The sequence below is a fragment of the Girardinichthys multiradiatus genome, chromosome 23 (genome assembly GCF_021462225.1).
Source record: "Girardinichthys multiradiatus isolate DD_20200921_A chromosome 23, DD_fGirMul_XY1, whole genome shotgun sequence".
NCBI lineage: Eukaryota > Metazoa > Chordata > Actinopteri > Cyprinodontiformes > Goodeidae > Girardinichthys > Girardinichthys multiradiatus.
Window position 1 is genome coordinate 10,357,827 of NC_061815.1, and position 60,948 is coordinate 10,418,774.

The 60,948-nt window shown below is 40.4% G+C and overlaps 1 protein-coding gene and 1 long non-coding RNA gene across 4 annotated transcripts; one reads left to right on the forward strand and one right to left on the reverse strand.

The window, feature by feature from the left end:
- The first annotated feature begins 44,336 nt into the window (after positions 1-44,336).
- LOC124860406 lies at positions 44,337-50,276 on the forward strand. Its single transcript, XR_007036338.1, has 2 exons — positions 44,337-46,650; positions 48,217-50,276. It is a non-coding gene; the product is annotated as an uncharacterized LOC124860406 (long non-coding RNA).
- Positions 49,563-60,596, reverse strand: irf2 (interferon regulatory factor 2). 3 transcript variants are annotated; one of them, XM_047353718.1, is made up of 9 exons: positions 60,377-60,596; positions 58,911-59,003; positions 58,744-58,843; positions 57,413-57,589; positions 57,239-57,285; positions 55,169-55,289; positions 54,887-55,039; positions 54,213-54,250; positions 49,563-52,840 (listed from the first exon to the last, which is right to left on the reverse strand). In XM_047353718.1, the coding sequence occupies exons 2-9, from the start codon at positions 58,995-58,997 to the stop codon at positions 52,574-52,576; spliced, it is 990 nt and encodes a 329-aa protein (XP_047209674.1). In that variant the 5' UTR covers positions 58,998-59,003; positions 60,377-60,596; the 3' UTR covers positions 49,563-52,573. The 3 variants fall into 3 exon arrangements, with proteins under 3 accessions (XP_047209674.1, XP_047209675.1, XP_047209676.1); XM_047353719.1 differs by lacking the exon at positions 60,377-60,596 and adding an exon at positions 60,263-60,324; XM_047353720.1 differs by lacking the exon at positions 60,377-60,596 and adding an exon at positions 60,138-60,250.
- Between the last annotated feature and the right edge of the window lie 352 nt (positions 60,597-60,948).

Here is a 60,948-nt window from a genome sequence, read left to right on the forward strand (position 1 = left end):
AGAAGTTGCCTTGTGTGTAACTAAGAAGTGTATTGCAGTGTCATGGAAATCGGATTCCCCTCCTATTGAAAGATGGTTCTCAGAAATAAATACAGGTCCTTCTCAAAATATTAGCATATTGTGATAAAGTTAATTATTTTCCATAATGTCATAATGAAAATTTAACATTCATATATTTTAGATTCATTGCACACTAACTGATATATTTCAGGTCTTTTATTGTCTTAATACGGATGATTTTGGCATACAACTCATGAAAACCCAGAATTCCTATCTCACAAAATTAGCATATCATTAAAAGGGTCTCTAAACGAGCTATGAACCTAATCATATGAATCAACTAGTTAACTCTAAACACCTGCAAAAGATTCCTGAGACCTTTAAAACTCCCAGCCTGGTTCATCACTCAAAACCCCAATCATGGGTAAGACTGCCGACCTGACTGCTGTCCAGAAGGCCACTATTGACACCCTCAAGCAAGAGGGTAAGACACAGAAAGAAATTTCTGAACGAATAGGCTGTTCCCAGAGTGCTGTATCAAGGCACCTCAGTGGGAAGTCTGTGGGACGGAAAAAGTGTGGCAGAAAACGCTGCACAACGAGAAGAGGTGAGCGGACCCTGAGGAAGATTGTGGAGAAGGGCCAGTTCCAGACCTTGGGGGACCTGCAGAAGCAGTGGACTGAGTCTGGAGTAGAAACATCCAGAGCCACTGTGCACAGGCGTGTGCAGGAAATGGGCTACAGGTGCCGCATTCCCCAGGTCAGGCCACTTTTGAATCAGAAACAGCGGCAGAAGCGCCTGACCTGGGCTACAGAGAAGCAGCACTGGACTGTTGCTCAGTGGTCCAAAGTACTTTTTTCAGATGAAAGCAAATTCTGCATGTCATTCGGAAATCAAGGTGCCAGAGTCTGGAGGAAGACTGGGGAGAAGGAAATGCCAAAATGCCAGAAGTCCAGTGTCAAGTACCCACAGTCAGTGATGGTCTGGGGTGCCGTGTCAGCTGCTGGTGTTGGTCCACTGTGTTTTATCAAGGGCAGGGTCAATGCAGGTAGCTATCAGGAGATTTTGGAGCCCTTCATGCTTCCATCTGCTGAAAAGCTTTATGGAGATGAAGATTTCATTTTTCAGCACAACCTGGCACCTGCTCACAGTGCCAAAACCACTGGTAAATGGTTTACTGACCATAGTATCACTGTGCTCAATTGGCCTGCCAACTCTCCTGACCTGAACCCCATAGAGAATCTGTGGGATATTGTGAAGAGAACGTTGAGAGACTCAAGACCCAACACTCTGGATGAGCTAAAGGCCGCTATCGAAGCATCCTGGGCCTCCATAAGACTTCAGCAGTGCCACAGGCTGATTGCCTCCATGCCACGCCGCATTGAAGCAGTCATTTCTGCAAAAGGATTCCCGACCAAGTATTGAGTGCATAACTGTACATGATTATTTGAAGGTTGACATTTTTTGTATTAAAAACACTTTTCTTTTATTGGTCGGATGAAATATGCTAATTTTGTGAGATAGGAATTTTGGGTTTTCATGAGCTGTATGCCAAAATCATCCGTATTAAGACAATAAAAGACCTGAAATATATCAGTTAGTGTGCAATGAATCTAAAATATATGAATGTTAAATTTTCATCATGACATTATGGAAAATAATGAACTTTATCACAATATGCTAATATTTTGAGAAGGACCTGTAGTTGCATTCCTTTGGAGAAAATTACATATTGTCTTAAAATAAAATACAACACCTTCTTAAAAATCTGGCAGTCAGGCACAGCGCTGATGGTGTAGAGGTTAAAGCACACGATCATATACGGAGGCTATAGTCCTCAAAGCAGCTGTCCCGGGTTCGAGTCCAAAGACCCGGCGACATTTGCCAAATGTCTTCCCCTCTCTCCTGTCTGTCTACTGTCAAAAAATAAAGGCCACTAGTGCCAAAAAATGTTTAAAAAATCTGGCAGCCTTCCTCAGCTTATGTACAGGGGTTGGACAATGAAACTGAAACACCTGTTGTTTTAGTGTGGGAGGTTTCATGGCTAAATTGGACCAGCCTGGTAGTCAGTCGTCATTGATTGCACATTGCACCAGTAAAAGCAGAGTGTGAAGGTTCAATTAGCAGGGTAAGAGCACAGTTTTTCTCAAAATATTGAAATGCACACAACATTATGGGTGACATACCAGAGTTCAAAAGAGGACAAATTGTTGGTGCACATCTTGCTGGCGCATCTGTGACCAAGACAGCAAGTCTTTGTGATGTATCAAGAGCCACGGTATCCAGGGTAATGTCAACATACCACCAAGAAGGACGAACCACATCCAACAGGATTAACTGTGGACGCAAGAGGAAGCTGTCTGAAAGGGATGTTTGGGTGCTAACCCGGATTGTATCCAAAAAACAGAAAACCACAGCTGCCCAAATCACGGCAGAATTAAATGTGCACCTCAACTCTCCTGTTTCCACCAGAACTGTCCGTCGGGAGCTCCACAGGGTCAATATACACGGCCGGGCTGCTATAGCCAAACCTTTGGTCACTCATACCGATGCCAAACGCCGGTTTCAATGGTGCAAAGAGCGCAAATCTTGGGCTGTGGACAATGTGAAACATGTATTGTTCTCTGATGAGTCCACCTTTACTGTTTTCCCCACATTCGGGAGAGTTACGGTGTGGAGACGCCTGAAAGAAGCGTACCACCCAGACTGTTGCCTGATCAGAGTCAAGCATGGGGGTGGATCAGTGATGGTTTGGGCTGCCATATCATGGCATTCCCTTGGCCCAATACTTGTGCTAGATGGGTGTGTTGCTGCCAAGGACTACTGAACCATTCTTGAGGACCATGGGCTTCCAATGGTTCAAACATTGTATCCTGAAGGCAGTGCCATGTATCAAGATGACAATGCACCAATACACACAGCAAGACTGGTGAAAGATTGGTTTGATGAGCATGAAAGTGAAGTTGAACATCTCCCATGGCCTGCACAGTCACCAGATCTAAATATTATTGAGCCACTTTGGGGTGTTTTAGAGGAGCGAGTCAGGAAACGTTTTCCTCCACCAGTATCACATAGTGACCTGGCCACTATCCTGCAAGAAGAATGGCTTAAAATCCCTCTGACCACGGTGCAGGACTTGTATATGTCATTCCTAAGACGAATTGACGTTGTATTGGCCGCAAACGGAGGCCCTACACCATACTAATAAATTATTGTGGTCTAAAACCAGATGTTTCAGTTTCATTGTCCAACCCCTGTAGATCATCTCTTGTCCTAAAAACTTAGTATAATGTTTTTCTCTTCAGACAAAACGAAAATTCAACATGGAAGACTCGCCACTCCGTCTCGTCCAATCACTCCTCACTGGCTGCTCCAATCAACGGCAGGTCTGCATTCCTCCTCGGCCAATCATCTCCCAGGGTATCACTTTTAAAGACCTTCTGCATGGAAGACACCGCTCTTCTGCTGAGCTTCGATCAGCATGTTCGATTACGAATCTGACGATCCTGCTGGTTCCTTGCCTTCCTGCTGCTACTTATGCTAGAAGTAGCACTCGTCTAGCTTCATAGCTCGTCACTCCCTCTCCTTCCTCTCAGGTCAGGGCAAGCGGAATAAATCCTGGGTCTGGCAAAGACACTTCTCAGCTCACTATCCTCTCCCATGACTCCCCTCCGCTTCTACCTCCTCCGCCTCCTTCCACGGGAAAACACTGCTGCAAAACTTCCAACCCCCCTGCCAAGAAACACCGAGGCTGTTCCTCATCCACTCTTCAGCTATGTCTCTTGTTGGGACCCAGCCATGGAAACAACATTAAAACTCGGTTACAAACTTTTCTGGAACTTTCAAAATAAATAGCATTTAACTGACTTCCAGCAACTGAGGAAAGGGGGGTAGCAGCAGACTTCCCATGATGCCACTGACTGCATAAAACCACCCTCTTCCCAATGGACCCATCTCTTCCACGCTGGTGATCATCGGGATAGGAGGAGACAGCGCGCTAATGTCTCTTTGCTGGCAAACAGACATAAACTCTTCAGTTAATGTGCAGTGTGGTTGGCGGACACAACGAGCCGTCTTTCATCCACAGCTATGGAGGTTAGCTGGAAGTTAACCGTTTGTTGACTGTGGACGTTTCTTCAAACTTCATCGTCCCCCGGACAACTCCTCAACATGTTCAAAAGAGGTTAGGTTTGGGCAAAATAATAGTGAAGGATTTAGGTTGAAATGATCTAAACGTTTTTCATTTTATGAAGTTTGGTTTTGTTTGTGTTGAACTCAGCTATCTTGGTGCTAGCAGAATATCTGCAGCACACATGTTCAGTTTTGTGTTCTTTGTCTGTGTGTTTTTAAAGTTAAGACAAACTTTATTTAAAAGGTGATTTTAAACACAGAAGATCGGCCATAATACACCGCCCGCGCTCATGCATTTTAACCCTTTTATTGACGGTATTTTTAAAGATGTGTGTTTGATTCTGGTGCTAAGCTATCAGCCTCCTTTGTTAGCTTCAACGACTAACAGGTAAGGACAGTGCTTGCTGCCAAATAATATTTACCCAGAAAGGTTTAGTTTTCAATCCAGTAAATAATGTGTCCCTAACATCATTTTACTAAATTTGATAACTAAGTAAACACCACTAAGCCCCATTTCTCCAGAAAGATTTGGCTCTTATCCAAAATATTTGCTTAAATATTTTACCATTCCTTTAATAATATTTCTTTAAATATTATTTTAATAAATAAAGGCAGCTAATGAGACCCCATTGGGAATTAGTCATGTTATAGCATAGTAAAGAGTTTGTGGATTGAAATATGTTTGACTTTGAGTTGACTTATTTTTGTTAATAAATTCTTGTATTTTAAGAAATTGTGTGAATTAATTCCATATATGTGCAGAGTTTTGCTGTTCAATAATGTCAGAGCTCGTCTCACACCTTTCTATTTTGTTCTAATACCATCGCCTTACTGGGCTGGTATTCACAGGACAACCCTTAACAGACCGAAATGTTATTTGACAAAATATAAAAATATTAATATTAAATATTAAATAATATTCCCAGATTAATAATCCTAACACTCTTCCCGGCCCTTCTACAGCCGCACTCGCCTCTCTCCCGGATCCTCCTGCTGCCTCAACCTCCTCTACTCCAGCTGTCCCCGCTTCACTTATCTCATCAATGGACTTACTTCAACGTTCCATCACATTGCTCACTCATCACCTCATGGATTTCTCCGCAGAACATGCCACGTCAACTGTCCATCCACCCTCCGCCCCACCTGACGCTCAGTCTGTCGCTCAGCCTGCTGCTCAGCCCCTCCCCTCAGCTTTCACACTGGCTAATGCCCGGCCGGGCTATCTGTTAGGTGTGACGTATTAATTCCTTTATTCCCCTTTTCTGCATTCTTCTGCATTCTTTCTAAATAAACCTTTTTTTTATTATTATTATTCCTTACTTTTTATCTCACATTCAGGCAGACCTTACGTCCCCTTTCATGCCAACATATCAACCAGACTTCATTCAAAAATCCTTCAGGGTCAAATGATTAATTTAGTGTCTCTCATTTTACCTTCACCTGAATTAGATCATCGCATCGCGACCTCTGAAGATGTCACAGCAGTTTTTAAATCCTCCAACCCCTGCCTCTCTAAAGATCTCTCTTTTGGAGAATTTGTGGAAGCTTTTGGTATTTTTAGAGATGTTATTTGTTCTGTATTCCCTGACAGAAGAATTGAGCTAGACACATACTTGATCACAGATCTGCGCCTTAAATATAGACGTTCTCTCTTTTATCAATATCACAAAACCTTTTCTGCTAAAGCCGCTTCCATTTTGGCTCAGTCAGGAACTCGCCTTGACTGGTCCGTGCTCGACACGGACATCCTAATAATGCTTACACAAGCTTCCTCATGCTTCTCCTGCGGCAAAATCGGTCATCAAAGTTCTCTCTGCCCCTCACTCCTGTTCTCCTCCGGCTCAGCTACTCATCCTCTGCCTTCCCCTTCCTCATCCTTTCATGGCCATGATTGCAAAGGAAGAAAAATCCAGGTTTTCAATAATTCTCCTATTTGTAATAACTTCAATGAAGGTGTGTGTTCGTTCCAATCATGCTCTTTTCTTCATATTTGCAGCTTCTGCAAAGACGCCCACCCGAAGTCTGTTTGCCCCCGCCGTTCTTCCCTCAGCAGGACTCGTCGTGGTTCCAGACGTTAATTTCCCGTTATCTTTCCACTCCTATCATAATTCCCCAACTAGCTGCCCTCCTTCAATCTCACCCAGACTGTACTTTCGTTAATTTCCTCATCACTGGTCTCTCCCAAGGCTTTTCATTGGCGTCCCTCTCCTCCCCACTTCCTCTTTCATTTGCGCAATCCTGCAGTCAGCATTCTGTGAGCCAGAAATTGTAGCTCAGCTTCTCAAAAAGGAGATTTCCAAAGGCTATATGATAGGTCCTTTTAAATCCCCTCCTTTCCCTTTCTTCCATATTAGCGCCTTAGGAGTAGCTACCAGAAAATATTCAGGAAAAAAACGCCTTATTATCGATCTTTCAGCTCCTCACTCCGGTCGTCATTTCAGCATTAATTTCATTATTCCCAAGCCCCCATTTTCCCTGTATTACGCTACGGTAGATCACACCATATCACATATAAAAGCTGCGGGGCGTGGAGCCCGGCTTTCTAAAGCAGACATTACCGTTGCGTTTAAAATAATGCCGGTGCACCCTTCTCAATGGCACTTCCTCGGCGTCAAATGGGATCGCAGTTTCTTCTTTGTAGTCAGGCTCACTTTCGGCTGCAGAAGTAGCCCCTGCCTCTTCAACAAGCTGTCTGAGGCTCTTTGCTAGATTCTCCTTAATGTTTGCAAACTCCCTTTCGTTCCTCATTTGCTTGATGATTTTCTCCTAATCAACCCCCTCCCCTCAACCCAGCCCCTCTCTTTCTAAGCTGATCCAGTTATTTCAGCAAGTCGGTGTTCCCCTGTCTGAAGAGAAAACTGCAGGTCCAGCCAACCAGCTCGAGTTCCTAGGCATCTCCCTAGATTCAGTCGCCATGGTAGCTTCTCTGCCTGAAGATAAGCTGTCCCGCATTCCCAAAGTTTCTCAGTCCTTTCTCTCCTCCCCAGTCATCTCCAAACGTCAACTTCTGCCCCTCCTGGGTCATCTGAATTTCGCAATGTGCATAATTCCCCAAGGTCGCTCCTTAATTTCTCGCCTTTTGGACCTGGCTAATTCCATCCCCTCCCTGCTTGATTTAGTTTCTTTAGATGAAGGTTGCCACTCTGACCGGTCTTTCTGCTCCTCTCTTCTGCAGAAGTGGAACGGTATATCTTTCTTCTACGATGACGTCGTCACGTCAGCAGATTCCATCCAGTTTTTCACGGACACTACTCCGTCCGTGGGTTTTGGGGGATTTCTTCAGGGTGCATGGTTCGCTGGCATCTGGCCACCTTCTTTTCCCCAATCCGAATCATCAGTCTTTTATGAGATAATCCCCATCACTATTGCATGCTGCATCTGGGGCAATCAATGGAGAAGAAAACGCATAACCTTTTTTTTGCAACAATGCAGCCGTAGTAGAAGTAATAAATAAAGGCCGCTCCTCTTTTGGGCAACCATGCCCTTCCTGCACCGCATCACTTGGCAAGCTGTAATTCACAATTTTATCATTACTGCCCGCCATATTCCCGGTCATCATAACTCACTTACCGATGCTCTTTCTCGTTCTAAACTCCAGGTCTTCCGTCGTCTTTGCATTTCAGCCAATGTTCATCCAACACAGATACCACCTCTCGAATACCTGATACTCGACTAAACTCATCCCTCATTCCCTTACTCCAATCAGCTAATTATTATTGTAATTCAGGCTTTGCTCCCTCCACTCTCAGGTCTTATTTCTTTGCTTGGCAAACTTTTTCAAAATTTTGCATCACTCATAATACTCCTCTTTACCCCGTTTGCATTCCTACCGTCTTAGCTTTTATTACTTATTGCTTCGATGTCCGGCATTTCAAACTCCCTTACATTAAGAGTTTATTAGCCGGCATAAATTTGTTTTCAAAAGGCCAAAAGTCTTAAAAGCATAGCATTCCTGAACCATATTCCAGGAAACCTATCACTCTTTCCATCTTAAAGGATCTCCTTCTAGTGTTCCATTCAGGCCCTTCTTTATCCTACCTAAAACTTCTTCTCTCCAGCACCTGGCTTTTGGCTTTTTATGGCTTCCTCAGAATAGGGGAATTTACTACTCCATCGAGCGCATTCGATTCTGCTAGAGACCTAACTATTTCTGACCTAAAGTTCTATCCCGATCATTTTAAACTTCATCTTAAACATTCCAAAGGAAAAGGTCCTTGCTTTATCTCCATTGTTCGTTTAAACGGTCCATTCCGTCCCTTTCATGCCATGTTTAAATTCGTCATCAAACGCCACAAACTCTTTCCAACCTCCTTGCCTCTCTTCCTTACTCCAGAAGGAGTTCTCATGACTGCTATTTGGTTTCTCAGCCATCTAAGACTGATTTTAGTTCAGTGCAATCTTCCCCCCAAGTCAGTTCTCAGGCCACTCATTTCGCATCGGGGCGGCCACTACAGCTGCCTCACTAGGAGTTTCAATTGCTTCGCTCCAACAACTTGGCCACTGGTCCTCCTCAGTGTTCTCTTGATATGTCCGTCCTGACCTCCAATCTGTCTTATCCACTCAACGTTTTATCAGTTCTTAGGTAAGAACTCTCTCAATTACTGGTGGTGGTCGGCCTTATCCAATCCTTTCCTCTAGCTAGATCAATTATTAATCTTCCTTTTCTATTCCTGGTTCTCATATCTAACCTTTTAAATTTGCATGTTTTATTCTCCTATTTCATTTCATTTACCATGTTTTTAGACAGTTTTATTTTTAGTTTTCTCTCTTTCAGACGCACCTGGATCTTTGCCACTGGCAGGCATATCCAACCAAGCCTTGTCATGCTTCTCATTCAGCCTTCAGGCCCTTCAGTCTATGCTATTGGCAAGCGTATCAAAATATGCCTTGGCAGGCATAGCAATCCTGCCTCTTCAGGCTCATCACTATCTACCCCATTGGCAGGTATTTCATTCAGCCATCGGGCTCACACACGCCATTGGCAGGTGTTTCATTCAGCCGTCGGGCTCACACACGCCATTGGCAGACATTTCATTCAGCCGTCGGGCTCACACACGCCATTGACAGGCGTTTTATTCAGCCGTCGGGCTCACACACGCCATTGGCAGGCGTTTCATGCAGCCGTCAGGCTCACACACGCCATTGGCAGGCGTTTCATGCAGCCGTCAGGCTCACACACGCCATTGGCAGGCGTTTCATGCAGCCGTCGGGCTCACACACGCCATTGGCAGGCGTTTCATGCAGCCGTCGGGCTCAGACACGCCATTGGCAGGCGTTTCATGCAGCCGTCGGGCTCACACACGCCATTGACAGGCGTTTCATGCAGCCGTTGGGCTCAGACACGCCATTGGCAGGCGTTTCATGCAGAAGAATTTTAAGGAAAAACATTCCAGTATGTGACATGTCGTAATGAGCTTCTTAACAAAACTATGAACCTTAAAAATAAACATACAGTAGGAATTATTGTTTACAGTTTCTACATCTAAATCAATCTATTTTCTGTCTTACTAGCTGTGTGAGAAAAAACCAAGGATAACTTGGAAGGTATGGAAGGAAACTATACAAAAGCAAGGTAAAGACAGGGTTGAATGGATGAAAAGTGGAGTTTCAGTGGATCAATGACTAATACAGGTTATCAGTCCTCTAATCTGTCCAGCCTGACCTGAGAGGGTGGGCTGAAAGAGCTTATAAGAAACAAGAGGAAAGTTTTCACCCTTGCTGCTGAGAGCAGAAAGGAAAAAAAAGGATACTCAGGCTTCCACTTTCAAAAGTCAAGCCAAAAAGATATAGTTTGAGATGTTGGAGGAGGATTTGAGTCTTTGAAAATGTAATGGAAAATGTAAGAAAAGGGGAATTCACAGCTTAATTTGAGCTGAGAAAAAGACCAGGAGTGGGGAACAAAATAGCTGCACAAAGAAAAAGATATTTTGTTGGTCAGAAGTTTAAATAGACTTATCACAGTAATTAATGTCTTTTAATAATTTATTTGAACTGTTCTTTTTTTCTGGGTTGAATGATTATACAACTGCAATAATTTTTAAAAGAAGAATTGGGTATATTGGGTAAATTTATTATGGACTTTCTCTGATCCAGACACAGCGAAAATTATACACAGACTCCACTCTATAAACCCATATGCGCTCACTAATATTTGTAGCCATTTGGCATAATATTGGTTTGATATCTGAACAGGGACTGCACAGTGGAGCAGTTAGTAGCACTGTTGCCTTGCAGCAAGAAAGTCATGGGTTTGATTCCCAGCCTTTCTGGTCTTTCTGCATGGAGTTTGCATGTTCTCCCCATGCATGTGTAGGTTTTCACTGGGTACTCTGGCTTCCTACCACAGTCCAAAGACATGCTTGTTAGGTTAATTGGTCTCTCTAAATTGCCCTTAGGTTGTTTGTGTGTTGCCTGGCGACCTGTTCAGGGTGTACCCTGCCTCTTGCCGGTAGATTGCTGGAGATAGGCACTCACTATGACCCACTAGGGAATAAGCGGTGGAAAATGACTGAATGATATATGAACACTCTTAATGAAGGAACAGGTGTAGTTCATTTGAACCATCTGACAAAGACCTGACTTTTTGAAGTTGTTTAGAAGTAGCTTTAAAATCTATAAATCTCTTTCTTAGCTCATTTCAGAGGTTTCATTGACTTTTCATTGTTCTGAGTAATAAATTAATAGAGTGCTGCCAAAGCAAAGAGAAATTGTCAGATGTGCTAATTCAAGATCTGTGACACATTAACTGGACTTAACCATGTTTAGTCCCACCCCTGGAGAAAGAAAGGTTTGAATAAATCACTAAGAATCCCCAAAATTAATATTTTCCATCTTCCATTTTCATATGTTAAACAAGTTCATCTCATGGTGCAGCAGAAATTTGGTATGTGACTATCCTTGTTTCACACTGGTATTGTAAATCCCTGCTTTAATCTTCATGCCAATATTACTTTTTATCTCTGTAAAACCAGAGCAGACTCCATTACTCATGTTGTGACATCCCTCTCTCTCCTGTCTGATAGACTTTACAACATATTGTTGCTGCAAAACTTGCATCTGGTTATGTTCCCAAAGCAAGTCTGGAAAATACACATTATTCAAATTTTCAGCAAGCCTGGACACTTTCCTGGCTATTGGAGATAATTATTTTGCTTTTTATAGTCAAACCATTTAAAATGAATACAGAATAAAAGACAGCACACGGAGCAGGATGCTGCTCCTCAGAATGAAAAATGAGATGTTCCTGTTTCCTGCGTTTTACTTTGTCTCCTCAGTATTGTTCATTGGCTTTCCCTCGCCCTGCGATGAAGCAGAACACCAGAACAGAAATGAGTTCCTGATTGTTCTGGAGTTTTAATCCTCCAGATTTATGTAGCCCTGAACAGTTGTACAGCCTCCCCCTATAAGCTGCTCCACACATGGATGAGCTGCTCATTGTGTTGCATCTGTTAGACGGATCAAACTGGGAAGGGGAAAGATGGAAATGGGAGCGGTTTTACGGCAAACCAGAATGTTTCAAGTAAAACTGGAGCTTTCATCACAGCAACTCTGCTGCCAATTGACACTTGTGTTTATCCTGTACTGCTGCAGGAGCTTTACACATTGTTTGTAACATAAAGGCTATGATATGGATTGATAATTCCATTGACTCTAATCTCTTGATTTATCCACAGCTTCTAAATGGCTAAAACACAAAGAAACAAAGATTGTCTTTATAGTATACATGTAGCATATAATATAGTATACATGTAGCATATAAGACCTTTGGCACACATTAAGTTAGACTGATTGCTCCAGCCGTGTGACATAAGATGTAGTTTTGGAACGTTGTCCCTTGGAAATTTAAACAAAAGAATAAAAAAAAACAAGACTATCTATTTGTATTAACGACTGTCTGGTGGAACAAAACTCCCCTGGTTGCACCCTGCTGTGTCAGACAAAGAGAGCCAGAGAATGATGGGCTGATAGGCAGAGAGACACAGAACCAGAACCTGGACAAATTGGGGCTCATCCGGACATCATCTAATCTTTCCATGAACTTTGTTTGTTTTGACTTCATGCACCATCAATAGAGACCAGAACCCAGTTTATCCAGCAATATTATGTTTGGGACTGACTTACAATTTGGTTTGGAAATCCACCAAGGCATGCAGAGGCCAGGCCAAGGAGGGAGCTCGCTGACCAGTGTGAGGGTGACCCTGTCGGCTGAGCAACAGTTGTGTCGAGATACTCTATGGCAGCATCAAAGATGGGAGTGTGGAAATGCACCTCCTGAAGACCAAGCTCTATTCCCAGAGTAAGGTGACACCAGTCTGGTTTTGTATAAAATTAGGGGACTTCTTACTCAACTCTTGTTTTTATGGTGGTTCGGGGGGTTGATGTTCATTCATCCCCATTCATCCTCTTTCCTCTTTCAAACCATTATTTTAATGATAGGTCAGTTTTAAAACACCAAATTATGTGCAAAATCCTTGGGTTTACCTGTCAGAGAGAGAAACTTTAAATACTTTTGGTCAGAAGTTATCTCATTTCTTTGAAAGTACAGAAGGTTTTCCTGTAAAGACTGATTAGATTTTGAAATATGTGAACATAATGGTCCATTGTTTAATAGTTGTTATCTTTCTCTACAATACCTTTGCTTTGTGTGGTAGTGCACAAAAGAATTGCCTGTTAATTTTGACAATTTTCAGTTTAATGGGTTCATAACGGTAATCAGCAGATCAGAAAATCAAAAAGCAGATCTTTTCCGATCATTGAACATACCATACGTAAGTGCTACCATGTCCTGCTGACAACAACACTCTTCAGTGTGGAAGTAGTAGTATTAGAGTCAATATTATTAATGAGGTCAGTGGTATTAAGGAGATTTAAGAAGATATCTAAAAGGAAAATATTGTCACTTTGTGAGGGGATGAAAGCATCACTCGCATTAAGGTGAGGCATGCTCTTACACTGACAAGGTTTGTTTAGCTTTTGTTATCCTTTTACTTTGAAGAGCACTAACAACTCCAACTTTCTAAAGGCAAAACTCAGGAGTCCAAACAACAGCAGCTGAAAGTCTTCCCCTGATGGGAATTTAATAATCACCAATTATTGCATAAGTTAGTTCCAAGACTAACTTAACTTCACTTCCAGATTCTTCAAGATAATCCTTGGTTCTCAAACATAAATAACATTGCATGGTAATGTTGCATCACTCTTTCGGTCATGGTTTTAACCATCTTTAATCAACCTGTTTATATTGTACATAGGTGTTCTCTGTCTTCCTTATTCTTTCATTCTGCATGGTAGTTTAGTTGGGTTGTTTTAGCATTTTGAATATCTCAGAGTTACTCCAGCTGTTAAAAGAAATGCTAGCTACCACACTAATATAGTGCTATTCTTAGTCTTGTTTATGCTCTTTTATTACATTTTTATTACTTGTTTGTGCTGCTGTAACACCTGAATTTTCCATTTGATGAATCAATAAAGGACCATTTTATAATAACTGCAAATATGTAATGCTAAACACAGTTTAAAATATCATCCCTGTTTTCAGTTTGGTTTTGTCTTAAAATATTAATAAAACTCCACACAGGGTGTGACAAGCTCTGTTCTTAATGTATATTTAATAATGACTACTCATGGCAGGAGGGCTAGAAAAAATAGATTTTGTCAAGTGGTTTAGGGAGGACAGTTAAAAAACTGACTTCTTTTTTCAAACAAAGTAAATCTGATTTTTATTAATAAGATGCCATCAACTGTGTGTAACTTTCTAAAATTCTCCTTGGTCTTCTATCTGCAGTTTCTTTAATTAATATCAGTAATATTTCTTGATAGTTTTCTGTTGAAATGTCTCCACAGCATGAATCGCTACTATTAAAGTAATCCATCTGTCTTAAAGGTTTATGCTTTCTGTGGGGCCAAACCTTGGCAATCGAAGCTCATCCACCCTGGGTGATGAGTTGACAGCTGTTCTGATGCGTGCAAAATAAAACTAAAAGAGGCTTGGGCTGCAAGATTGTAGGCTAATTCAGGTTGAGTTGTCCATATCTAACCTACAGTAAAACCTGTTCTGACATCTTCAGTTAGTTTAAATTTTCATTAGTTGGGGCTGGAGATTGAAGGTTAGTTTTCCACTGTAAATTGTCCTTAGTGTGCATGTGTATACATTGTTCTGTAACTATATTGTCCTGTGATGGCTGGGTGATCTGCCAAGGGTGTACCACACCTCCTTCCCAATGATGACTAGAGATTGGCTCCAACTCCACTGCGATGCTGCAAGGATTGAAAAATGGATGCATGGTTTTGGAAAAAAGTATTGTGAATATTCCAGCAACACTTGAAAAACTAGGAAACAACTTTATTAGGGGCTGCACGGTAGCGCAGTTGGTAGCACTGTTGCCTTGCAGCAAGAAGGTCCTGGGTTCAATTCCCAGCCAGGGGTCTTTCTGCATGGAGTTTGCATGTTCTCCCAGTGCATGCGTGGGTTCTCACCGGGTACTCCGGCTTCCTCCCACAGTCCAAAGACATGCCTGTTAGGTTAATTGGTAACTCTAAATTGCCCTTAGGTGTATGAATGAGTGTGTGCGTGGTTGTTTGTGTGTTGCCCTGCGATGGACTGGCGACCTGTCCAGGGTGTACCCTGCCTCTCGCCCATAGACTGCTGGAGATAGGCACCAGCTCCCCTGCGACCCACTATGGAATAAGCGGTAGAAAATGACTGACTGACTGACAACTTTATTAGCAGACAAGCCAAAACACATTGGTCTGCTAATAAAGTTGCTTCCTAGTATTTCAAAGGTTTCTGGAGTATTTATCTCACCAGATCTTTGTCCCTCTCCTTGCACCTTGAAGATGTGCGAGGAACTTATGGCGCCCTGCATATTCTAAAAAAGTTGTTCATTTTTTATTTTCATCTTTGTATCACATGTATTAATGAACTTGTAAATATATATATGTTACATAACCTATATGAAAATGTGTGGCTTTATAACATGGCCTCTCTAGCTAAAGGAGAGCACTGCCATCAGGGAATGTTGCTGCCATTAAAAGGGTTGTGCATGTTGTAACATGTCTGAGGTATTCAGGTCAGTGTCAGAGCATCTACATCAGGGGTCTCCTACTCCAGTCTACCAGCTACTATCCTGCAATTTGTACGTGCATCCCTGCCCCAACATATCTGAATCAAATAAATGGCTTGTTACCAGGTCTGCAGAGTTGATTGAATCCTGGTGAGGAAATTGATTTCAGTGTGTTGGAGATGGTAGTAGCTCTTAAGGACTGAAGTTAGAGAATCCTGATGTACAAGAATGTCATGATTTAGCCTTCTGAGGAGAATGCTGGTGTGGGTTCTCAGTCATCTAAGACATGACAGTTATAAGTGCTTAAGTAGAAGGTTATTTCTAATAAGGCAACCTTAAACCCAGCAACACTCTCAGACATACTTGTTAATCCTACGGATAAAACACCCAAACACAAGCTCAGCAAAGTGGTACACGTAGTCCAGTGCTTTGAGGAATGCTCAGACCTCAAAACCGGAGAAACAAACATGTGGCAAAACACAGAAAAGCAAACTCATTGGTTTATTTACATCTCAAGGACAAGGGACACTTGTGTGAGACAGTCATGTGAACTTTTTTGAGCAGGTGGTTTGAGAGACAGTTTTTCAAAAACAAAACAACAGAAACAACAAAAGAACTCAGATAGCATCATTAAGGATATGTTTGGATTGCCAAGCAACAACAATCCAAACATTCAGCTGGATACAGGGTTGGGCTATTATTTACTATTATTTAAATCAACCTCATAACTTGTTGGGAAGTTGGGAAGAAAACTGTAATACACCTTCATTCCAGCAGATGGCATTACGCCTTTACTCCGTTTATAAGAAAAGCTAATAAATTTTTGTTTTTTTTGTTTCAACTGATAGAAAATAAATGATGAGCAGCTTTAGAGTTATACAGCTGATTCATTCCTTCCATTATTCCTTAAGTTGCACTGGACCCATAAGCCGGAATAGCTTAAATCATTATTTTACATTTAATTTTTTACCAACCTGCACCAAGCCAGAGATGTTGCTTTACAACTACATGATTCATTTACAATAACTACTAAACACTGATTAACACACTTATTTTTCTTTTATCGTCATCAGGTAAACTCACATCAGATATCTACAGAAATGTTTTTAGTAAAAATTGAATTTATTTTAATAAAAAAAAAAACCTTCTAATTAAGTTCAGAAGTAAAGGGAATTGATACCTTGACTGTCTAAACATAAGCAAATATTTATGTAAAGTAGACGATGGTTAGACAGTGGAGTAGAGGATGGAAGGACACAAAGAAGATCGGAGCTTCTGCATCCAAACCTGGAATTGTGGTCTCTTCTGTGGAGCTGTCTGCATAAAACTTTGAAAAAAATATATATATAACACAGAAATAAATATAAGTGTTAATACTCCACTAAGGTTAGGTTTACAATAAAAGACAATTGTAAGTACATGGAAAATTTAAAGTGCTCTGATCATCAGCACTGCATTAAAATATTTGTTCCACATAACTGTGGCAAAATAGTAAATAATTAATGCCAACAATAATAATAAAATATATATAATATAAAATGTCCCAAATTGCAAACAAAAATATTCAGTTTTATTTTCTGGTACTTGTGGTTATTCACCACATTCCTACTAAACGCTTTATATTCACTTTCAGCTGCCACAAACAGATAACGGGTAGCGGGAAATCTCAGAATGCAATGTCAAGATTAGGTAGCAGTTAGTGGGAAACTCCCAGTCCAGCCGCCCAGTTGGGTTAGCTTACATTAGCAGTCAGACCAGCCTGTAAGCTGAAGCTGCTGGTGCCATGTCTCTCTGCACACAACCCTGCCACTTTAACTAATCCTGGGGAAAGCTGGAAAAGTTGTAATTTACCTGAGTAAATTAGTATCAAAACGTGTCCTGGGCTTTCCGAAGCATGGGGCTTTTCCACAGGCAATGGAAAAGGGGCTCATGTCTCCATGGTAAAGGTCTGACCCTCATCTGCCTCCTTTAGCAGCATTTAACAGCCAGCAAGGGTCACTATTAGCAGTTTGTCCACAACTATGAAGTAATCTAAGATGACACATCAGTTCTTCTGTTGACTATGACTAGGCATGCAAAGTAATGTAGCTCAACAGTCTCAATAGGCCACAATTGTACCACCTGTTTTTCTTTGGACAACTCTGGCCAGGTGCACAATACAATTAACTACTGTAAAGCATGAACCACCCACAAGATCTGGCATTTTGGAGATGCTCAGAGTCAGTCATATCCTCGTCAAAGCTACTGTTACCCTCATTGTTTCTCTCCATGAAATACTTAAAGAACTAATTGTTTACTCCACACCTAGTCTGCCCCCCTATGGCAGGGGCCATGATAACAATATAAACAAAATCATGCACTACATCTATAATGTCCCATGCTGTAATTTATCAGTTGTAAGGTATTTCATATGTTTAAGATGTTCTCACTCTGAGCAACACAGGATATTACTGCAGCTTTAAGAACACTGTTTATGTGCCCCCAGCATATTCAACCACTGGATTGATGAAAACCTCCTCAACATTCCCATAGCTAGTATCCAGTAAGAGCAATGATCGTTTATAAAAATTTGTGGGATTCTCGAAAGACAGCTTAGTCTCTTCCACAACACATAGGCTCACCATATTCCTTCTGAGGTGTCTTCGGATGAAGTTTGCAATAAAGAGTGTCTCCTGTGGGTAGAGCTCAGGGAGGCTGTAATTATCTTCAGCTCTTCAAACTGTTGTTGGAAGTTCACAGCAAAAACACAGGCACACCAAGAAAAAGAAAGAAAGCAGACACTTTACTTCTCTTCGTTCCACTTCATCTAATGAAAGACTGCAGAGGAGTACTGTGTTCATCAAGCTGGAAAGGGTTGTCTGTTTATGTGGAGCACATTAAAGCAAACATGCCGCCTACTCATCAAACCTGAAAAGATCCGCTTTTCAATTTCATTTCATATTTTGTTGAGTCTAACACTGTCAAATCTGCTCATGTCAGATCATGTCACTGCCTTTCTATAAAATGTCCAAAAATATCAGCTTCACAGAAAGAATCAGATGCATTTATTTTGCATAAGGTTCTGTTCTCTGTAGTCTGGGTGAGTCGTGCTGTTTCGGTAGCTCTGCGTGTGTCTCTAGAAATTACCTTCGTTGGTGCAACGGCATCAATTTATGCCTTTCACTGTTTATCTTTAGAACAGTTTTATAGCTTCAGTGAAAGAATGAGAACAGACAGTGTTTTATACAAGTCAAAGGCAGGCAAGGCAAGTCAAGGTAGGCAAGTCAAAGTCTTCACTGACTCAATTATTACAGTGCTTTGAAAACGTTTAATATTTTTTTTTTTTACATACGCATACCTAGAAAAGCACAACTGAGTTAAGAAAGAGGAGAAAGGTAGCAAACAGACTTTCAAAAGAATTTTCCCCCTTTTTCTTTCTTATGTTACCAGAACAATATGGAGGAACTACTTTTTGGGCTCAGTAATTATTTTATTGAGTCATTTATTTATTTCTGTATTTATTCTTAATTATGACAGGATCGGTCCTCCATAAACAAAGCTCCAGTGTATGTTTGGTTGAAAATATATTTCTGGACACTACCAGAAACACACCACCGCCACCCTGAAACATTGTGATGGCAACATCATTCAGTGGGAATGCTTTTTGTGCAAGGATAGTGAAGCTGGTCAGAGTTGATGGGCACATAGGGGGAGCTAAATACAGGACCATCCTGAAAGAAGACCTTTTGAGATTGCAAAATACTTGAGCCAAAGACTCTCAGTTAAACTTTTACTAAACATTCAGTAGAGCTACAATATAATAGCTTAGACCCAAGCGTATTTATGTTTTAGAATGCCCCAGTAAAAGTCCATACCTACATCCACACTTTCCAGCCTGCCCGAGCAGTTTTAAGAGAAGAATTGGCCACATAAATTAATCTCTAGAAATGTAAAGCTGGCCGAGACATGGCCCTAATGGTATACAGCTGTAATTGCAGTGAAAGGAAGTATTGACTAAAATTCATAATACAAATGGACCTTACTTTTCTTATTTTTGTTTGTAAAGACTGGGCCAAAATTCTCTTGAGTGGTGTAAAAGACGTACTGGCAGTTATTACAAACACTTGATGGAGGTTGTTTCCATCAGTATTGGATGACCAGTGATTAGGGTTAGGGCACAATTACTTTTTCACAAAGGGCCTGATATTGATGGTAAGGAGCAAATACTGTTTAACATCACTGTGTCTTATAAAAAATTTTATATCCATAAAACCAATATTTAGAACCTAAATAAGAGTCAGTTGCTACAACTTGGGATACAGAACCAGCTCTAGCCATTATGGTTCCACACCCCAACAATGCAGACAAGCAATTCAAGTTTTAATATGGTAGGTAATAAACTTAAACAAATATGAATGGTTACAATAGGTGTTCTCTGTGTAAACTGTTTTACTATCAAGTATATAATTTCTCAACATGATAATATAATAATTGATTCTGTTGGTTTTCAAAAATGTAGTCCTTTGGAGAACATCAAATATGTGGCAAAACTGCATTAAAAAGAAAATCCCATGTTTTGCCATGTTATTATCACAGTTAAAATTTACTTTTAGAGCAATCATGTGTGGACAAATGCATTAAATATGTTCTCAGTGCATCTGTCCAGGACAGCTACGGTAGCATTATTAGGCAAAATTGCTTTATTTTAATGAAGCTAACCTAAGAAAATCAGCCCCTTAACATAAAACAAGAGCAGAGCTGCAACATAAACTACACCCAATAGGTACCAAAAACCTGACAAAGGAGGTGATGTTCAAACGTTTAGAGAAGCTCTGTTCTTCACAAGTACTAAAGGCATGGTCCAAAAAGTTCATCTGCAGCTATTCTCTAAAGAATGTTTAAATGGGTCAAAAATAACATTCTTTACTATTTCATTCGAAGCTTTGTTATCTATTATATTAACATTAAGAACATGACACAGCCAGATTATTTTGTGAAATATATTGAAGATAACAGAAGGTAAAAAGCTTCACCTTGAGCACCTAATCCTTTTTAATCGTTTAAAACAGTGATACAGTGTTTCTAATTTACTTATTTCTATGTAAAAGGAGGAAAATTTAAGAAAATGAACTGACAGAAAAACTAAGCAGAGACTCAACATTTTTTTCACACGTAAGTCCAAAAATATATGTATAGGTTTTTTAAAAACAATTAATAGTTTATTTTCAACCTGATGTGGCTCCTCTTTGGCCTTCATACAGATGAAATACAGTGTCGCAACCATTAAGCAGATAAACTCATATAACGCTGTTCTAACATCAGTTCACAGCTGTTTCAGGTGGAAAAGTTAAACAGTGAAGGAGATCTGTCAGAAGCTCGACTTGATGTGATGATAATTAATGACCTTCTGTTTGGGAGTCAACAGCTGCTGTTCTAATAGAGGGTCATAATGGTTTCCCCAGGTAGGCAGGCTTTGGTTGTCTGATTGTTACACACATGCCTAGCTTTGTTGGGACCCAATGTTGATCAAATGCATGCTTCAGTTAAATTCCCTATAAATATTAAAATATGTGTAGAACAGAAGAAATGAGACTGAACTACACAATAAAATAAAAACAAAACAGATAGGGCCTGATCTTCAAAAGGTTTGCGTATATAAAAACATTTGCAAACTGGATTGCCTGCGCCAGACTGATTTACAAACTAGGTGCAAATTATATTGCGTGTGTAAAATGAGCGGAACAGCGGGCGCCAACTTTTTACGTGTTTGCCTTCATGAATATGCAAAACATTTGCTGATCACCAGAACGCGCACATTTATGGGAGGAGAATATGCAAATGGAATCCCTTGCCACCCGCAGGGCGATTTATGTAGCCTGAAACGGATTGCGGGTGCATTTTGAAGATATTATCTTCAGCGTTGTACTTCCAGCGCACCATACCTTTATGGGATGACACCTCTATGTCTGGATGCACTAGAGCAGCGCTTCTATGCAGCCCAGAAAAGGTGGTGCAGATTAAATTTGTCTGCTGCAGGTTAGCAGCAGGACTACAGATAATCTTTATGCACTTAAACCAAAACCAAAAACACCCTGACTGAACACAAATGTAGTAATTATGAATATGAATATATTATTTAATATTTTATATTAATACATTTAATATTTATTAAATAATATTTTGGTCTGTTAAGGGTTGTCCTGTGAATACCAGCCCAATAAGGCCATGTTATTAGGACATAATTGAAAGGGATGAGCCAAGCTCTGACATTATTGAACAGCAAAACTCTGCACACACATGGAATGAATTCACACAATTTCTTATAATACAAAAATGTATTGACAAAAATAAGTCAACTCAAAGTCAAACATATTTCAACTAACAAACTCTTTACTATGCTAAAACAATCCAACTAAACTACCAAGCAGAATTAAAGAATAAGGAAGACAGAGAACACCTATGTACAATATAAACAAGTTGATCAAAGATGGTTGAAAACTATGACCGAAAGAGTGATGCAACATTACCATGCATTATTTATGTTTGAGAACCAAGGATTATCTTGAAGAATCTGGAAGTGAAGTTAAGCTAGTTTTGGAACTAACTTAGGCAATAATCAGCATACCTTTAAACAACCATTCACAATGCAAGATCAGATAAAATATTATTTTCATAAAATAATATTTTAAGAAATATTTGCTGAATAAAACCAACCTTCTGGATGACCAATTCTCAACAGTGTTTAATTAGCTGCCTTTATTTAGTAAAATATTTTAAGAAATATTATTTTGAATAAGAACCAAATCTTTCTGGAGAAATGGGCTTAATGGGGTTTACTTAGTTTTCAAGTTTAGTAAAATAATATTTAGGGAAATATTATTTTACTGGATTGAAAACTAACAATCTTTTTGGATAAATATTCTTTAGCAGGCAAGCATATGTTCTTAGCTGTTAGCGGTTGAAGCTAACAAAAGAAGCTTATAGCTTATCATCAGAATCAAACACATACCTTTAAAATACCACTAATAAAAGGGTTAAAATGCATAAGCGTGGACAGCGCATTATGGCCGATCTTCTGTGTTTAAATACACCCTTTAAATAAAGTTTGTCTTAACTTTTAAAAAAACCACAAACACAGAATACACAAACTGAGAACATGTGCTGAACAGATAATCTGCTAGCACTAAAATGGCTGAGTTTTCAACACAAACAAAACCAAACTTCATAAAACGAAAAAGGTTTTAGATTATTTCATTTTAAATTACTTCTCTTTGCCCAAACCTAACCTCTTACGTGAACCGTGCTGAGGAGAAGTTGTCCAGGGCGACGAAGTTTGAAGAAAACATCCACAGTGAACAAAGGGTTAACTGCAGCTAACCTCAACAGTTGTGGGGTGGGGCAGCTCGCTCTGTTGACTGGCCAAACTGCACCACGGTGATGCGGTCTCGTTGGCCTTCCTTCAGATCGGGAAAACTGCTTCACTCGGCAGTTGTAGAGACAGGGTCTCTGCTGAGAACTCTCTGGAACACGGTTTGCTTTTGTAGACCTTGTTATGGATTTTCTTATCAAAATGGGAGAGAAATCAACTCATTAACAAGAGAAATACCGGACTTTATCTTATAAAGTTTATTCAAAGGCATTTCGGCGTTTGAAGACTCTGTCACTGAGTTTAGTCAGTGAAGCAGAGCCCCAAACAAGAGTTTACAGACAGTATTTAAACAGTATGTGGGTGTTACCTCAACTTAAAAGAGTTTTAGAAATATGATCCCCAGACCCCACCTTGGGTCAGAGGAAACAAAGTTATTAATGAGGGCACCCATCTACCATCCCTTAAGGCATACACTTCAGGGAGTGTTAACCATAAACCTCCTGATAATGAATTTACAGACCAACTCCACTTGGGTAACAAAACACAGAGGTCAGAGGGGAGAGAGGTAAGGGAAGTTCAGAGCACTAAAAAGAATTTTCCCATAACAACCGCAGAAAGAAAGTCAAGCAACCCTTGTACCTTAATTACCCCCGTTCATGAATGAATACCGTATACACAAACAACAATTCATTCCTACTTAACTTAGTGCATATGATCGCGTGATCATATGACACTCTTGGATCCAGTTGGAAGGGTTATGTCTGATTGCCTGCAAAGAGACATTAGCAAGCTGTGTCCCTCCGTCCAGTTCCTTTAGGGACTCGTGTGGAAGACACAGGCAGTGTGTCCCAATTCAGGGGCTGGATCCTTCGAAGGACCCAGTCTATGTCATCTCTGCAAAAGCGGTGTTTTATTTGGACAGTGACGTCACGGGAAGTTTGCTGTTACCTCATTTCCTGGCTGTGCTGGAAGTAGGTTAATGCGATTTATTTTGAAAGTTCCAGAAACGTTCGTACTGGCCTTTCTTTTTGTGACCTTGGCTGTGGTGTCCCAACACAAATATTGTGGCAGGTTTCTAAACAAACAAATCTGAACATCAACAGCCACCAGAGACCAGAAAAAGCGACATTGAAGGAAGAACTAATACAAAAACTCTTCTGGCCACTCCTGAAAGTGCACACTCCTATCTTGTACGCCAGAGAGATTTTTATTTATTTTTTCCCCTCAATGTTCCTTCACAGGCTCTGTACGAAGCTCATTCATGTTGAATTAAAAAAAGGTTATTATGGGCCTATCTTGGTTTGCATCATGTCAGACGTATCCCTCAATTCCAACAATGTGCTTGTCACAGATATAATTTCTGCACCTGTTATACATTGCGCACACAACACCCACTTATTGCACATGCAATTTATTTTTTGCACAAGCAATTTAGCGCCCTTTATTTGGAGACATTGAAGATCAGGCATATTGTCTGTGGCTCATCAAGAACGGATTGTGTTCACCATTAGGTATGATGAAAAGTCAAAGTTACAAAGGGTTTAACAGCTTGGAGAATGCATAAAACTTAGTCAGATTAATGTTGTTTACCTTTGTGGTGTCAGCATATCTAGGTCATATCGTAGGCCCTATGGTAGCTATGACATGATGTATGGGACACATACACCTGTATAGATTGGTCAGATAAACTGCCTCATGCCAGAGCTACAAGCTCATCATAAGGCTGGCAATTTTCAAAGTGACTGATGCTAATGCTGTTGGGGATTCACGGAGTTAAAATCATTGCACATTACCTCTTGCAGCTAAGTTGATACTGATCTCTTACCACATCTAAAACCTGTAGACACGAAAAAACCAAGTCCTGTAAAATTTTTGTGACTTAAGCGCATGATCTTCCATGTTAAAGGGTCATCGTGTTGAAAACTAACACCTGAGCAAAGAGCAGCCCACATTTTCACAAATTTAAAGCTAATCCGCTTTAATAAAGGACACATTCCAAACAGCTGAACAGTGCTGTCAGCTTCAGCTGTGAGTCATTACATTTACAAACGCGGCTGCCTTACCTTTCAGATAAGGCTGTGTATCTGAGATCTATCTGAATGATAAAATGTATTTCGAAAGGTGAATTTCCATCTAGACAGAGATTACCAGTCACTCAAACACACGCATACCTCCTGTTGCCAGCAGAAGATTGGATGATGCCCCTCTCCAGAAAGGTGTCACAGGTAGACACAGAGTCAGGCCAGGTGTAGCTTCTAGGAAGAGAAAAGGGAGAACAAAGTTAAAAGCTAAAATAACGTCAAATAATGCAAAATTGGAGAGTAGTGTGAGAGTGTAGCAAAGAGGGTGAAAGTGGTCATTATGTTCTCCAGCAGCCTAAGCCTATAGCAGTATAACTACAGAGATAGCTCAGGATAACCTAAGCCACTCTAACTATAAGCTTTATCAAAACGGAAAGTTTTAAGCCTAGCCTTAAAAGTAGACAGTTTGTCATCTAGAGCCCACTGATGGTCATTGTTATACTAAAAACCACAATGACTGGGATACTTCTCTCTGTCAGACTGATTATAACCATTGGAAAAGAGAAGGGGTCATACAGGTAGCAGAAATGGAGGGGGTGTTTGCACCTCAACCATAACTGAGCCGGTTTAGGCTAAACCTGACTCCCCCTTACTCCATCCAACAGGGAGGGAAGAAGACGAAGGTAAAAAAAAAATAAGGAAGATAGCTCAGGATAAACTAAGCCACTCTAACTATAAGCTTTATCAAAAAGGAAAGTTTTAAGCCTTGCCTTAAAAGTAGACAGGGTGTCTGCCTCCCGGACTAAAACTGGGAGCTGGTTCCACAGGAGAGGAGCCTGATAACCAAAGGATCTGCCTCCCATTCTACTTCTAGAGACTCTAGGAACCACCAGTAAACCTGCAGTCTGAGAACAAAGTGCTCTGTTAGGAACATATGGACCAATCAGATCTCTGATGTATGATGGAGCTAGATCATTAAGGGCTTTATATGTGAGGAGGAGAATTTTAAATTCTATTCTGGATTTAACAGGGAGCCAATGAAGGGAAGCTAAAATAGGAGAAATATGATCTCTCTTTTTAATTTTCATCAGAACTCTTGCTGCAGCATTTTGAATCAGCTGAAGGCTTTTAACTGCATTTTGTGGACATCCTGATAGTAACGAATTACAATAGTCCAGTCTTGAAGTAACAAATGCATGGACTAGTTTTTCAGTGTCACTCCTGGATAGGATATTTCTAATTTTGGTATTGTTCCGGAGGTGAAAGAAGGAAATCCTAGAAACCTGTTTAAAAGGGAATTTAAATGACATGTCCTGGTCAAAAATAACACCAAGGTTTTTTACTTTATTATCAGAGGTCAATTTAATGCCATCCAGGTTAAGTGATTGACTAAGCAGTTTCTTTTTTAAAGACTCCGGTCCAAAGACGACAACTTCTGTCTTGTCTGAAATTATAAGCAGAAAATGTAATGTCATCCAAGTTTTTATGTCTTCAAGACATGCTTGTAGTATATCTAACTGGTTGGGCTCATCAGGATTCATGGATAAGTAAAGCTGAGTGTCATCAGCGTAACAGTGAAAATTTATTCTATGCTGCCTGATAATTTTACCTATTAGAAGCATATATATAGTAAAGAGAATTGGCCCAAGTACTGAACCCTGTGGTACTCCACAATTAACCATGGAGTTTAAAGATGACTTATCATTTACATGAACAAACTGGAATCTGTCAGACAAATAAGATTTAAACCAGCCTAGCGCTGTTCCCCTGATCCAACAGAAAGGGATCTCAAATCTCAACTGTGAGAACAAAAATGAGAAAAACCCAAAACCAAACAACCCCAAACCATGACAGAAGGGTTGAGGAATGGGGTGGATGCAAATTGTTACATCATGAAAACATCATGTCCTGCCACATCTATTACGTATGTGTTACTAATGACGCTCCATGTTTGGTATAGTGCATGTGTATTTGTATGAAGGGTGTGAAACTTACATTCTGTTTCTGCAGAGTGGGTAATATTGATGTGATGCCATCTAGTGGCCAATTGATTATTAGCTGAATTAATTAGTCGCTAGGTTAGACTGCCATCAGTTCGAGCCACTACAAGCATCTGGTGTGTAGAAGTAAGTGAATCTCCAAGAGTGAAGACAGTGTCAGCATGAGATTAGTAGCCCTTGTGTATATGCTGTAGTAGCAGGTTGAGGTTACAACTTGCTGGTACTGGTACCAAGCATGGTACCAGTACCAGACTAAATGCACAGGAATGTTCATTAGCCAAGCATTCATTTAAGTAGTTTAAACCTCTGACCACAGTTGAGCTCCACTATACTCATTTGTGTGGTGTGGTTTCCAAATCCCTGCTCCTTAAGCCTTTTACAGACTCATTCAGTGTCAAATCCCATTCGGAATTCCTCCATGATTATTTTCCAGTTAGTAGTTATTCGAAACAAGTGCCTGCTCAGTTAACATAATGTCCTAAACTCATGCACACAGAGGAAACTGTGTGTCTCTTCACACACTGCAGTAGTAGTTGCCTGATTAGACTTGAATGAGAACCATTAGCAGTGCACAATGACGCAGAGAAGACCCACACTGAGTCCAGGTGTACTGCTCAGTGCTATCTAATGTGGACAACATACTGCAAGTAGAGGCTAAAAGAAAACCACAAATACACTCTCATGTCAGTCAAATATTGATAGCTATTATGAAGGTCATTGAACAACTCCTTCTAGAATAAACTGTTTACATGAATAGAGTTTTCAACAACTGTCTTATCAAAATGCATTTACTTCAAGCTCCAGGAGAACACTCAAGTATATGTGATGTTTCCAAAACAGTAACTTTCAAAATTTTAGAAAATGTTCCCCCTTCTGTAAATACTGGATTTTTCTAAGAATCACCACACTGACATGCCTTCAACCTTATTATTTGGTTGAAGAATGCAGGGATCCATTTATTAACCAAGTTGTCAAGTTCCAAGTTTAAAATTTTAAGACAAAGCTCCTCTGAAATCAGAATTCCAAGTAGAAATGTTGTCTTGCCAACCCAGACTTAAAAATCCAATATGGCTGCCATAGGGTTCGCTTATTTGGCGGAGTGGGTATTGAGCTGTCAGCTGGAGATTGAAGCAAACTAGGTTTCTTCTGAGGTTTGACGTAGGCTGAGGCAGGATCCAAAACTGAGGACTTGAGCCAGAGCTGATTTCTGAGGAAGGAGCACAACAAAGGTAAGACTTTGAACATAAACTCTAGACTGAGAATACAAGGCTTTGGCCATAGGAGTTACCACAGAGGTAAACACTCAGGCACTGGAGTGCTGACAGCTCCACCTTCTTATACTCCTCCAGGTTGATGGAAATGCGGCACACCTGTTACCCTCCACACCTGTTACCCTCCACACCTGTAACCCTCCACACAAGGCGATCTTGGCGGCATCTAGTGGTGAGTTAGCAGCAGGTAAAAAACAACACATGAAAAACTCCCTCCAACACGACCACCAGTACAGGTCCTTCTCAAAATATTAGCATATTGTGATAAAGTTCATTATTTTCCATAATGTCATGACGAAAATTTAACATTCATATATTTTAGATTTATTGCACACTAACTGAAATATTTCAGGTCTTTTATTGTCTTAATACGGATGATTTTGGCATACAGCTCATGAAAACCCAAAATTCCTATCTCACAAAATTAGCATATTTCATCCGACCAATAAAAGAAAAGTGTTTTTAATACAAAAAACGTCAACCTTCAAATAATCATGTACAGTTATGCACTCAATACTTGGTCGGGAATCCTTTTGCAGAAATGACTGCTTCAATGCGGCGTGGCATGGAGGCAATCAGCCTGTGGCACTGCTGAGGTCTTATGGAGGCCCAGGATGCTTCGATAGCGGCCTTTAGCTCATCCAGAGTGTTGGGTCGTGAGTCTCTCAACGTTCTCTTCACAATATCCCACAGATTCTCTATGGGGTTCAGGTCAGGAGAGTTGGCAGGCCAATTGAGCACAGTGATACCATGGTCAGTAAACCATTTACCAGTGGTTTTGGCACTGTGAGCTGGTGCCAGGTCGTGCTGAAAAATGAAATCTTCATCTCCATAAAGCTTTTCAGCAGATGGAAGCATGAAGTGCTCCAAAATATCCTGATAGCTAGCTGCATTGACCCTGCCCTTGATAAAACACAGTGGACCAACACCAGCAGCTGACACGGCACCCCAGACCATCACTGACTGTGGGTACTTGACACTGGACTTCTGGCATTTTGGCATTTCCTTCTCCCCAGTCTTCCTCCAGACTCTGGCACCTTGATTTCCGAATGACATGCAGAATTTGCTTTCATCCGAAAAAAGTACTTTGGACCACTGAGCAACAGTCCAGTGCTGCTTCTCTGTAGCCCAGGTCAGGCGCTTCTGCCGCTGTTTCTGGTTCAAAAGTGGCTTGACCTGGGGAATGCGGCGCCTGTAGCCCATTTCCTGCACACGCCTGTGCACGGTGGCTCTGGATGTTTCTACTCCAGACTCAGTCCACTGCTTCCGCAGGTCCCCCAAGGTCTGGAATCGGCCCTTCTCCACAATCTTCCTCAGGGTCCGGTCACCTCTTCTCGTTGTGCAGCGTTTTCTGCCACACTTTTTCCTTCCCACAGACTTCCCACTGAGGTGCCTTGATACAGCACTCTGGGAACAGCCTATTCATTCAGAAATGTCTTTCTGTGTCTTACCCTTTTGCTTGAGGGTGTCAATAGTGGCCTTCTGGACAGCAGTCAGGTCGGCAGTCTTACCCATGATTGGGGTTTTGAGTGATGAACCAGGCTGGGAGTTTTAAAGGCCTCAGGAATCTTTTGCAGGTGTTTAGAGTTAACTCGTTGATTCAGATGATTAGGTTCATAGCTCGTTTAGAGACCCTTTTAATGATATGCTAATTTTGTGAGATTGCAATTTTGGGTTTTCATGAGCTGTATGCCAAAATCATCCGTATTAAGACAATAAAAGACCTGAAATATTACAGTTAGTGTGCAATGAATCTAAAATATATGAATGTTAAATTTTCATCATGACATTATGGAAAATAATGAACTTTATCACAATATGCTAATATTTTGAGAAGGACCTGTATGTAGAGGTACAGAACCAGGGTTCTAGATCATACCATAATAACCACTTATCATTTTTTATATCTTTTGCTGACTTGATCTAGGTTCCGACTTGGTTCTAGTGCCCTCCAGCCTTTATAACCTGCTGCATCACAGCAGTGAAGAAGCAGAAAACAATTCAGCCCAGCTTTATGGATCACGTTTTTAAAAAGTGAGATAAAAATTAATTAAAAGGATATTCTAACCTTGGGTGCAGGCAACCTTGGCTAAGAAGCTCATAGAGGAATAAGGTTTTATTCATGAATTAATAAGAGATTATTAGTGTAAGAAGGTGTAGACAAGCTTTACATGAAAGAGGGGTGGGAGGACACACACTAACAAAGCAAGGCATCTGAGTTAAATTCTTTGGAAAATGGCGACCAGAGGAGAACCTTTAGGAGCAGGATCATTAATGAGGAGGTGATTTGATGCCCTGACAGTAACATACCTTACTTCTTCTTTGTCTTACATCTCTGTGAGCTTTCAGACCTGATATGATGGTTTCAGAAATGTAAAGTATTATTTAATTGTTTCCCACAAGCTCTGGGCCTGTCTTACAAAACACTGTGCAAAGTACTGTGATGAATTATGAATTAGAATGAATAAACATGAGACACAGTCAAAGTTTAAACTGAGCAGGTTGCTACAGGTAAAAGGCAGACAGTGTGAATCCTGACTAAAGCTGATGACGTTTAAAGGTATTTAAACCAATTTTTCATTTGCATATTTGTTCTCCATTTTCTGAAAAACAGTTTATGCTTGAATCCATAATGGGGTTGAAAGCTGCTCTCAGACATACTAATAGAGGCAGCTTTTGACATTGTAAGTAGTATTATAGTATGTAAGTAGCTTTATGTGAGCAGAATACGTTTAGCTGCTAATATTGATGCAAATTAGTGTTCTTCATAAAAGACTATTAACATACACTAGTTTGCATTTGCATACTGTTTATATTCCAGAATCTCTTTGTGTCTGTTGCACTGAAATATACCTTAACCCTAAGGAAACGTTAAAGATGTTTAGTCTGATGGGGTTTCTGGACAGAAAATCACAGCTGGTCCTGGACCTGATCCTGGTCCTGGTCTGCACACAGGAGTAGAACACTGTTCCTGACAAAAGCATGCATACCCCTAGAACCTGTTCCTACTTTGTCATGTTGCAATAACAAATGTCAGTGCATTTTATTAAGATTTTATTAGACCATCACGAAGCATTGCATAGGTGTAATGTGGAAGGAAAAGAATGCAAGATCTTTTACAAAGAAAATTCAACAAGTGTGGCATGTATTTGTATTCAGTTCTGTATGTTCATTTCCTAAAGCCTGAATTTTGTGGCTTTAAAACCACAAAATGTGAAAATGTTCATGAAGTATGAATACATTTGCACGGCTCTATTAGGTTCCCTATCTTTTTTGTCCTTCAATGCTTCCAGCATGAATAAACAGAAAATGTAAAAAAAAATAAGCCTGGAATTGACCCATTTGGAACAGCCATGAAGGACATCCTTTGTGTTAATTTGCCATCAGACCCAACTACCTGCACACACTCCATTTTTCTTACGTGTGAGAATGTGTACACAATGTAAAATCACAAAGGCTTTGTCCAAAAACTGCATCCAAATGTGGAAACGGATGCTGCAGAGACAGCATCATTTAGAGGTGATTATACAAGAAGCAGCAGCAGGACTTCAGGTTCAGGGAAGGTCAGCAGAGAGCTGTGGGACAACATGAAAATGGCCTTCCGCTGCTATGATGCTGCTTTATAGTGCAGGACACGACAGTGAAATAAAATTCATTTGTGTGTGTGTAAAAGTCATAACAAACATTTTATAGCTCTACAAAATCACTCATGACCTGTATTCACAACCTCTCGCCCCCTCCCCCAAACCAAACACACCTGAGCCATTACATCCTGTGCCAATAAGACACTACGCGAGTTAATGAGCCAACTAGGTTTACAGCCAAAGCAGGCAGACATCTGAGCACACACACAGCTGGGTGTGTAATGTACCAGCTGCCGTTGGCTTAACACACAGCGTGCTGAAGAGGAAGGGAACCGAATATTGCACAGCGGCATAATTGTAATTAATGGGGCCCATTCTGTCCAGAACTATATTTGAACATGGGGTTTTCTCATGGACCAGCAGGCTGGTGTATACTGCAGTCCCTGGCTTTCACTCTGTATGCAATGTGACAGATCAGTACTGCAGACCTCACAGGACAGCATTACCAAAAATAAAGGTGAAGCCCCACCAGCAAGTGAAGATATCTAAGGAGAAAACTTTGCTCTTTAAACTTGTCTTCTTCAGCAGATGAGTTTTCATCTACTGAGTCCCTCAAAACATTAGGTGGCTGATAAAGCAGAACGTTAACACTAAAATGGGAATTTGAGGTTCACTACAGTGAAAAGAATGATAGTAAATGAGACAGAGAAACTAAAAAACAGCTTTACATAAGAAGTACCTCTTCCTTGGTCTGATTATGTGACAGAAATGATTGATGTGGAACATCTACTTTGCTAACATCAGTGTGTGCTCCTTTTATTGATGTAAAAAAATAAAATAAAATAAAATGAATACTAATACAATACCAACTGATAATACTAAAGCATGAGAAACGGAAGAACACCCCGTACGTACTGACAAACTTCTCTCACTAAATTCATATAAAGCTGGAACCAGTTTTTAACATAGAGACACAGAGCTATTTCTCCTTTCTGTCTGACAGTAAATCAGGCTAAACATTTTGGGTTTTAGGTCTGTTAGGATTACCAAAAGCTATTTCTGTTTCCTAAATAACAAAGTAATGAGAAAGATTTATTTTTCTACTTTCTTCAAATTCAGATGTTTACATATATTTCCATAGTCGTTGCAAGAATTGCCTTTTAAATTGGATCAAACATTTTGAGTATCCGTCCACACAATAGCTTACTGGAATGTTGGCCCTTTCCTCCCAGTAGTAGGCTTTTGTGATGGCAACTACAAAATATTGACTTTGTTGTCCCTAAGTTTACAGCAAAGCACTCCCACATCATGATGACGCCACCCCCGTACTTCGGGCTGGTGCCTATCTCCAGCATTCATTGGGCAGAGCAGGGTACACCTTGCACAGGTCACCAGTCCATCACAGGCTTGCAAATCTAATGATGGTCTTTCTGACCATGTCATTTTGTTTTAGTGTCATCACACCACAGGACAGAATAATAAAAGGTATTTATCTCTGAGAGCATTTGCAAACTGTAATCTAGATTTTGAGGTTCCTTATGATATAACACATTCTTCCTCTCAGAGCGGCCTTTCAGCCCATGTTGGTACAGGACTGGTTTCACTGTGGATAATCAGACTTTCTTAGTAGGTTCAGCCTGCATCTTCACAAGGTCATTTGCTTTTGTTCTGGGGTTAATTTGCACATTCTGCAACAAAACGCGTTCATCTCCTGGACACAGAACTCCTCTCCTTCCTGAACTGTATGATGGCTGAAGTCGAATGTGACCTCTTTAGGCATCTGGATATCATAATGATAAACCAGATATCTGAAAGACTACAATTTTTAACCTGACATCTTGGCTGATTTCACCTTGATGTCACACAAGAAAATTGTGTGTTTGAGATGTTGCCTTAAAGTACAGCCACATGTGTGGCTCCATTAACCCAATATTGTGAACTAACCAATCGGAAACTTACAAAGCCATGACATCATCATCTGGGCTTTTACAATTTAATTAAATATATACCTATCTTGGTGTATATACATTTGTTTTATTAGAAGTATGTAATTAATAAGTAAAATAATCAATAAGTAAAATATTTTAAGTAATCAAACATATTTAATGTCAGACAGTGAGAAAACATGCCAATGTCCTTTTTTATCTAAATATCTGGTTTTAGCTGTATGTTACTTATGACAAAATAACATTTGTCTCATCTCTTGAATAAAAATGGTCATCTTTAGAGGTCATCTGGGCCAACAAGTTACTTTTAGATGGGATAATAACCATTTGATGTTAGGGGATATATTAAAATAACACAGTATTTTTATGAAAACAATGAAGTGTGTCTCACACTGTAGTTAATGTCGATATGTGTCTACTTTTGGTGAAGGAATTGTGTGCTATTATTAGGATATGAAGGTGATTGCTTTAGGCTTTAGACTTGTTGGATAAAATGTTTGAACCTCTTATTTTGAAGTAAGACAGGAAGTTGTTCTTGAGTTGACAAGCTGTGTTGACAGAGTTCGCTCAGGCAGGCTGTGAACCCTCGCTTACATCATCTTCACCGCTTTAAACCAATGGTGTGGCAGCATTTGCGGAACTGAAGAATAGAAACAGTGATAAGGTGCCAGACGAGATCCAAACAGTGTGTAAGTACTGTGAGAATATGTGCTTCAGAGCTTCCCAACAGGACTAAAGGGCTGCTTTTAATGAGCTTTTACTGCATTTGAAACTCTTTGCTTGAAAATCAAAAATGCTCAGACTGATCAAACCTGAACTACATAAATCACAAACACAGTTTGAGATTTATGAAACCTTTACTTTACTATCGAAAACAAAAAAGAATGAGACTTTAAAACAAGTAAAATAGAGATCACATATATAAAAACAAACAGTAAAATAAACAATAAAACCAAAAAAGTCAATATCTCAAACTGGGTTAAATGTCAGAGAGAAGAATTGTGTTGTGAGAGAAGATTTAATAACAGAAAGTAAGTAGGCCTGCCTGATATGTAAATGTAATTTGTTCCATAGTTTTGGTGCGCTGACAGAGAACGCGCGGTCACCTCTCCGCACTCTCTTTGTCTTTAGAACAACTAAAAAACAGATCTGCTGTCCTGAGCGAGCGAGAGCGTATGTGCAGATGCAGGTCTGACAGTCTGACATGGGGGACAAGGCCATGAACATATTTTAAAAGCACATAAAATTATTTTGAAATCAATCCAAAAATGAACAGTGAATTCCTGGTAAAACAAAAGACATGTGCTCTCATTTTTTGGCAGCAGTTAACTTAGAAGACGGGAAGCAATATTTTAGACGAGCTGCAATCGAGCTACAAAAGATTTGGTCAACCTAGTTTTGAGTGCATTGCAGTAATCTGAACAAGTTGGAATAAAAGCATGGATGGATTCATATCTCAAAATGATGCAGTGGCAGGAATGGGTTAACTTTGGCCAGCTGTCTCAGTTGGAAAAAGCTGGATCTGAATCCTGATTTAATCTGAGCATCAACGTTCAGATCATTGTCCAGTCTTACACTCAGATCTGTAGCAATCAGTGTCAGATACTGATTTAAAGGATCCAGGTCAGCCTTCTGAGGTCAGCATTCTACCATCCTAAAGTTATCTGGTTTTGTTTGTATTGGACCTCAGTTTTTGTTCATTTCTATCAAAAAATCTTCTTAGAGAACTTCTGGAAAGAAGAGGCTGCTATTTGTTTGTCATTGGTAGGCACCACACCTGGGCTTCTTTGCTTGTTTTCTGGCTTTTAACACACCTTATAGATGCAGCAACACATTAAAACCAAGTCCCTGCAAAAATAAGGGTCATTTTGCAAAACCAAGTAATTTTCATTATTCTGATTTGTATACTGTGAAGACTGTTTAAATAGTAAATGTCTAGTGTCCAGGTACAGATTCAGACACCAAACGTTGGATTCTTTTTTTTCTGCAGGACATTGAATTTCTCAGCATATTCTTTCCCTGTTTGGATAAAAGAGAACCATAATAAAAAGTTGGTCCCAGCAGCATTCACACTGCAAGAGTTTTCTACAACATTTCAGATGCTGATTGATTTTTGTTGTAGTAACTCTGTGGCTGTGAAGGACCTAAAGCGGCTGTTGGTGAGCCCATCACACTGACTGATCACAGGTTGGTGACTCAATAACCAGCAAGTAAAATGCCAGCTCAGCGGCAGGTGGCGTCTTACCTGCACCTGCGTGAGCAGGTGAAGTTGTGAAGATTTTTTCACAACTAAACATTTCGTTCATTATGTTTGAAAACCACATGGTGTAAAGCTGGCTTTAATGTTAGCCTTTTATTTCATTGTTTATGGGGTTGTGCGAGGTACATACAAGTAGTAAGTGTCTTACCTGCAGTGGATTGCTAGAAGTACAGCCCTTTGGGCATTCAAAGGTAAAAGTTGAACTAAAGGCTATTACAAGTTTGGGAATTTTTCTAAAATACTAGAAATCTTTCACAATTTAGTACCTATTCCAGCCAACTATTTCCTTTTGCATCAAACGGTCGGTTAATTTCTCTATTCTCTCTGCTTAACAGAGTCCATATAGCTAAGACTTATGTTCCAGTGTTTAATCTGAGAGGAAACTGAAGTACCCAGTAAAAATTAAGTTCATTATAGCTCAGTTCAACATGACTGCATTTATCACTCGTTTGTTTTCTCTGAAGGGTTCCTTTTGTTTGGGTTTGACATCAAAGAAAAATGAAACACTGAGAGTGAATTTCAAAACTAGCAGGTTAAAAATCCACTACACCATGTTTCCTTTAACCTCTCAGAGTTTATTCATTGGTTTCAGTTGTAGATGGCACTAAATACATACGTAAAGCAATGCTTGTTGTGGCTAGACTAAGGTCTTTGCTTAGTTGACATTGAAGAGAAGAATCTACCTCAACTAAAAGACCCATAACAGGCGTATTAAAGCTAATTTGGAGATAATGGATATTTTAATATTTTATGCTTTTTCTGTGCAATTTGGAGCAATCAAGTAGTTTTGAGTGTTGATTGTACATTTTCAGGAACTGAAAATATGAGAGACGGTTACTCGCGAATCAACATCTTTATAGGAAGTCTCCTTTTCTAAGGTTTGCAAAATGTCGGAGGAAATACGAGAGGTAGAGAGAAGGAAATAAAATGGTGGAGAATAAAGACTGAAATGCTTGAGGTAGTAAGTGTGAGGTAAGACTGAAAATAAGAAAAAGATTATTAGAAGAAATTCATTCTGGGATTTTTACCTTAAAGAGACAAAAGCAAAAAGAAAAAAGCAGAACACAACAAACACAAATGAAGAACAGCTGAGTTAGAGGGTGGCTGAACAGAAACACAGAAGGAAACAAATACAGGAAGTTAATAGAACACAGTGGCCAAGGAAGGATAGATCCCCAGAATAAAACAAGAAGGGTAAACAGAACTTTAACCCAATAACACAGAAAATAACGTAACGAAAAGTTAATGGAATACAAAAAACAAGAAAGGCAACAATGAGCATAAACTACTAAAGACTACAAGACATGCAAAAACTAACTAGATGTTATAGGATGAACTGTAAATAAGACTAAATAATGCACAAAAAAAAACTATAACCAAAGAGAAACAGGCCCTCAGCATCACAGTCCTCTACTGTACCTAACCGTGGACACCAGGTGCATTTCCACATATTCATCCATTGTTTCAGACCAAAGCCAGATGGAGCGTTTATGCTGAAAAGCTCTGCCTTCATCTGACCAATGTTGGGAGTATGATTATTGATTGAATAATCTTGATCAATAATTATAATTACAAATCATAATCTGACAAAATCAATTTCTTAACCATAAATCCTCATTTAACCATAAATCCTCATTTACGAATCGAGACCAGAGAGGTTTCTGGTGTTGTAATTGTGGCTCAACGCCTCTGACAATTACAACCGTTAAATACTCCGTAATAATTAATAACTATTGCCGGAGATGTCACTGTTTAATCGACCGTTTCTGTCGAAACGTGTGGAACTTGAACCTTATTTTGACTGACACATCACTTTTTGCACACAATGAAACACCAAACGCTCTCTCTTTATCTATGTGAATATTTATTAATTTTCACCTACTCAACATGCAAAATTCTACAGACACAGGGGTAAACACATCTAAATAAGCAAAATCAACAAATGGTAGTGGGTATGTATGGAGTCAACCAGCAGTTTATGGCACAACAGAGGAAAGGAGAGGATATGAAAAAGGGGTGTGGTGATGACTGGTGGGGGGTTGGAGCGCAGCTTAGAGTGTCTTTTATGATCTTCTGATCATAAAACTTCCCCCTTTACTCCTGAAACAAATGATTGATAACTTTTGGCGGCAAGTTAGCACAGTGAGATTGAAGACAAAGGTAAAATGGAGAATTTTACCTTGAGGTCGTTTTAACAGTCCAGTTTTGCAACGCACCCGCGTTCAGATAGTAAACACAGACAGCTCTGGGGAACACGGCGGATCCCCATATTACATAACACATCAAAGTTTCAACAAGCAAGGTTACATGCACATATTATTCAGAACGCATGAGATCCTAACCAGCGATTCTGATCGCTTCTACAACCTCTGACCCTGCCCAGGCCTTCTAATAAAGAAATTTAAAAAAGAAATGGGTTTTACTTGTGTCGTCTTCTTTCTGAGCGAGGGAATTCGAGGGAGGAAACGTGGGGTTGAGTTAATTGTGCGTCCACAATTAACTTCAGGGGAACGGTCAGTCTTTGTCCTTCGGTCTTCTTGACAAAAAGGAAAAATATGATCTGACCATCAAAGTCGACTTGAAAATGAAACACGGTAGCGGTTCGTCTCTCCGAAGCTCCGTGTCTCCAGTTACGTGTTAACTCACGTCTTCGATCGGCAAAAGTGAAATCTCTGGCCTTCTTCGTCCACAGACTTCAGTTATGAATAGTTTGTTGTCCAACGAGAGAGAATGAATGAAACTCTTCACAGAGTTCTTCTCTTAAAGTGGCGCTCTTCAATCACCAGATCATTTCCAGCAGAAGGCGGCTTTTCATACATGAGCGCCTCCTATATAGCATCCTGTGACGTCAGACTGGGGACGCCCAGTCATATCAGTCGCAATGCTCGATGGGATATGTAGGAGCGGGCTGTCCTGGGTACAAAATGGCTGATGCCATTGGAGGGGCACAGTGACGTCCAACATCGTGCAGATAATCCAATACTCAGCAAACAAGTGGTCCAACACCAAAGTACACAATTCTGGTCCCAAAGTCCCAACTGAGCTTAACAAGCCCCACATGTTTATGTTCCCAATGGTAGGACAGAAAAGGCTTTTTTCAGGCATGCCTTTTAAACTACCAGTTGAACAAGCTGAAGGCCAGAGTGACAGGTAAAGTTACATACATCACTCAGGTAAATCAAACAACAGGCTTTACATAACATAGAACAAAATATAGAATGAATAAAACAGCAAAAGAACAAATATTGATGTACATAAGTCAAGAGTATATATTGCAAAGATCAGAGAGTAGGAAACAGCTGCATGCTTCTGTAAAAAATCTCTTTAAAGTAAAGCCTAAAATGAACCGGTCCAATAACTTTCCAGTTGTTTCACCACGACTCTTCATCTGATCAGTTATGTTTGTTCTACATTTAAATGAGCAGTGAGGCAAATGAAGACATCTAAGTCTCACTCCTTGTACAATTATTGACAAGTTCAGGTGAAATTATTAGATTAAAGAGACTTAACCTGAATGCATTTCACTCGAAGAGCAAATATGTAACAAGGATTATGTTGTAAATCAGAACAGATTAATTTCCACCTCTGATTGCAGTTTAAATCCTGTTTGATCTTTGTGTTTGCATCCAGACTTACAGCAGTTCAATGTTTTCATACATAAAAAATAATATTCATAGCTTTCATTTTTATTCTTTATTATTTATTTCAGTTATAGCAGCAGCTGCATGCCAGGTACGGGAGCAGAGTGCTTAGTGAAGGTAAATCATGTAGCATATTGCACTGCACATGCCATATATTCTGCAAGAAAAATTATCAGCCATCTTGAAAAGGGTTCTGCTGGACATTTCTACTTGTTCAAAGGGAGCTGTTTCTGTCTACTGTCACTTTGTACTTTCTTAGAATGGGAACCTGCATCAAAGTAGAAATTCGGTGCAATGCTGATTTTCTTATCTAGCCTTTCCACTGGAAACCACACCAAGGATGTTCTTTGTAGGATATAGGATAGGTCTTCTAGGATTTTTTCAGAACACTGTCTGCTCTCCAATACACGACAGAACATAAGAGTTCCCTGAGTGGTTACCGTGTGTACAATTAAGCAGCAACTTAAGCAGCAAGACTGTCAGCAGAGATGTGGTCAGTACTGCTGGCATAGTAGCACCATGGCTGCCTTCAGTGTAACCACAAATAAGTAGTTTATTTCCAATATACATACAACACATTATATAATAACACAAAATGGTATTTATGTTTTTCCTTCATATGTAGGAAGTCAAACAGCAGCACCTCACATCTCTTGATGACCAAGCAGCAGTGGGAGTTGACTAAGAAATCAAGATAACTGCTCAGCAATAACTTTTTGTCCACCAGCCTGCATTCAGTCTCCATGGTAACCAGTTGTTGTACTGGCCAGTTGGTGGTGGTAGGCTGCACTACTTCCATTACTGCATTGGGATTTAGGTCAGACATTTACCACAGCATCAGGATATCCATCAGCAGACCCGTTGCTTTGTCACCTGCACAAAAGGATGCTAGCTTTAAGCTCACCAGTACGACAAGCTCAATCCAGCAAAGCCACAAAGATCATTCTAATCAGTAACTTACGTGCAGGTCTACATGCTGTGTGTGCACGTCCAGCTATAAATTGTCCATCCTGTTATTCAAGGGATGAATATTAGCAAGAGAAAGCAGAGATGACATTGTTTCCCATAGGTCAGCTCTAGGCCGCTAGCAGAGCAGCTAACGGCTGTGCTGCTCAGCCTACATCTCCAAACACACCATATTCTCGACCTATTCAGCCATCTGAGCCGTCCCACAGCAGCCAGGCAGCCATGCAGCCTCTTCTCCTCAACAGGTCTTCTACCATCTTCCATACCTTGTTGAATGTGTTAATGTAATTAGTTACAAAACCTAAAGAAGACATAAAAACAGCATTTAAAATATTTCTTTCTTGTCTTCCTGTCATGAGCAAATATTGTTTCAGATGAAGAGGCAACGTTTTAAACTGGTTTTTTAGCATTAGCTTATGTTGTTGTATGGTTAGCATTACTAAAACAGCAGTTTCTGTATGTATTACTTAGTAAATGTAGTTCCTTACCATAACTATGACATTTCTAAATGGCTGCCAGCATTTCCAAATCCAACTTCCTTCATGACAGATAAAACAGAGAAACTCATCTGCTAAAGTATTGCTCTCTCTCACTCTCTCACAGCCTGAAAGAACTGCAATCATGTCTTGACATGCTGTAGAAAATTCTTTTTAAATAATTTCTTACAACTTTTGAGGGTTAACTGGCTTTATTTGAAATGCCCCACTGATAAAGATATTTAAAAAATATATATATTTGTTCTTTGTCAATAACAACTCCCACACTGAGTAGTGCTGTTGTCAGTGTGACCTGTTAGCTCTTAGGAATAGTGCCTTCACTGATTAGAAAATGATTGGGTTTTTGCGTTCTCTACTGACAGGTAACAGTTTGGACGCATCAAGCTAAGGATCCTCTGATTCTGGTCACCAGCCTGATTTCTCTGTGCAACTCTTGTTAAAATTTGGCTTTGTTTTAAGGTGAGAGTAGGACACTACCTGTAGAATGACTTGTACTTTAATAAAACAGAAACAATACAGCAACCAAAGAAAGCTAGACTTGAAAGGTCTGCCACAGCACAAAGTGTTCTGTTCTTATTTAGTTTTAACAAATCTTAATTTCTCTGTTGGCCTGTTCTCTTGTTGTTCCCTCTAAATCTCTCCTCCCTCTCATCTGTTGCTTTCTTATTTCACAGGCAGCGGTTGCCAGGGTAACTGACATTAATTCATACAGCCATCGATTCACAGCTCTGCTTATTACTGTTTACCTCTGCAGGCCCCTGTGTACTTGTGCATCCAAAGCTTAACTGCAGCACATCCTCTATGCATGTGTGTTGCACGTATGCTTTTAACTTTTTTCAACTTTTATTAGCGTCCATCTTTGTTATCACGTATGGGGAAAAGGATTTTTTTCTACTTGCATACAAGCTTAGGCAACTGGTGTTGGGACAAGGTTTAACATGTGCATTCTTTGTTCCTATTTGATTGTTTCAACAAGAAGAAAACTGGAAAAGGTGAGACATGAAAACAGGGTATAATCAGAACTAATCAGCACTAATTCTGTAAGTCCACTCTGTATAACAGCATGGTAGGTTATTTTTCAGTTATCTGCCCATAAAGTCCCATCTTCTGTATTTCTTCCCTCTTCTCTCTGCACACGTTAGCACACACACACACACACACTCCTGACTTCATTATCTGCGCTCTGCAATCGGGATGTCAGCTGCAGCAACCATGGTAACAAGTAGCGAGAAGAAGACTGTTGAGATTCATAGCCACTTCACACCAACGCAGCATCATTAATGTCATTTAACTCACCCCTTGGTGACACTTTCTATCTACCCGTCTGTTTTCCAGAGTTGCTCCCCTCATCTCCCCCCTTCCTCCTCCTCCTATGTTTCACTTTTCTCTCACCCATCTGTGTCACGCTGTCTCCCTCTGAGTCAGGCTTTTACACCAGGCTTTGCCAATGACTCACAATACCTGGATACTTCCTAACTTGTGTGTGTTTTTGTGCATTAGTGCATGCCTAGCCTGATCCTGCAGCCTCATTACAACACACATGCAAGCAGTGGAGTCACCATGGGGGTTAATTAGTGACACTTCTACATTTATTTTAGTTGGTGCACAAATAATGGTACAGATTCTTTGCAGCTCAATGCCTCCGCTGCAATGCAGTGGTGTGGTCCAAGGATGCTCCACTCTAGAAATGGAGAAGTTGCCATTTAGAAAAGGATACAGATTTTTTCCCCCCAAGTATTTCATGCAGCTTTCCTGCTGAGCTCCTGAAGTTTTCTGACATAAAATTACCCCAGAGTAATCAAATTCCATCAGAATGCATCTTGAACATGTGTGGTCTGAAAACCTTTTACTGAATTATATGACTTGCACAGTATGACTTGCTTTCTGACCATTTCTGAGCAAAATCAAGAAACCAAACTCACCAACATATAAATAACCTGTTGGTTAAGTTTAAAGTCACATAATGAATGTTTTCAAAAAGTACAACGAAGGCGTCTCTGTTGAAAAAGGCAGCAAATGCTGACGATTTAACAAGAACATATGGATATGTTTGATAAACGGAGTAATAGTGCCATCTGCTGGTCTCAAGGAGGAAACTCAGCATTGATTTGAGGCAGAAGTCATTTCAAGATATTTCTTTCAGCCAGTAGAAAGAGCACATTACAGATAAATGTAGAGTTGAAAAAAATGGCTACATGAAAAAAAAAAAGAAAAACTGTTGAAATAATATCCCCTTATTTTTGGTTATATTTTGTACATGCAAATTTTATAAGTCCAGTAGAGGGCACTCTCGTGCAACTGTGGATCTGCCAGGGAGGATGAAGTTTCCAGTTCTGAGCATGCGCAGCTCAGAATAAACGAGCTCTGGCCCGGACACGCTAATCGCTGCCTCCTCTCTGATTTACAGGTACGATAAAAGGCAACTTTCATAAGCCCAAAAATGGATTTCAATGCAATAAAAATATGTTGAGATTATTACTGCAGTATTTTAAGTGATTGATGATACGAGTAATTTCAACATATAGTTAGCTTTAGCCAGTGTTCCGAAGATGGCATGTTTTCTGTTAGAGCCCAAACTGATTTTTGGATGTATCTAATTGACATAATCAGTCATCGCTGTTGTGTCTGGATTTAAACATTGTTAAAATGTTCATCTGTCAGTCATTTTTTTGTGTGAGAATTTCTCATAAGTGTATTTTTTGTGTGTGTGGCGTTCATAACGTTCATAATCACCAATTGTGATTAGATGCAATGCTTTTGTCCGTTTTGTTATTTTAATTTAAGATCCGATTCTCTTTTGTAAGTAATTTTGTGTTTATTATCATATTTTATTTATTTTCTGTTTAAGAGAAGAAAAAAAAAAGGTGACTGGATCCCTTTTATTCATTTGTGCCAATTTTATTTTTCTTTCTTTGTAAGTACATTGTTGATTGTATTTATGTATGAATTGTATTTTTTTCTTAAAAATGCGCAGTTCAGAATAAACGAGCTCTGGCCCGGACAACACGCTGTCTCCTCTCTGATTCAGAGTATTAGCTGCACACTGCTCTTCAGCCTGGGTGGCGCTTGCTGCTGGCCCAGGTTCCCCTAGATCTGGTACCGGTACCATAAATGTAAAAAAATATGTTTCAAACATCAACTGAAAAAAATCATGGAATCTGTTGAGATTGCATTCAACAGATGCATCTTTGTTTTAATTATATCCTGCCAACAAAAAAATCAAAGCTTTTAGGTAACAAAGACCTTTAAATTTTGAAGCACTTCTGGGTCGTATTCCCACAGTGAAGCCATTTTAATGCTCCCGGTTTACTGACTTCATATTCATAAGGCTTCTTTGCTTTTTAGTAATAAGATTTCTGTAGAAAAAGAAAAAAAAATAACTGATCGTATAGATAAAGTGAGAAAAACTGAACAAAGGAAGAAAACAAACAAAACAAGTTTAAAAAGAAATTCTCACTCCATCTTACATTTTTTTTTTTTTGCTTGTTTGTTTACGAAGACAACACAGCAGAAAAATATATAGAAGAAACGATAAGCATTTGGCACTAGACAAGGAAAAGTACGTTTATTTGTATAGCATCATTCATGTGTAAGGTTAGTGCTTTTCAGTAAAAGCAGAGGTAAAGAAAATAATGATAACATCGAGGCATGTATTTCCAGAAAAATGAAAAAATATAAGCATCACATATAAATCATAACATTTTCAGTTGGGGTTCAAATGAGCTACCAGCTTCTGCACATCTCTAAAATTGTGCATCATCACCGCAAAGGTATTAAGAGATGTAATACTCCATAATCTGAGCTAGGTGGAGCATGAAGCTATTAAATAAAAGTGGCCTGAGGATGGAGGCCTGAGGTACCCCACATGTGATCTTTGTTTGCTCCGATTCATATTTGCCAAAAAGAAACTAAGTAGTCTTGGTCTGGAGCAATCTGGCACAGTACCAGACCATCTCACCAACTTTTCAAATCTATCAATTAATTTGTTATGATCGATGCCAAACTTGACTGGAAAGCAGTAAATTACATTTTTAAATCAAAAATGATAAAAAAAATTATTTGATGAGCTGCTTTTTAATGATCATTGCCAAAATGTTATGTTAGGAATATAGAAATATTTTCTATTTTAATATTTATTATGTGCAATATTTGAGGTGCAACACAACAAACAAGATTTAAAAAGAGGTGAAGCCACAAACTGCTTGCCTCACCTTCTGAGTTTTTGTTTTTTGTGAAATAAATCCATGCAGGAGTTCAGGATGGACAGGTGGTGAGGGGTCTGTTCAGCATGTCAACAATAGTCAACAGAGGTGGAGATTCTTAGTGGTGTTATTAATAAAACCAGCTAAACTTAGAAAACAAAATCTGCTGCTATATTTACACCGGTTGAAACATTAAAAATATACGTTGCTGCTGGCATTGTGTAAGCCAAATTACAGAAGCAGTAATAGCTTCATGTCTTTTTCTGTTAATGTGGTTGGAACAGCTTGAATTACTGCAAATTAGTTAGGAAATCTGGACAATTAAAACATAGCTAAGGGAAGGCCCTTAAGACATCCATTATTTTAACTTTGTAATGAGACCCAGAGTTTTTCTTTCTTTCATTCTGCTGCATGAGTACAGAGACGGAACAGCACAGTGATAAGGACAACTTGTTTCACAGGAACCGTTCGCCTGCTACAGTTCCTCATGAATAAATGAACACATGATAACTCGATTAAGCTCTATTTATATGGTGCAGATCAAAAGTCAGTTACGTACAGTAGTTCGATTGTAGTTAAAAATGCACCTATGTTCAGTCGATACCTGCAGTTGTGGAAAAAATGCACCTATTGAAACCTGGCCAACGGCTTTGAGTCACTGAAAACACAAGTCTTCTTTTAATTGTTTTCCCAGCAATCCTTTCTGCAGGATAGAAAACAACTAAAAGAGGGTTTGTTTGCCACCCATTTTCTATACCTGCTTTTTCCAAACAGGGTCGTGGAGAGGCACCAGCTTCACTACAGGGCAACATAAGGACACACAACTATGTGCACACCCATTCACACCTAAGAGAGACCAGTTAACCTAGCAGTTATGTTTTTGGACTGTGGGAGGAAGCCAGAGAGAACGTGCAAACTCCATGCAGAAAGACCCCATGCTGGGAGTTGAACCCTTGACCTTCTTGCTGCAAAGCAACTCAGCTACAAGCTCCACCAACCTGCAGTCCTCTATGAAAAATGATTTGTGCCAAAAATCACATAATGCTCTCTATCTTGAAACATTTTTATGTTGTTTAAATGAAATATTTAAACCGTTTGAATGTCATTGATGCATGGATATTGGTCCTGTACTTGCAAACAGCATATACTTTATGTGCACTCTGATCATTTCCCACTGATGAGTCAAATTTGGCTCTGTTATGGCCTTTTGGTTCACTAATATGTTTCTAAAAGGTTCAATTTTAACAGCATTACAAACTAAACCACTTACTGTGCAATGCATTGTAAAGTGAAGTAGTGGACAATTCCAGCTAGACTTTAATCTTACCTCGTGAAAAGAAAAACAGGCGTAAACTTTACAGATTTGTGTATAAGAAATATTTTATTGCTTATCCCCGTCTGGATTAGCTTGCTGTCTATTTGTTATTCTCTTATTTAGATGGTCTTTTAGAGCTGGACTGAATAAAATAAAACATCTCTTTGCATGAGTTACAGTGTTTTTCTGTTGTTTAATCATCAAACAAATTTACAACCAATGATAATCTGAGTAAATCATTTTTCACCCTGGGCCAGGTTCGTTAGGATGGGGGGGGTAAAGGCTCTTTCATATCACAGCGTGTCACAAACACTGATTTATTTCTAATGCAAACAAGAATCAAAACTAAATCCAAAATCTGAGGTGGATGTTCTTGAATGAGCAAATACCGGAGGAACTGTACAGGTCCTTCTCAAAATATTAGCATATTGTGATAAAGTTCATTATTTTCTATAATGTAATGATGAAAATTTAACATTCATATATTTTAGATTCATTGCACACTAACTGAAATATTTCAGGTCTTTTATTGTCTTAATATGGATGATTTTGGCATACAGCTCATGAAAACCCAAAATTCCTATCTCACAAAATTAGCATATTTCATCCGACCAATAAAAGAAAAGTGTTTTTAATACAAAAAACAGTCAACCTTCAAATAATCATGTACAGTTATGCACTCAATACTTGGTCGGGAATCCTTTTGCAGAAATGACTGCTTCAATGCGGCGTGGCATGGAGGCAATCAGCCTGTGGCACTGCTGAGGTCTTATGGAGGCCCAGGATGCTTCGATAGCGGCATTTAGCTCATCCAGAGTGTTGGGTCTTGAGTCTCTCAACGTTCTCTTCACAATATCCCACAGATTCTCTATGGGGTTCAGGTCAGGAGAGTTGGCAGGCCAATTGAGCACAGTGATACCATGGTCATTAAACCATTTACCAGTGGTTTTGGCACTGTGAGCAGGTGCCAGGTCGTGCTGAAAAATGAAATCTTCATCTCCATAAAGCTTTTCAGCAGATGGAAGCATGAAGTGCTCCAAAATCTCCTGATAGCTAGCTGCATTGACCCTGCCCTTGATAAAACACAGTGGACCAACACCAGCAGCTGACACGGCACCCCAGACCATCACTGACTGCGGGTACTTGACACTGGACTTCTGGCATTTTGGCATTTCCTTCTCCCCAGTCTTCCTCCAGACTCTGGCACCTTGATTTCCGAATGACATGCAGAATTTGCTTTCATCCGAAAAAAGTACTTTGGACCACTGAGCAACAGTCCAGTGCTGCTTCTCTGTAGCCCAGGTCTGGGGAATGCGGCACCTGTAGCCCATTTCCTGCACACGCCTGTGCACGGTGGCTCTGGATGTTTCTACTCCAGACTCAGTCCACTGCTTCCGCAGGTCCCCCAAGGTCTGGAATCGGCCCTTCTCCACAATCTTCCTCAGGGTCCGGTCACCTCTTCTCGTTGTGCAGCTTTTTCTGCCACACTTTTTCCTTCCCACAGACTTCCTACTGAGGTGCCTTGATACAGCACTTTGGGAACAGCCTATTCGTTCAGAAATTTCTTTCTGTGTCTTACCCTCTTGCTTGAGGGTGTCAATAATGGCCTTCTGGACAGCAGTCAGGTCGGCAGTCTTACCCATGATTGGGGTTTGGAGTGATGAACCAGGCTGGGAGTTTTAAAGGCCTCAGGAATCTTTTGCAGGTGTTTAGAGTTAACTCGTTGATTCAGATGATTAGGTTCATAGCTCGTTTAGAGACCCTTTTAATGATATGCTAATTTTGTGAGATAGGAATTTTGGGTTTTCATGAGCTGTATGCCAAAATCATCCGTATTAAGACAATAAAAGACCTGAAATATTTCAGTTAGTGTGCAATGAATCTAAAATATATGAATGTTACATTTTCATCATTACATTATAGAAAATAATGAACTTTATCACAATATGCTAATATTTTGAGAAGGACCAGTACATTCATTAGTTGGCTAAACATGGGCGATCAAAAAGTTGTTTCAACACATGAGCATTGTTTGAACATTGTAATTTACACACATGAAATAATGTCAATTTATTCAAGTTTTTAAAAAAGTAAATATAACTATTCTCAAACATTACTGAAGCACATTTATAGTTTCCTTTATTTAAAGGGACTGGATTATTAGGGGTCTTTTATGCCTTCTCCTGGCGGTTTAGGGAAACTCCATGGTGGGTCCGGTTGATCAATTATATAACTGGAAAATCCGTTTCCAGTTCAAATTTCTTACCTGCTATATGCTTTGTGTGGATGTAATTGTTTTCTTGTGGGTGGGTGCGTGCGTGTGCAGAAAAGAGCAGGTAGGTGTTTGCCATGTATCCGTTTCCCTGCTGGCTTGGAATAAACCTTTTAAACAAATAAACATCTGCAGCCACAGCGGTTCTTCTATAAATTAGAAATAGTTCTGTAGCTTAGTCCAGCAGCTGTAATTGTGCCTTTAGACATTATATGGCATCAATGCAACATCCTTACAAAATGGCCTTAGTTGTATTCGTCTGCAGTATTTAACCAGTATTTTTTTTTTTTTTACCTTTAAATTATGTTTTGCTGTTTACCAAATATAAACATATGCTTGCAATGATGGGAATATTCTACATGAATATGGCCCTTTTTCAACAGGAAAAAATGACAACAGATTTGAAGATTATGGTCAGATTATGGTCAGCACTGCTCGAAGTCCAGAAGATCAGCGTGGTGCAGAAAAAAAAAGTGTTGATGCTGATAAATCCTAAAGAAAACCAACAATAGGGGACATACTGACAAACTGTTTACTATGACTAATGGCATGTGGTTAGCAGTTGTCAAGGCAACTGTTCAGCCATCTGCTGGGGTCTGAGAAAAACAGGAAGCAGAGTGAGAACTGAGAACAGCAACAGAAACTGAAACAGGGCTCTAGACAAACTGAATGATGCGTCTGTGTCAGAGGGCTCAAATGAGGCCCAGCTCTCCACACATATACCTGAACCACACACACACACACACACACACACACTGGTTACTCATGCAGTCATTACAGGTGCTAACTTGTACGGTTCAGCAGCAAACCTTTTTATCCTCAGCTCAGAGTTCCAACCCAGCTTAGGTTCTGGTCAGTTTCTCAACAAAGGATCTGCGACGGGCCGTCCTTTTGTTTTTATCTCAACCGCTACAGATACAAGAGTTCTCCGTGACGCCCAGCAGCTATAAAAACTGGACTCTGATCTTTCCGCCAACACAAGATAAAACCAGTGCCATCTAACCCTATTGTCATAGTCATAAAAAAATCACACTGAACACAGGACAAATATACAAAAACAGACTTTATTTCAGTTGTACATATTGATTCACATGTAGATCTCACAATGAACAGACAGACGGATGGCAAACCCATGACCATTTTATTTAGTATGTTTTCTAGCCAACTACTTACATTGTCCTTTAGAGTGTGCAGCAGAACATAAAGAGGGACAACTCTTTCCTGATAAGAGGTTTCATGGCTCTAAATCCCTAAAAACCAGACACATCTTACATCAGCTTTCACTGCTGACTCCTGGTTGTAATCACATCTCTTTAACAAACACAAAGCACAAAACAAATCTATGGAAAAGTGCACATTTCTGAATCTTTGCAGGATGTCACTGTGAGGCTTCTTTAAGGCAACACCAATTAGCGGACTTTCCAAATGTTTCATTGTTACACCAGATATTTTGATCCTCAGTTTTTTCTTCTTCCTGTTTTCTATGGCAGGAAACACCTCGATGCTTCAGCTCATTGTTTTCTTTTCACGTTTCTGGTTTCGATGATGGCGTCTACACAAGTCAACGTAGCTACAGTGGTCCAAAATAAGAAGATGGCTGTTGGTTAAGTTATTAGTAGAATTTGCTTTAAATATCATTACATACTGCAGGATTCCAGAGCTGTCGCTTCAGACTGAAACAACGCAGCTTCTGTCACTGAGTAATAATAAAAGGCACATGTCTGAAAGATTTGCAGTAAAGCAAGCAAAAAAAAAAAAACAAAAAAAACTTCGATCCAGTGAGAGGCCTTATAGAAAATCCCCATGATGGTTGTGTGAATACAGTGTTACACTCGGGAGAGGTTTGGTTGCCCAGCATTGCAGGTTTCCCAGTGGCTCCACTGTCGTCCTGCTGGAGCTCTGCTTCAGCCTCCTAGCTGCCAGCAACCCTCAACATCTGAGCCCACAGCCTCAGATCAGGGGCCAACCACTCCTGACGACACTAATGTCTTTGTTGGTGCGGCTCAGTCTTCTGTGCAGGACGAAGGGAGATCAAGTTGTTATGGAGCATCTGTGCATTTAAAACGAAGACCCCGGGGATGCTTTCCAAAAATAACAACTAACAAATCCATGTTCATATGGATGTCTTATAAAAAGGCACAACAGTGACTTTCTTAGATGTGCTGAGGTTCTGTCCCATCCTGGAATACTAAAGCAACACATGGCTGAGTGAAACTCTTCACAGCTGGTTGTATCTAGGAGACTGAAGCACAGGCAGCTTGAAGTAGGCATGGGCTGGTTCCCTCATCTTACCGTTTCTAATGTTTAAAGTACGGTTTTATTTTAATAAGATGCCCGAGGAAGTGCCAGAGTAACCGGAGTTTTCTCTGGCTGCATACTCATGCTGGGCTCCACCTTTTGGTGCTGCACACTACCAGTCAGCTGGCTGAAAGGTGACTGTAAATTCTTCCCTCACTTATAAGAAAGAGAAATTCATCTGACAGCTATGCCGTGGACGACAAAGAAGCGCAGATTATGACTCTTCTTAAGGCAAAGCTGATTAAAATAAGTGACTCAGCTGTAAGTCAGCTGAGTCAGGCTCTGACAAATAAACCAGCTAATAACAGCTTGGTCGACGTAAATATAATCCAAAAATGAATTGTCAAAACAGTGGAGACAAACGTATTTATATTCTACTTGTACGGCGCTATAGGGCAGTGGAGGTTGTTTCTAAATGTGCTCAATAAAACAAGAAATAAAACAGCCAGGCAAGAAGCCAGCTAGAAATCATTAAAGGGATTTAATTGCTGTAAGGCCAATAAAGATCTTTCCATTGATTATTGAGATAAGGGATTTTGAAATGCCTTTTTTTTAATAAAATGTGAACAAAAAGAAAAAACGATTTCTATTACATTGTTCTCTTATCTTTTAACAGCAGCCCGTCTCATTTGCAATTAGAAACAAACTTCTTGGTGCTTTGATGACAATAGTTTTGAATCTGAATCTGCCAGAGGAAGAATAATCTCGAGCAGAACTCAGTGTAAAACACACATCATGTTTTTTATTTCCATTATTTTGTTGAAATGTCTCATGGTATTTTTTCTAATGATTTTTAAGAATTTCATCCACCCCATGCCTAGTTTGAAAGCAGCCACACCATCAAAAGGCACATATCTGCAGTAAAGCTTTGCTCCCCATCTCTCTCAGACTCTCTCTCACACACACACACACACACACACACACACACTCACATACCCACAACAGTGCGGTCTGTAAGGTGCTAAAGCAATCAAAAGCCCACGTACAAAAGAACTATGTACAGTGTGGACACCAGGAGACATGATCACATGGATGAGTCCATTAGTCCCCCTGCGTTAGTAATGTTGAGTCCAGTGTCCTGAGGTCTGCAGGCAGACGGATCCACACAACCTGCTCTCCACTGAGGGGCCAGTGATTGAGAATATAAATAGACCTGTGATGATTTATCTGGTGACCTGAACTGATTGGGATGATAACGCCACTGTACAAGAACACATACTGGTTCCATGTGTCCTCAGCAAAGCATTTAACATACCAGTTACACACTAGCGCTTGGCTTGGGTAAAGAACACAACGTTTATGTGACTGGGGACGGTTTAAAAACGCAGCACAACGAAAGAACAGGAGGACATGATTTCAATAAGCTTGTCAAAAATAACGGATTTAATTCAAATAATCTTTGATAAGTCGAGCTAAAAAGACGCCCAGACCCTCGCACTACTAAAAGGCATTTTAAGCCACTTGAGTAGCAGGTAAACGCTGCACCAGTGACACATGGAGGAGGTCAGGATGGTCCTTTTGTCCCTGCCCCACACTGACCCTATAATGCTCACCACTTACTGGACTAGTAAAGCCAGCGGAGCATTAGTCAGTGGAAAAGGAAAACTGGGAGAACTGAAGATCCATACATATGTTAAAGGAAACCAAAGGTTTGGAGGTTTGCCCCCCAGTTTTGAGCTCCACGTCGCCCTGATGGAAAAGCCAAATGTTCTATGTCATTCCTATGCCCTGGAAGCAGTGATACTTCCCCATTTGAGGTCAGGAGGAAGTGACATCAGAGGTTTTCCTAATGACACTTGCGCGCACCTCGTGAGCGTGACTGCCCGGCGTGGACGTGTGAGAGTCTTGGCTGTAGGCCGGTGTCCAGCTGTCGATGTGGTAGCTGATGAGGGGCGTGGGGTCCTTCAGGCTGGTGACCCTGAAGTTGGGCTTGCTGGGGCTGACGAACGTGGCCATGCCGGGAAGGGAACACGCAGGGATCCTGAGAACCGACTGGTATTCCTGCTTCCACGTCAGACCAACAGCCTGTTGGTGAAAACAAGGAAAAGGACAACAGGAAGGTGAGGCTACTGCGTTGACTAAAATATTCATTCATATGAAGATTGTGGCCCATTTGTGATGCAAATAGCTGGGAAACTGTGCCGAGCTGCACAGTAAATATAGACTCTTACAAAAGTATTCATACCCCGTAGTCTTTTTCCACATTTTGTCTGATTACAATCTGAAACAAAATATTTTGGGAGGATTTTATGGGATCGTGCAGAAAAGAAGTGCGTTATTGTAAAGTGTATGGATTTCAATGGGTTTTTTTTTAACAATTACAAGGCATTCCCAGAGCATGACGCTGCTGCTACCATGCTTCACTGTGAGGATAGTGTATTCAGCGTCAAGTTTTCTGCCATACAAAGATAGATTTGCATAAAAAAAGAACACTTTTTTTCCACATGACGTTTTTATTGCTTCCGTTCAACAACGATTATCTTCCTGCCACTTCTCCACAGATGCTAGCTGTCCCACCCCACCTGAGCTACCATGGGTCTTGGCAGCTTCTCTGAACAATGAACACTTTAGCGACCTGTAATTTCAGGCAGACAGCCATGTCTTGGTAGGTTTGAAGCAACTATGATGGTGGACTGATCCATGCTCTGTGTGATATTAAAAGCTTGGGATTTCATTTTGTTTGTTTTGTTCTATCACAGACGACCAAATAAAATGCACTGAAGTTTGTAACAAGACAAAAATGTAGGAAGGTTCGAGGTGTGGGTATACAACTACAGGGAACCGCAACACCGAACCCAAAGGAGCTAAAACGTCCTTGTAGCTGAATTAACGTGTGTGTAAATATTTAACCATCAGATGCTTAGAAAGTAACAGCTGTCTTTGTAAAGTTGGCTAAAAGTGCATTTCGTATTGACTGAAATCCGGGTGAATTCCTGTATTACGGCTCAGTACAGAACAGGCTGTTAACATGTGGTGTGTGCTCTTCATGTTCTATGTGCACACTGTGAAAGGAATGAACTACAAAGGACAAGCAGAGATCAGACTGTTAATGTTTGACAGCAGTGGTTCCTGACAGAGCCCGCCCTTTTCTTACTCTGTTGCAACATTACAGGAAGTAACACACTCACACACCTAACTCACCACGTAATAATAAAACAAAGCTTCAATCTGAAACAATTTGAAGACGTGCCCACTTTCCCAAACTGTCATCACAGCCAAGGCCAAAACCCCAAACTGTAAACACACCTACACACACACATGCACACACGCACGCACGCACGCACGCCCTGTTTGAGCAATAAGGTGGAAGCAGGTAAAAACCTGTTTATCAGAAAACAGGTCCGGCTGCTGATTCATGTGTGTGTGTGTGCGTAAGTGTGTAAAGTGTGAGACCAACCTCTTTGTTGTCTCCTGTGTCGCTCTCCGTGTCGCTGCCTGTGGACGGAGGAGACGCGCAGACGAGCAGTTAGGAAAACTGAGATAAAACCACACGGGCAGGCCTGACATCCTGCAGGACTTGCTGTACAGTGCAATTAGCCACACAGTGCTGTCACACACTGGTGTTAGAGTTAGCCACACAAACAAATACATACGGCAAGGAAAGGTTAAAGTGACAGATCAAGCTGGGCATGAATGACAGGTCAGGGACACTGATGAGATCAACAGCTAGCAGCTAAAGCAAAGGAGCAGTTTTCTCCTCTTACATAAGAATACGTAGAAAACTAAAGAATAAACCATCAAAATGTTCAGATTGGATTGATCTGTTGTTCCATTCATGAAACAGACAAGATCATCTGTTTTCACGCTTACTATTTTTAACCCATCCAGCAGCTCTGCTCTTTAAATAAGCTGACAGAGATTGATGCTAATAGTTCATCAGGTCAGGATCTAAACCACAGAACAGAAACCACTGATCTGAGCCTGGTGATCAGATTTAGAGGGGAGGAAAACAACTCCTTTGTTTGTTTTGAAACCACTATGATGTAAAAGAGGTTACCTATGTGGTCAGAAGCCTATAGGTGCATTATCTAAGCTTTCTGCTGAAGGAGGCCCTTGTGTGTGACGTCTCACCGCAGCACGAAGATACAGGAGAGATCTGCAGCGGGTACGAGTGGGAGGAGCTAACGGTCTGCTCCTCGTTCTCAGTGGTCACTTCGATTGTCTGGCACACGTCTGGCAGCTGCTCGCACTGGATCACATGGTCCGAGGCTGAGCTGTGGATCGCTTCAGTTTGCACAAACATGCTTCCTAATTAGACACTGAGCTTGAATGCAAGGAAGAATCCACATTTATATAAAAGGAAATCCAATCAACTGTGATGTGTGGCGACAAAAGACATCACAGGCGCCGTACCTGATCCACTGTTGGTCACTGTAAGCTCCAGCTCCTCTTCTTTAAGCATCACCTGCTTGGAGCAGTCAAGAGTTACTGCGTAGGCTTCGGAAAGAGTTGTGTTTGGAGACAGAGAAGCTCCCTGAAAAGCAAAGGAAGAAGGAGAGGTTGGCTTTAGTTAAATATATACCTCCAGTGTTTGTGAGTTAAGCTGTGAGAGAAAGGCTGTACACACAGATCACTGCATCATGTGGATCGTTTAACTGAAATCAAGAGCATCTCTGTCAGGATGTGGACTTTCAGCATTAAAGCTGCTTCTTCTTTACTTGGGCGTTCAGCTAATAGGTGAAAATACGACGCAGACAGTCATTTGTTTCAGTAAAACGTTGGAGATTTCCTCACAGCCAATAGGAACCACTTAGAGTTGCACACTGTCATCTTAAAGGGGTTTTTTGTAAGTAACTTTTTTGTAGGTAAATATTTAAGGTGTCTTGGAAAAATATTCGTTTGCCATCAAGATTTTCCTATTTTGTAACATTACTCCCACAATATTTCATTGGAACTTTATGTGATACAAAAACACAAAGTAGTGCAAAATTATCATGGGAAATTAGAAATGTTTTTGCAACATTGTTTTAAAACTAAAGTATGAAAAGTGTGTTGTGGATTTTTATTCAGCCCCTCTGAGTCAACACTTTGTAGAACCAGCTTTGGCAGCAGGTCAACTGGCTGCATGTTAATGGTCCACCTGCTGGAAGAGGAACCTTTACCCCAGTCTCAAGTTTTTTGCAACCTTCAACACGTTCTCTTCCAGGATTATCCTCCATTTAGCCTTGCATGGTACTTGTAAAGCTTCTCTGATTTATGCTCTCACTTCCAGCCTGTCAGCTGAGGTAAACACGTTCCTTTTTTCAGATGAAGAGAGCTCTGTGAGATGTTCGAAGCTTGAGATATTCTCTAACCTAAGCCTGCTTTAAACTTCTCCTCAGCTTTCTCCCTGACCTGTGAGCTGGCCTCCTTGGTCTCCATGATGCTGGTTGTTCTCTAATGTTCTCTAACAAACCTCTGGGGCCTTCATAGAACATTAATTGAGTGACACAAAGGGCTCTATTTACAAATTAGGTCAATGCTGAGGGTTAGTTGCTGCACTTGATTTTTTTTTTTTTTTTTTTGCAGTATCAGAATAAAGGGGGCTGAATGCAAATGCAGGCCACACTTTTCAGATTTTTATTTGTTAAATAAAAATATGCTTTTTTCAATTCAGCTTTACATTTATGCACTACTAAACGTTGTAGTGAAAAACGATGAAAACAAAGTCAGTGGGCTGCAAATATTTTGCAAGAACCTGCAGCTCCCGTCCTGCTGGAGGCAGATAAAGGCTGTAATAGTCTCCAACTGTAACCATGAGCATGGCAACCTTCCAGATACCTCCACACGGTTCTTACAGCCGTCTCTTTATTGAGCGATGAAGACATAAACAGAAATGACCAAGCAAACATGAAGGTATTCTATCACCTTTGCTAAATAGGAACAATTTCTCCATCTCCGTTTCTGAATGGAAAGAAGACAAATAAATTCTACAAACTCCATTTTCTGTGTCCCTTATTCCACTCAACATCTCTTGACTGAACTTGTCCAAAAGCTTGATTTCTACACCTTTGCTAGAAGTTGCAATAACAGAGCAGTCATGCCACTGAACACAGCAGTGGATCCCTCCCACTGCGTCCCAGCCTCTAATCTGATCCAGCATGGAGAATTCTACATCATGTGGGAACAGGAAGGAGAACTGATGGTTCAAGTCAGCTGTTTCTTTACCCCTCTGCTTTCCTACTACACTCTAAGTGCTCTAGAAGTGTTTTTCTATGTCCTAGCAGGAACTACAAGATGTTTGCCAGTAAAGTATTTTGGCAATGACTAAAATGCTACCAAACTGGCCGTAAAGGCCAGATTTTATCAAGCGCAGGTTCAGGTTTACAGGGAGGTGAATGGTGAGAAACTAGGAATAACTCACCCCACCCCGATCATGACATGCCAACAAGAAAACATCGTCTCCATTATCCCAGAGTTGTGCGGTTCAAGGTTTTTACCTACCTCTTTAGTTCCCTTTGACTTTCCTTCCTTATCTGCCTTCTTCTTTCCTAAAAGGACACACCAATGGAAAGGGCGAGCTTTTAGGAGACATGCCACTGCAACCTCTGAGGTATTTTCAACAAAATCCAGAGTTTAGAAGAAAATAGAAAAAAAACTAACATCTGCAGGTCTCACCTTTCTTCAAGCTTCTCTCTGTGGACGAGAGCATCTTATAAACTCTGAACGCATTAGTTCCTTTTTTGATGCTTTTATCCTTCACCTCCTCGATGTCAGGCAGGCTGTTCATGGCACAGCGGAAATTAGCCTTCCAAGTCTTTGGATCGGGCCGGTCCACACCAGGCTGGTATTTACCTGCGGACAGAGATCGGGAAAAATAAGTCGCACTGACCAGACCTAGTCGTAATGCATTAGTATATTTGTTAAATTAGCAGAGTAAGGCATATCCTGTTTAGCTCACTGTAAGGTTTGAACGAGCATTAAGCTTTTGGGAAGTAGTCAAACCTGAAAAGGGGAGGGAAGATGAGAAATGGATAACAACCTGTGGGTTTTCAGTCAGTAGCTATAGCCTTACAGCTAATACTTATTGTAGTAATGCTCAATTAGAGTGCTTTGAAAAAGTTTTCATATCTCTTGAACTTTTTCATATGCATGTTAAAAAAAAAAAAAGCTCGATGCATTTTAGTGGGATTTTATGTGACAGAATAACACAAAATTGTGCATAATTGTAAGGTGGAAGAAAAAGAATACAAATAAAAATCTGAAAAGTGTGGTGTGCATGTGTATGCAGCCCCTCTGATTTAATAACGTGTAATTGCATGATAATGCCACCATATTTCATTGTCGGCATAAAGTGCTTTAAGGTGATGCGGTGTCAGTTTTCCATAACACAAATGCACTATTAGTCTGTCCCACCATCTCATTAACATACAATGATGTTTGGAGTTGTATTGTGACAAAATGTGAAAAGTTTAAGGGCTGTGAATACTTTTGCGAGGCATTGTACGGTCATCTTTCATTGAAAAAGAATGTGAAGAGCACCTTTCTTATTTAAGGTATTTTAATGTAAAAAAAATGTAGGTTTTCCATCGTTCAAAATATAAAGTCTGGAAGCAAAGATCATTTTCGAAAATCCGGTTTTCCTTCCTTGCTTATCCAGACCCAGAAGGCACTGAAAGGTAAAGTCAACACTTTTTAAGACAGAGTAAGAAACCCTGAGATAAAGTTAATAAATAGATTCTGTGTTGGTTTTATTTTCTTCAGTCAGTAGAAACAGCAACACCTCCATTTAAATGTACCCACAATTGTTTTAATATCTAAAACTTTCAGCAACCAGAGGACCAATTCTGAGCTGATCGGCTGTTGCTTGTGTTTTTCTCTCCTAACTCTAGAGTTGCTTAGATTTATGACAGGGAATTAGTGCGGCCTTGTTCAGGCATAGGACTGAAACCCCCAGGAAAGGAGAAGAAGTGAGAGCGTGCTCCAGCTGAAATCCATGTAGTAGCTACCAGTGTGTATGGCCCATCTCATGAAGAGCGGAGCGTCTTTCTCCAGGTCCCAGCCGTGACGCGCAGCATGCATCCAAGGGATCTGGAAGATTCTCTTTTCCTAAAAACAATGCAGATGTTTAGCATCTTACGGCACTGCATAAATCAACGTAAGAGCAGCGACTTACTTTGTTCACCCATTTCAGGCCTGGGATCTGACAAGAATTGATCTGTTCCTCCAGCCACGGCCGCATCCTCATTCTTTCCACAGGCATTGTGACCTGTGAGAGGACAGGTGCAGACACAAACGTTCAGACAGCTCTACCTGACTGCTGTCCAGATCTTAATATTCTTCTCAAATAATTCAGTGATCAAGCAAACCATGATTGTTACTGAGGGTGCGCCAGTCAATCGGACAGAGATCATAATCAGCAGCAGCCCTCCCCAACCCCACATCAATAAAGGTTAGAGACACATGCTTTAACGCACAACACAGCATTTTTTTTTCATCTTCTTAAGCGTCATAATCCTTAGAATTACTTTAAAAAAAATTAAATATATCGGAAATAGTCACAATCAGAAATGTCCGCTCAGATCTTAAAGAAAATCACTCATCAATATTGACCAGAAAAAGCATGATCAGTGCAGATCTAGTTATTTATTGCATTGCCACAATTTGGCACATGGCTGTATAAGTATATTCTTCTGCCTAATTTAGTTTGTAAAGGAGTTTAATCAGGTTCAGTTGTTTGTTTAAGAGAATCTGATCCTACAACATCAAAAACAACCCTGGAACAAATACAAGAGGAAGACAACAATTACGGCACACTTCCTTAAAAAACAGGAGCAAATTTTCCCCCAGCCTGAAGCTCACGCTGGTTCCTGACATGATCAAAGTCCAGCAGGCCTGACCGTCTCTGCTGCTCACCAATGTGGCAGGACAACCCGGTGCTGTTACCCTGGTCCTTACTGAACAAATACTTCAAATGATTGTGCATCAGTTTTATGCCTGACCAGATCTGTCAGAAAAAGTCACTTGTAAAAACTCTCAGATGCTTTAGTAACATTTTAACTGTGCTAAAGTGACCTTTGTTCAACTGGCTTTAAAACACCGCTGAAGTATACAATCCTATTCTCTCTCCATGCAATGTGTGAAACACAGGAATACTGTGAAAATGTGATCGGTTCTCAGTAACCCGGCGCTCTCATTTGTAACGTTAATATTATTCCTAAATCATTTAATTTCTCGCGGCTTATACAGTAACAAAAACAACCAAGTCAGGATAAAGTGACAGCAAAACAAGGTGTACATTGTTACAAACGTCTGATGTTAAAAGCGCTAACTCCGTTCGGTAATGGACACGTTTATTTGAGGATAGTTGAATCTAGCAGCGGAGGTCAGGTCAAAAGTTTACCGCGGTCTGTTTGTCTGCTGCCTGCCAGCGAGCTGACCCCAAAGCGACGAAGCCAAAAGTGAAAATAAATCCAACACCTCGACAACGAACGAACAGTAAAAAACTACAGGGGTACTTTCACTTACAGAGCGAGCTAAGGAGCTGTCATGTCGTCCTGTAGGAAGTCGCTGTGTGTGTGTGTGTGTGTGTGTGTGGACGCAGCCCAACAGCTTTTGATATGCGGAAATGAAAACTGTTACCTTCTCAGCTTTGGACGGCCTGTGGCTCCTCAGCGCCGCTGTCGGAGTTTAACACGTTTAATCCGAGGTGGACAAGTAGTAGCTGGAGGGCTTCAAAACGCAAAAAAAAACCGATTGTGTCGGTGGTTTATTTCTGTTTCTGCATTCAGACCGAAAGCAAAACAACGACTGCTTCGGGAAGTCAGGGCGCGTGCTGGAAATCCCCCTGCAAGCTCTCGCGCTCTCGCTTCGGCTCGGAGTCGCGGAAGATGCATACGAAGAGGGCTCACTCCGACCTATATTTTTGTTGTTCTTGTTGTTGTCGCGCAAGTTGAAAAATATCCTTACGAGAAGACTTGTACTCTGTTTAAAGCTTTCTCTGGCAACTTATTGACATGTTTTGAGGTTAACTTATTAAAAAAAATACTGATACAGGAAACTGCATATTTATTTGAACTACTCCAGCTATCACAAAATACATAGACGATCTTTGAAGTGGATTTCATTTTCGCTTCCTCAATACTCCCTCCTCCCACCCGTACCCACCGCAGCCTTTTTCGTGCGCGCTCGGTGCCAGAAACGAAACCAGAAAC

Excerpts from the sequence above, each read along its gene's own strand:
- irf2 (XM_047353718.1), bottom strand. The coding sequence starts at position 58,997 with ATGCCTGTGGAAAGAATGAGGATGCGGCCGTGGCTGGAGGAACAGATC. Across the intron at positions 58,844-58,910 it reads GCCTGAAATGGGTGAACAAA|GAAAAGAGAATCTTCCAGAT; the intron begins GTAAGTCGCTGC and ends CATTGTTTTTAG. Across the intron at positions 55,040-55,168 it reads AGTGACCAACAGTGGATCAG|CGATCCACAGCTCAGCCTCG; the intron begins GTACGGCGCCTG and ends TGCAAACTGAAG.